Source organism: Lepisosteus platostomus, chromosome 3, assembly GCF_059453375.1.
Source record: "Lepisosteus platostomus isolate fLepPlt1 chromosome 3, fLepPlt1.hap1, whole genome shotgun sequence".
NCBI classification, from domain to species: Eukaryota; Metazoa; Chordata; class Actinopteri; order Semionotiformes; family Lepisosteidae; genus Lepisosteus; species Lepisosteus platostomus.
Window position 1 is genome coordinate 62,659,717 of NC_142613.1, and position 72,089 is coordinate 62,731,805.

A 72,089-nucleotide genomic window follows, 5' to 3' on the forward strand; every position below is an offset into this window, starting at 1 on the left:
GTGGCTGGAAGGTTGCCGGTTCAAATCCTGCAGCCAGCAGAGGAATCTTACTCCGTTGGGCCCCTTAACTCCAGCTGCTCCAGGGGCGCTGTACAATGGCTTACCCTGTGCTCTGACCCCAAGCTTCTCTCCCCGTCTGTGTATCTGTGTCTTATGGAGAGCAAGCTGGGGTATGCAAAAAGACAAATTCCTAATGTAAGAAATTGTATAGGGCTAATAAAATGGTTATGTTATGTTATGTACAATATGTACAATATTTGCTTACTATACTTTGTGTAGACAAGAGTCAAATTCTGAGCATTGTTAAATTAGTGTGTATAAATCCAAGGAAGAAATGGACAATGAAAAAGGTAATGTCAAACTACATGCTTTCCAACCAGCTGATTGTTCCACAAGACCTCTAAATTACTTAATTCAGCACCTGATTAAGTGATCATTGTTCCAGCTCTTAAGAAAATGATTAAATACGGGCTACCTATAAAACCTACTAGACTGGGACTCTCCAGGGTTTGGGCTGAACACCCCTACCTAACTATTTTCATTGCATAACATTGTGTTTTGTTGGCCTTATTTACAGTACCACTTTTATAAATTGCCTCAATCAGTACAAGCACAAAAATACTTACATCCCTCCTGTGCTTGAAACCTTTAATCCATTCTCTGTTCTGTCTAAACAGTTGTATCAAACGCTCTCAAAATCTGTTCTACAGAGGTCCAATAACGTTCATTCCAATTCAAACCAATTGCTTTGTGGTTGATACTAATTACTAACCCCATTCAACTTTAAATACACTTAAAGATCCATTGTCCTAATTGATGAAGAACTTGGGAATGATTTCAAGAAGATGAAGGGGTACTCCAGGACAAGCCCAGAACCAGGCCCTGCTCTGGCGCACACGTGATGTATTGGTTCCATTGCACGGAGGTGCTTCCTTTGACCAGAATTAAAATATTTTAAACATGTAAATTATGCCCAAACAGTGAATTTAGTAAGTGCATTACACAATTAAGTATCTATAAATTGGCTTCATTACTTTGCTCTCCCCACTGATAGCTGATGTGTGGTGAGTGTTCTGGCGCACTATGGCTGCCGTCGCATCATCCAGGTGGATGCTGCACTTTGGTGGTGGTGGAGGGGAGTCCCCATTACCTGTAAAGCCCTTTGAGTGGAGTGTCCAGAAAAGCTCTATATAAGTGTAAGCAATTATTATTATTATTATTATTATTATTATTATTATTATTATTATTATTATTATTACATACAAGTACAAGCCCATTAAAAACTTGGGCATAGAGATAAAGAATAGTGATATTACTGATTACAAAAGAAGCATCATTTTAAAGGCACCACAGATCCTACACATGACCCATCCAGTATGAATCATAATGGAAACAACCTTCTCACTGCTCCATTAAGAGTATTCAACATAAACCTCAAAATGCAAATCAGAGACAGGTATTTAAGCACCTACTATTAGCTCTCATATAATCAGTAACACCTCCCACAAAACAAAGATAAGCACACTCACCCCCAAGGAGGTGATAAACACAAGTGCTTTCAATTCAATTCAAAGTGCTTTATTAGCATGACTGATGGGTACAATCAGTGTTGCCAAAGCAAATAAAAATATAGAAATTCACATGAAACAAAACAAAAAATAAAAGTAAAATAAAATCTACAGAAATATTAGAGACATTTACAACAAAGATATATCATAAAATATTTACATATACTGTAGACAGATGGAGCATTATTGGGAGACAGACTCACTGTTCCTCAGGTTGTGACAGGAGATCACATACTGGGCTGCCAGTTCAATTGAGTTCCCTCCTCCCTCTCCCAGTAGGACTGGGACCAGTTTTGATTCTGGCAGGTGTGGGAACTCTGGGATTAGATTTCTGAATTTAGGGAAGAATGTTTCCCTAATCCCAGAGTATCTGTCACAGTGCAGTAGGAAGTGCACCTCTGTCTCTATTTTTCCCTGCTGGCAGTGGGAGCACAGCCTGTCCTCTCTGGGCAGCCAGGTCTGCCTATGTCGCCCAGTTTCTATGGCCAGGCTGTGGTCACTGAGCCTGTACTTCTTCAGGGTCTGTTTCTTTTTGCTGTTTCTTATCTTGGTCAAATATTCGGATAGTGTGTATTGTCTGTTTTGGGTTCTGTAGCATTCCAGTTTATGTTGTGTTTGTGTGTCCTATCGTGTGAGATATTGCTGTTTGATCTGTGCTGTGATGTGCTTGAGTCTGAGTTGTGGTGCTTGATTTCTGTGTCGTGTAGTGTGAGACCAGGAGCTGCAGACTGCTCCAACATTCCTGCTAATTCGTTGATATAGATATTGAACAGTGTTGGGCTCAGGCTATAGCCCTGTCTCACCTCATGGCCTTGGGTGAAGAATTTGGTCCTTTTGTTTCCAATTTTCACTGCACATTTGCTCTCTGAATACATTGATTTAATTATGTCATACACTTTGAGCCCTGTGCCACTTTGGAGTAGTTAATGAAACAATCTTTCATGCTGAATCGAGTCAAATGCTTTTTTGAAATCAACAAAGCAGGCAAAACTTTTTCCTTTGTGTTTTTGGTGGACGTGTTTGTCTGTCAGTGTGTGTAGGGTTTAAATGTGATCAGATGTGCGGTGATCTGGCAAGAAGCCAATCTGACTCTTGCTCACGACACTGTATTCGGTAAGGAAGGCCATTATTCGTGTATTTAGGATACTACAGAATACCTTCCCCAGGTTTCTCTCACACAGATGCTTTCACTCATGTTGTCATGAAGATACATGGCCACACACTGAGCAGGGATGAGCATACATTCATACTGAAGTGGTCGCTCTAAGAGTGGAGCAAGTTTTATATTGCACAATACAAATAGTTAACTCCATGTAGGCTTAACAAACAGGAGTTTCCAATGTTACATAAAAACACACAAAATAAATTCTAAATTTCTTTTATGTAATTATAGAATTATAAATTATAAACATTCAACATAAAATGACGTGGTTTTGATTAGAATGTACGAAAATATAAATACACCTTTTCTATGGATATATTCTATCTGATGATAAAGGTAAAGGTTCGAATTTTATAAACACAAAGATCTTGTTTTGTACTTACTAAATTCACCTTGTGAGCATAATTTATTATTCTTTCAATTTAAAACAGTATAACTCTCATGTTAGTGTGTTATTTAAAGGTTATTTTCCATTGTTGTTGTAAGCCTTTAATATGAGCACATCATATTATTTATAGACAGACTTCGTAACATTTACCACTAATATTTCCACATCGTGAGCTGTGTCATACAGGAAGTGTTCTCAATAATGCACTTTTAGACAAACTGCCTATTTCATAAGCATGTATGTACACATATTTAGGAAAGGAAAGCATTTGATTAAAACAGAATTAAGGATTTGTTCTGTTAGGTTTCCCTTAAACTGCTTTTTCGGTCTCATGTAACCCCTAATTAAAGCTGATATCTCTACTCAAAGGGTTAATCATTATTTTTTGTGTTATAGCCTTGTTTGAAATCTTGCACATTTGTTATACTATAACTGTGTAAATGCTTCAGATTGTAAGCACTTTGAAATCTAGATATGTGATTTTACATTTAAAACAGGACAGTGTTTTCTGCAATGTATTTTTCTATGCCTTAAACAGTATCGACACAAGTTTGGAAGTGCTTTGAAATTATTCTTACAATATTTTAAATAAAAGTGAGTGCTAGATTTAACTTACATTTACAGTCAATGTCCACTCCCATTTAAGAATAATTCTTAATGTAATGTAAATATACTGTATGAATACTCCATTACAAACTACAGCCAGTGCTCACAAAATAAATTCATGAACTTTAGTCAACAAAACATTAATTATAGTATCATACAGGCTTTTACTCATGAGTGTTAATTTACAGTAGCATTATTATGGGCCACAAAAGAACTGTTTCACTTAAGAAAAAAACTGCCCAAGTATGAATCATACAGTAAAGTACTGTACTTTATATTGTAAACAAGTGGTTAGTTTGACCATAGCTTGACAGTAGCCTCTACAATCAGAACAAAGAGGAAAGAGTAAGGACAGATTAAGGGAACTGAATTTGCAGATAGGAAAAATCACTCTGGTAGCACACGAGCAGAAACTAATCTGTTGTAACCTGATGTTGCAGTACCTCCTTACAGTTCTCCTGTGGTAGAGTCCCTGGTTCTTTGCTGGATTTCGCTGGTGTCTAGACACTGGCAGGGTGTTAAGTTCTAAGATTGGATGTGACTGGATTGGATCCTGACAGAGACAGAACAGAGCTGCACTTGTCACTATACTGGCATGAACAGGACCCATCATTTAGAACCTGTCCTAGTGGAGACAACATGATTGAGGTGCACTTTCTTATGCAGGGGGGTTAGGGGTCCAGCCAGTTCAAGTTGAAAAACATCACGCTGTTAATTTGTTTTTTACTGATACATTAATGTGCATTTTAAATTAAGATCCATCTATGGACAAAAATATCAGAGAAATTAAGGCTGCTATTCTTACTCTGCAGCTGATGGGTTTCTTGTTTGACTTTATGACCAGAAGAAAATACTTTGTTATATGAAGTTATCTGCTGTAGTCACAGTTTATGCTGAAAAGAATAAATAGGTCATGCACATCTCTCCTTGTGGGTGGCCAGATTGAAGAAGATTGGGAACCTTTTGCTTACACTGGTTTCATCCCAATGTAATCTCATTGCAGAGTTTATAGTGTAATGTATATGTGGTGCTGAAAAAATGTATTAACTGGAATATTATTTTTTTCTTTTATGTTACTCTATTTTGTAGGGCAAACTACATTCAACTAAGCACAATTGCACTTCAATAGATTAGATCTTTTGACACGGTTGAACAGAGGCAAACTCACTGCAGACAAATAGATTAGATCAGGTACATATAGATAGAGATCATGAAGCCACAGACAGGAAATATCCTTTGTGATGAAAATGAGCCATGCCTGCCTTAAAACAGGAAATTGATGATTTAAGACTATCTAAATCTACAATAAATAAATGATGAGCTAATATTTACATTTCTGTAAAAATAATGGCATGTTAATTTCAGCTGTCTGTTAAATTAACTGTTTATGAGGTTATATTTTTTTATTAATTGTATGAATAGCTGGTGAACTTCATTTTAGAATTATGAAAATGATTTGAGGATAATCATAATAATTAAACCTATTTTAACACATTTGGTCCTGTGTTCAAAATGCTACACACCTATGAATATCACTTCTAAAAGCAATATGTAAAGTATGTGTGGATCATGGTACAAATCTCCTGAGAACATGTAACATTAAAATGAGTGCTTGAAGAGCTGTTGCTGTAACCAGTCAATATCAATGCTAATTTGGAGATTGAACTTTGAACCAAGGATGAGGTTGTGATGCCCTACAGAATAAATGAATAATTTATAATATCAATCATTAGTCAATCATTAGTCTCTTTCACACTATTGTTTCTACTCTGTTTATCAAGTCCAGCTGATATAATTTTAGTAATGACTACAACAACAAAAATAATGATGTTAACAGATAGATTTTTTCATGTTTTGTAAAATCATTTAAACTAGTATCGTTCTCCATTTAAAGAAAGCTTAAAAACTTTCTAAACAGCAAAAACTAAAAACAGCAACTGAACTCTTGCTGAATACTAAGTGAGCTGGCATTTTGAATCAATTCATGAATTTTTCATAGGGCTTAATTAGTCATAATGATATTCAGTGAAGAAATACCAGAAATACAAACAGGAGTCCATATGGTGTGGTAATATACTATCATCTGATAGTATCTGAATCTTATCTACAGTGGCTATAAAAATATTCACATCCTTCACATCCTTTTCACATTTTATTGTATTACAATATGGAACCATAATGTATTTATTTGAGATTATTTGACACTGATTGACACAAAACACTGTATAATGTCAAAGTGAAAACAAAATTCTACAGAGCTTCCGGCGCTGAGCTGAATTGCAGCTGAATACTGTACCTGTATGTCCCAGCATCCTTTGCAGCTGTAGAACCCAAAGGATTGGATGGTGTGTCTTCAGTCCAGTCAAACACTTAGAAACCCTTATGTTTTAGTGCATCACGGTAACTTTCCATATACAATGATATAGAAATGTGTAGGCTACATATTGTAATTAAAAAGTTAATGCTGGCCTATAAATGAGGGTTTTATTGTATTTATTGTTATTCCAACTGAAGCTATTGAAGACATGAAAAACTATTTTCAAATAGATCCAGAAATGCTTCAAATGCTTATAAAACTATTATATTAAATATTATATTTAAATTACATTAAATATTTCCAAATACATTTCAACTTTCCATTACAAGCACTTTATGGAAGTGTAATTGAAATACTATCAACACATATTTGACACATGTCTATGCTGCAGCTTGCACTGTAATGTCCTTGCAGGCTGGAAAATAAAAAAAGGAACAGTACAGATTTCTATGACAGTGCTCCATATTGGTATTCCTCATGAAATAAAACAAATCCTCCTTTCTGAGATTTATGGTCACAATAAGAGACCTTGTGTAAGTGTTACCTAAAGTTCTTGTGTGAAAACATGGCAGTTCAGCTGAAAGGAATTTTAAGCAGAGTGTAGTAAAATTTAAGATAAACCTGTTTCAGTTCTTTTGTCATTTATCAGACAAACACACACAATGTATTAGTAAGACTTATGCATATACAGTACTGTATTAAAACTCAACAGGGACAGATAAAGATTATTGTTTGAAAAAAATGAGTAAAAAAATGTGTTTAAAGCAAATAAATTTCTAATAATGTCCCAGACACATATTTAACACATGTTGCTGAGATGATTACCTACCCAACCAGTCAGCACTTTAGGCCTGTAACATTTTTACAACCTACTGTATATGGTGTAATAAATAGCAAACCTGGAAAACAACAATCTATGATGAAACAACAACTGATTATATATTAGAACAGGAACAGGCGCAATTAATCAAAATTAAACTTATTTTTGTAAAAATAAGAACATCATGTTATTGGTGCTTCAAGTTCACTGACTTTCCTCAGACTCAGCTAATTCATGTAATTTTTTGTATCTGTTGTTAAAGAAAAGTGCTTTTTTGCTGATTTATCATCTCCATTTTGTATTGGTCCTTCTATGGTCACGATATGAGAACACCAGCACACAATGGATCTAAAGGCAAAAGAAATTCCTGGACATAACTCTGACAAAAGCTAACTTGTAAGTCATGTAAATCAGACGAGTTCTGGTATCTTGTTGAGACTCTGAGCTGAGGTCTGTGAATAACTTCTGTTCCTAAAAAAAATACAGCATGCTGGTAATTAAAAAAAAAATCAGCTTTCTGGGTGTCCTCCAGAAGCTCTGGTTTCCTCCCACAGTCATACTGGTAGATTAATGCGGCTTTAGAAAAATTGGCCTGGTTTGGGTGCATGCGCGTCTGTGTTTGTGCCTGTGTGTCTTTCCTGTAAGGCACAGTCTTGTCCAGGGTGTACCCTGCCTCGCGCCTCTTGTTTGTATGTATAGGCTCCAGTTCCTCTGCGTCCCTGAATTACTTTAAGCAGTTACAAAACGGATAGATAGATGGATATCCTACTTTTCTCTTGTGACAGATCATCCTTCACCAGACTATTGTGCAGCTGCCACAGTGCCATATTCATGGTATCTGGAGACATCTTCTGATAATATGATGTCTTGAAAAAGTGTGAACTTGAAATATTTGTAGAGTTCCACTATAACAAGAGCATTCTTGAATTATCTGCCTTTCCACATTTGAAACACAGGGGCGCCATGTTGTGTGAAACAAGAAGACTGAGATATCTATTACAGTTCCAAGGTTATGAATAAATAAAATAGGTATATGACTTTTGCTCCCGCTTGTAGATGTAAAATTGTCTACTACTGTATTACAAAACTTAATAAATATATTACTGGTGATCTAGACAAATGGAGGTATCTTATTTTGCCACGTTGGATCAAAATATGAATCTATTTGTATGACAGGTGGGAAGTGAAAGGAAGTTAATCTTCAGCTAATTGCTTTCTCATTCCTAATACTATTCCCAAACAGATAAAGAAGTCCTTGAAAGCGAAAGAATAACACAAAACAGACAAATTGGCTCGCAGATTGAATGAGCACCTAAAAGCAGTTTTTTTCAAATAGATGAACTGCAGATTTCTTTGTGTGTGTGTGTGTAGCTGCTTCACTGCTGCAGTCTGTAACCTAATGTCACTAACCTGCTGGGAGGATAAGATGAGAATGGAAAGGAAACAGTGGTAACTGAACACATTTTTATTTGGTTAACAGCTTTAACACAGATTAATTAATATGAATATTGTATCTACGATGACCTTCATGTTGGCCATTATTTGGCTGCCATTATACAGTATAAGACCTTTTTCAAGCAAGAAATTCAATTTCCTGTGGAATAAATAGGTGTCTTGCATTGCTGCCTTATAGTGCTGGGGTCCTGGGCTCAATTCCATATATGCTTGGAGTTTGTACTGTATGCCCTTCCTTTGATCCAAAGACATTCTGATAGGTTAGTTGGCTTCTGGAAAAATTGGCCCTGGTTTGTGTGTCTGTGTGTGCTCTGTAATAGACAGGTGTCTAGCAAAATTAGCAAATGGATTGATGGATGGATGGAATACAGATAAATAAATGCTGCATTAAAACAAACAGAGATGGAGATAAAAGAGAAAACATGTAAACAAAATTCTGTATTTATTAAGGTTTGCTACATTTGATTCCAAGGCTGGTTTGGAATGACATGGAAGCAGAAGTGGTGATTAACTTCAGTCTTTCTCTTTCTTTGAAAATTCTATGGTTTACATCAACACTGTGAAATACTCTGAAGAATTCCTAATATACTGTATATTCCCATTAATTTGCATGCCCTCACTTCAACACACAATCCTGTACTAAATTTGAAGGCCTAATAATGTTATTGCACAATCACAAAATTTGAGTAACATTCGATCAGTAATAGTCAAAAAATGATGTTAAGAACATATAAACAAGAGGATGCCTTGTGGTCTAGCCTGTTTTGCTTAAGAGAGAGGGCAAAAAGAACAAGACAAGTTTAATAGTTTCTTTGTCTCCTGCTACCATCATATGACCCACAACCTCCTCAGTTTGGGAGTATTCATTCATTTAGTTTTACTTAAAATGAGTAGAATTGCTTTGCTATGACCTATTTTGATTTTCAATGTTGTTCTCAAATGTGATACAATAAGATGACAGCTGGGCAAACAGTTCCACGGCTGCCCATTGTTTTCACATTAAGGCATGTGGTGATTTGATGTGAAATCTTAACATTTTAGTGGCACCCAACATGGAACAATTATAACGGTAGCAGTATTTGCTTGCTTCTGTCCATTGTTGTGATGACACTGTCCCCCTGCAATACTCAAGGGGGACAGTCTCCCAGAACAACCCCCCTGTGCCAGGGTGGATATCCCACCAATATGAAAAGAAACAAATAAGAAAATAAGAAAAATATTCCAAAATTTTGTAAGGTTTTCAAGCTTGAATGAAAAAACAGCATAGGCTTAACCTCTTATTTCAAAAAGACTCTTAAGTCTATATTAGGGAATTTGGGATAAAGTTCAAATTTAAACACTATCTCCTAAACATTCCCCCCCAAATTATTGGAGTTAAGGGTTTAAATCCTCTTTCCCTTGCGTGAAAGATACCATAGTATACCACATACCAGGGCTGTAGATCCATAGCGACAACTACAGTATATAACTTTTCTCAAGGACACAAACAAACTAAGCAGTGCACAGAACAGCACAAATAGAAGAAAATAACACAAAGGAAAGACTAAAGTTACAACAGACACACAATAATGTATACTGTGTCAATACATCTTCTTGTGTACTGTACATTCTGGTTTGTTTTTGTATCTTCTGTACTGTGTGCAATTCTGTATGCTCCATTTTCTACTGCACTTCTCACTGACTGTATTGTAGTATTATTATATTGTTTAGTTACACTGTGCTGTGTTGACTGTGCCTGGCTGCTTTTGCACTGCAATTTCCCTCACAGGATTTATAAAGTATCTATCTATATCCAGGTTCCTTATGTATACCCCTAACTCGCAATATGGTTTGAGTAGTGATCCCTTAAAAAGCAAAAGCGTAATACCTGATTAAATGAGGGAAAGGTTCCATTATCTTTGCATGTTTATTTCCAAAACATTTACAATGTTTTAGAAATAAGGCATATGAGGTAATGTTTGCAAACATGTGTTAAACTATCCCCAAAACAGTGAGTGCTTTTGGAAATAACTCAAAAAGTAGCAACCCATAGCTACAAAATATTACATGGTAATATGGCTGCTAGACATAACCACAGAGCAGATGCATGTAGGCTAAAGGAGTTTATGTGCAGCTACTGCCACAAGAAAGGACACCTAGCAAAGTGATGTAGAGCCAAGTATAAGCAAACAACAAGGCATAAACCACAGCAGACAAAGTCGATTGGGTTAACCAACACTCTAGAAGACAATGCAATATACATATATATTCTCTGTAGCACATGAGAGCTGTCAGATCTGACGCTATTATTGTTGTTACATTGCATGTGAGTGACAAGGGGATGCAAACAGATAATTACACAGGAGCTTCAGCTACCATGGTGGGAAAACAAACATACGTGATTACCTCAATAAAGGAATCAGCCATTGACCTCGAACAGAAGACAAAAACACTGAGAGCATACAATGGTAAGCTCATTTAAATCAAAGATCTTTTGGCCGTTCCTGTACAGTGTAACTTGTATACAGACTGAACATAGAGAGAGAGGGGACAGGACCTTTGGGCCTTGGTTTATTACACAAAGCTAAATTATATGAGGCAGAAGTATTCATTCTAAGGTTGGATGGGATTCACCAGAACCTAAAAAACCAAATGGCATTCCAACTAAAACTTTGTTACCAGACAGCACCATGCTTCTTCAAGGAGCTGGACCCGTCACCCATACGAACATAAAAATTGTTATTTAGCGAATTAGTGCTTCAGTAGTCAACTGTTCCCAGGATCTCATCAACCCCTTATAGAAAGAAGCCAGGATACCAGCTTCAACAACATGGCTAAGCAGATTGGGCACTGGCCCATAGATTCCACCTGTGTTCTGTGATAGATTCTGAAGAAGACCATTGGATAACCTCTTTTAGAACTACAGAATGTCTTTCAGGATATTACAGATTTGAAACAGGTCCCATCATAATCTGCTCAGGTTTTTTATTTTTTAGTTCAGAACTTAAAAAGTTCATTTCTTTTAGCTTGTCAGTGTACAACATTACTTTCATGTCAAGTGCAAATTTAAATTCAACATACAACATTTGCTCAAATTGCTCGCCTTTATTTCTGACTCAACAAAAATGGTGGGAAAGCTGAAAGGGTTTTCTGCGACCAGTGTACAATTTAAGTGAAATATATATACATTTAGGACATCATAACTTCACATTTGTAGGACATCAAGTAGTCTTCGAGGGGTTTCATCCAGTAGAAGTCAAGGTCCATACAATTAAAAACACACTGGCTTTCCATAATGTAACAGAGCTGAAGTTATTTTTTACCATAAATAATTACTACAACTGCTTGCCTGTTTAGCCAAATGTACTTGCACTACTGCTTGAGGTACTAACAAAGAGATGGCTTAGTTGAAGCAAATGCTGATGATCACAACCATACTCGTCATTTATTCATTCGTGATGCATTATGACCCACAAAAAGATCTGCTCACAGATGATACATGTACATCCCAATGCAGTATTGAAACACTTCTTGTGCACTGGCTTGATTGTGGTAGTGCCTTACTTGGAGAGGAAGGAAAGACATTGTTTTAAATTTAAATTGTATCTAACTACATTTTGTTTTGATATTAGATAATGGATATTAGAAAACATCACTGTTATAAGACTATTTCAGTAATTTCAGTTCAGGTTAAAATCAATATGGTACACAAATATTCTTAAAAATACAAGGCTTATCTGTGACAGAGGCACTGTTACCAGCCTCTGGAACTTGTGACTAATTTGCAACTCTTCCTCCTATCACACCTAGTGTTGATTTGAGCACTTTAACAGATATGTGTACAAACAATTCAAGTGAAGGACAAGTTGCATTTCAATAACCTTCTACAGACATTCTCGCATCTATCCAACCATCTTTAAAACGTGTCACAGAAACGTGATTTGTAATTTCCTGTTAGAAGAGGTTTTCTCAGCAATCAAGGGGGCAGAATTTTCCCCAGCCATTACTTTGAGTTTGTGTACTCTAGCCCTAATTTTCAAAAAAACAAGTTATCTGTCCACTTTGTTACAATCAATATTCAATGAAGTCAATCAATCTAGCTTAATAATTTTCAGACCAAGTGTAAGCAGCAATAGAAAAGGAATGTAGCAATCAGTCTGTAAGTTCTGCAACATCACACTTAACAGGTGACACTGCATTGACCATATGTTTCACAGAAAAATAAAAACAGCGGCACAAATTCTCAAAGTTTTTAATAAATAATACAAGATCATCGGAAAATGCAGTTTTTCTTTGGAGTACATTTAGATTGTTGATAGAGGTAAAATACTAAACTATTTACTTTTCTAGTGTTACCATAACGTTTAGAGCAGCTATGTTTATAAAAGACTCAGTTCTTTCTTAAAGACTCTATACTTTTTGTTTATGATTTTCTATCATCTTATCTTCAGTTTACTACCTATGGAAGATGCAGAGTAAGCCAGCCAGTATGAAGAATATGTGAATGTGATTTCATTTTGTGTAAGAGGCTGTTAAGAATGAGCAAAACAATTGACAAATAATTGAATTTTGAAATTGAAAAATGAAAATGTTTGTTAACCACGTATATCTATTTCTGTTGTAGGCACCCACGTAGTAAAGAACTTGTCATCTACTTATAACCACAGGGCTGAGTAGAAATGTCACATTTCCTGCACAAGTTGCCTGTCTTTCGTTCCAAAGAACCTACTAAAATCTATAGACACCTTTCTCACTGATTCTGTGGGTATTTCCACTAAGTCATGAAGGTACTGGACTATTAAAAAAGGAAATAGTAAGCATGGAGAAGCTACCCGTGTCATATTACAGTGTTTGTGATATGATGGCACATCACAAAATGGTGTTGCGTCGAGAGCATTTTCTAGGTGGAATGAGAATTGAATTGTACTGACCCATTACATAGTTTATAAATACAACACACTCTCTTGTTGGGGAGTCATGTTTAAGACAAGAACAAGACACCTTGCAAGACATCTTATGGTTTCCTCATTTAAATCAAAGCTAAAGTAAGCCAGATTACAGTAAAAGCCAACAATACCACCTCATCCACTAGGACACTGAACATGGTAGGAGATAGCAAGGAGAAACAGACCTTGAAGAAGTAGAGGCTCAGTGACCACAGCATGTTCATATGCCAGTTGAAATCATGGTACATGCACGGAGATGATATAGTAAATCAGAATAATTACATGGCACAAGCAAGGTAAATTTACAAAATATTGTTGTACAAACTACTGTTAAACCTTCAGTAAGGACTGCAGAAAAACAAAAGTGCATCTGGTGTAAACCTTTGGTGAAAAAATTAAATTGGGGTTATTAAATTAATGTAAAAATAAGGTCCTGTCTCCATCTTGTTAAAGATGACTAATTTCATCTAGTGTTATATGGTTCGCACACACTTATTTTTATTTTCAGGCACAGCATAATAATCAAACCCAACAAATATTTATTCGCAAAAAGTAAACACAACATTTGCATTTCAGAGCTCTTCCAGAGTCTATAGAACCAGACTGCCCATAAGTCTGACCCTAAATTATTATAAATAATGAATAATTAATTTGCCACTCTAAATGGATGCTCACAAATGAATGGGAAACAAATTCCCCTTTCGTAAAAAAAAACATCAACTAACTCAGGGGAGACCTTTTGATAATAAAAATCCAAATAAATAAGTCAGGGAACTCTCTCTTATGGTAATGCCACAGCGGATGAATTGTCAGAACCCAAGCGCAATAGACCAGAGAGTGAAAAGTGAAAGGTGATAACGAAGCAATCAGCCCAGGCTGGTTAGTAATGGAAAAGAAAAGAAATGGAAATGGGGAGGTGTGATGGGCCCTGGAGAAGCCAACTAACTGCATCAGTAGTTAGGGTAGGCTGCTAAACACAGCCCATCAGTCGACAAAAGGGAGTCTCGGGTATGGGAAGAACTCTATAAAAGGAACCAAAGCAGGCCTGAAAGAGCAGCCCTCCAAGTGGCAGGCACACAGGCTGGCAAGCTCAATGTCTACGCTGTGACCAATGAAAAGATTAAGTGCAGAATGGAGGCTGTAGAGACTGCTGGGCAGAGTAAAGGGGTGGCAGGAGGCCGCTGAGACAGCTGCGCAAAGCAAAGGGGTGGCAGGAGGCCGCTGAGACAGCTGTGCAGAGTGAAGGATGGCTAGAGGCTGCTGAGACGGATACACAGAGGGAAATGGCTGTCAGGAGGCTGATGAGAGAGCTGCACAGATCGAAGGGGTGGATTGGAGCTGCAAAAGCTGCTCTGCAGAGTGAAGAGCTGGCTTAAAGCTAAAACTGCTGAGCAGAGTGAAGTGCTGTCCTGAAGCTGAAATTGCTGCCAAACAGAGTCCGCCAGTTGGAAACAGAGAGCCCCAGTTATGGGAAACCAAATAGCGCGCCTCCTGAGAAGGGGTCTGCATGGCAGACTTCAGGCTGAAAACTGCTGATCAGAGTGGAGTGCAGGCTTTAGGTAGAAAACTGATGCACAGCCTGTGGGTCACAGAAATAAAGATGTCTCAGGTACAGAAGAAATCGAATAGCGAGCTTCCTGCAAAAAGGGGACCAAACGGATGACAGGGGAGGCTTGAGGCTGCAGCTTCTACGCAGGGTGAAGTGCTGTCTTGCTCAGTGAAGATATGTATATAGAGAGAAAACAGTAGTGACAGTGAAGAAAACTCATGGTGAAATGAAAAATGACAAAGCGCAGTCAAAGTGGCACCTCGGCTTTAAAACAATAACCAGGAATTGAATAATAAGCAGAAAATTGCTAATTAACATAGATCATGAAAAGGGGAACTGGTCAGTGAAGCAAACCCTGGAAAACCGTGAGTCCTCTTGAGAACGTGATGGTTTCGCAGGGCAACCGCTAGCCGAAGGATGCCTTAAGACGGCTGTCATGACACATATAATAAAGCTCAGAGTCCAGTAATTCTTTCAGCATTCAAATTTTCTAGACAAAATGTGATTTCAAGTCTGAGGAAGGAGACACTTCTCATACCACAGGCTTCTAATGATGTTGTGATGATGATGCCTGTTCTACTTGCCCCCTGTTCTTGCCTTTTTGTCTTTATGTCTTTTCCTTTATTAATGCTATGGTTCATTCTTATGGAGGCTTAGTTGATATACAACCTCAGTATTTGATAGTTATGATTTAATGTGGTTGATTTCATTACTTAAATCAAAATCACAGTACAAAAGAAACAATACTACCTCATCCACTAGGACACAGGCACACAGACACAACACCAACTGGTATGCTGTAGTACGCTGAAAAGACAATCCACACCGAGTAAGAAATGGCAAAGAGAAACATACACTGATGAAGTACAGGTCCCGTGACCACAGCCTGGCCATAGAAACTCAGGCAGGCTTGGCTGATCAGGGAAGACTGGTTGTTCTGCCACTGCTAGCAGAGAAAAGCAGAGACAGAGATGTACTTTATAATGCATTGCGACAAATATTTTGGGATTAGACAAGCATTCTTCCTTAAAATAAGTCTAATGTTAGAATTCCCACATCTGCCCGAAACAAAACAGCTTCCAAACCTTCTGGCATAGTGTAGAGGAAACTCAATAGAGCTTGCAGCCCAGTGTGTGATCTCCTGTCACAGTGTGAAGAACAGAGAGTGAGCAGGTCAAACAGTAACATTTTATGTAATGTCTGTAAATGTTCAATAATATCTCTGTGCTGCAAAAGTATGTAAATGTTCTGTCAGTTGTTTCTGTTTTGTCAACAGTGTAATTCATTACTCATGTCAATAAAACTGATTGAATTTAAATTTAATTATTCAAAGTGAAATTAATTAGTCCTGGGCATAGCAGCTATGTATGTACAGCAAAAAAATAGCAACTGTGTCAAATAAAAGTAACTTTGCTAGGAACTACAAAGCTTATCCACATTGCTCAAATTCATCTGCCTGGCCCCAGCCACAACAATATCTTCGGCAGAAAGCTACAGTATATGTGAAAGTGTGCTGGTAATCTTTATTTGCTTGAAACCATTATCAAACTAATCTAGCCTGTGTAACATAGATTAAAAGAATTTCAAAAGATGTAAACTTTTGTTTGAATAGTTTTTTCTAAAGAAGATGTTGAATACAGCAGCACTTCTCTGTAAAGACAAGGTAATGCAATTAGTGTCTGACTGAGGGATAGGTATCCTTTAATTCAGTAACCTTTAACTAAAAATAATTTACTACTTTTCTGTATAATACTATTTGTTTATTTCCAGTATTCCTCATATTGGAAATGAAATCCAATGCATCATTTACAACCATGTAACTATTTAAACATGTTGCTTTTAACAGTAAAAAATAAATCAAACTATTGCCAAACCATCACGGAAAGACACATGGCAATACAAAGTGTTTCATGTGGGCGTAGGCTTTCATGGTGGTTTAAGATTAATATGGTGTTTCTTTTTTTAAATCCTTCTTATAACTTCTTGTCCCCTGAGAAGGTCAGAGGTAGAGCACTGCTTTAAATGACTATTTCATGGATGCATGTACTGTATATTGTGTAGGCAGACAGGTGGTAGATCAAACTCATAGTAGGCCTGGCTATTGCTCTGAGATCCTTATCTATGTTTTGAATTTTGCCATGTGTGCAGTATTTTACTTTCGCACACACAATTCACATTTTGTGTTTATTTCAGTATTGTTTTACTTAAAGATTATACTTTTCACTTGAACTCTAAATTTAGATTATATTTTAACCTGACTTTGTAAAGCAGATTAAGCCAAATGTGAAATATTACAATATAAAACTAAATCTGTTTCAATAGCTCCTCAGACTAATATTTAATTCCTGAGAAATGCAATGCTTGGATTTATTCTTTTATCTAAATATTGATACCTAGCATTTATATTGATGCAAATTGTCATTATAATTTGTGAACAGTCACATGCCTGTAAAAAAAGGTTCACTATTTCACAGTAACTCCTTTAAAATAGAATATAACGTGGAATGGAATGATAATGCCCCATTTCTTATGCCCCATAAGAAATGAATTTATTAATTTTCCAATAAATTCTGAGGAATCACAGCATTGTGCTTTTGACTGTCCTGAGATAGAGATAGGTTAATCTTTTCCCACTGAAGAGATAAGAGAGACACCTGGGAAGTGAGATAATAATATCATTTCTTGTTTTTGTATTTTTGCAAACTATGCAGTCTAGTGTCTTGAAGTTAGCTATGCGCCCAAATATATAAAGATGCTGCCTGGCCTTGGTCAGTAAGATAAAGGGCATGTATTTGGTATGCTGGCTGTATGCCCAGAACATGAAAAGAACTAACTGTTGTCTAGTCTACAACTACTGTAGATATAATTAATTGGCATGTGTTGCTGTCTTATCATTTGTTTAGGATGTGTCATAGTAACTGGTTTTGTTTTAAGGTATAAAGGACCATCTTCAGTTACTTATTTCTAAGTCTGGTGGTTGCAAGACAGACTTCCATATGCATATGAAATAAAGAGACATCTGCTTCACAGACACCTGAACTTTGTCATTTGTATGATATAACACTACTGATGATGTGTGAATGCAGTATAAGAGAGACCACAGGTAGAAACACTTGATGTCTGTGCTTGGCTGAGGAGTACTGCAGTTACTAACTGTGAGACTATGACTGAATGTGTCTGAGTCAAAAAAAGCTCCTGAAAGGTCACAGCTAAGTAGTTTTATTACCGTGGGTTCACTTTTTCATTTATTTTACCTTAACTAGAATAATTTAATTGGGGTAAAATTTAAAAGTTCTAATTGTGGACCAGTTATATAGTTGAAATTCTACTGTGAAATTTGATAATTAAGAATAATAGCCAATCTGTCCTTTGACAGTAACTGAAGTGCTTTTTGTGCTAGGAATTTCCCAAGGGTCTTTAAAAAAACAGTCTCCAAGCATTTCCTTCATAAAATAAAAAACATTATATTGTTTGAAAGTGTGATAAGGGTAAATGACATCCAATATGACTAATTATATGTTTAAAAGAAAATGGGCACAATATCTAAGAGTAATGAAGTGCAGTACAGACAGAATTGAAGGAAATTAGAATCAGAAGAGCAAAGTCTCATCAGGAAAGGATCACTTTGGCTGGGCAGGTGGTTTTATCAGCATGGAATTCTATTATCAGAACAGCTACAGTAGATGTCCTGTAGCAGTTAGTCACTACAAGTTAGTAGCTAATTTATTGTGTATCTGTATATGTCATTCAGCTGCTTCGTGAAAGAAGTCAGAGTGTTAGTTTCAACAACATGGCTAGATACAGTACACTAGCTATACTATCACAACACCTTGTGTAAAGAAATGCTGCTTGTTTTGAATTTTAAATGCATTTCCACTTAGCTTACACTTGTGGCCTCTGGTTGTTTTTTCCCTGTTAATGCTGGAGATGTTCACTAGTGTGACTTTGTCAAAGCCTTTGAGGTTTCTGTATTCTTGGATCAGGTAACTCTCACCATACTGGTACATTATACAATTTGAACATAACATCACTTAAAATCTATACATTCGATTATATATCCTAAAAATGTATTTGCATTTTTGTTGTTTTCTCAGATTGTCTGGATGATGTATAAAATATTTCTTTTACAATAATGACCTTCAAATCATTTATACAGCAGAATACATTTGGAACAATTTGATTGTAAGTACCTTGCCCAGGTGTACAATAATAGAGTCCTACCTGGGATTTGAACCCAGAACCATCTGCTCTAGAGCCCTAACCACTAATTCAAATAATTTGAGTGTGAACACTTATCATAATTTGTTGTTACCAGTTGAGTCGAAGGTAGATGATGAGTTATTTATGATCACTTGTACGTAAATTATAAAAACAGATCTTGCACCATTGAAACCGTGGTGATCTAAGATTGATCGGCTCTTTCTCTGACTATTTCAGAGAGAGATCTTACAGACAAAGCTAACGTTTTAAGAGAAAATGATATTACACACTTATTAATTAATGCAGGTGTTTAGTTTTAGGGATTTGTTTAAAACTACTCCACAGAGTAGCACATTTCTTTATGATTCATACCCGATTGGCTTTTTATATTACATTCAGATTAGGCAGAGCTCTGACTCAGTCTTTGTAAAACTGCTCACTCCTTTGTATTTATGTCTGATGATGCTGTTTGGCAATACCATTTTATATAAATATAAAATGTAACATTGGTTCAAAATACATTGATGTACTGTAGATGAATCTGAGATCTTGGAGATGAATTAAGATAATTGAAACATAATGGTATTTTGAATTTAATGTTGTATTTCTGGGTATAACACCCTAAGTAAGTGGGACAACAACAGCCAGAATGTACAGATTGGTTTTTGAGTTTAAAGATGAGATAAACCAAATCTCTGAGAGTATCACCTGTATCGCTGTATCACCTGCAAGTACACATCTAACACCACACTCATTCAAGGCCCCTCAGGACAATTCCGGATCACCCAGATGGCATCTTGTACCTCCAGCAACCTTATCTATTGTATCTCTTGCAGTTAATACCCAGCCATCTACACTGGAGAAACGGGAAAGAGACTCGGAGACCGCTTCAGAGAACATGTTAGGGCTGTGAAGATTAAAGATCTCTCCAATCCCATTGTTTCCCATTTCACCTCTGACGGCCACGACCACTCTAATCTCTCCGTCTGTGTTCTCAAAGACCGTTTTCCAAACTCATACATCAGAAAGACTACAGAAACCAAAATTATCCTGCAGCTAGGATCACACCTTTCCCCTTCTCTTAACGACAGACTACTTTTCTTCTAAATTTTCTCCATTCATTGAAGGTTTCATTTCACACCTCTCTATACCTATTCTGATTTGACACCTCTTGATTGGCCTCTCTTTCTGTCCCCTGCTCCCACCTCTCACTCCTCCTCTCTCCCAGCCTTTGTTCTCCTGTTACATTAACTTTGCTTACTGCCTTGTTTCTCTTACACCTGAAGAAGGCTCCACGGCTGAAATGTTGTGTTTTCTTTCTTCTTTTTTTCAGCATGGAATAAACCTATTACTTGTTCCTTTGCAGTCTACACATGCTGACGCAGCTACGCACCTGAACTATTCATTAAGCTGTAGTTCATTAAGCTGGAACTATAGTGTTACAGGCAGAGCTATAATCAAAGAATACTATTCTTACATATACTGTATGTTTTAATCATCCAAATGAGCCACGGCAGTGTGAAGAGCCAGGGAAATAGTGTCCTCAGTGGACCTGTTATGCCGGTATGCAAACTGCAGGAGGTATAAGCACTCAGGTACCATTGTGTTAATATACCATATGTTAATGACCAGCCTTTCAAAGCATTTCATTACGGTAGATGTGAGCGCTACTGGTCTGTAATCATTAAAAAATGTTGCAGTATTTTTCTCTGGCAATGAAATAAAACACATGGGAACGGAGTGAAAAATTAGAAATGGAAGTAAAAACCACGGGCAATTGGTCTGACGGGACTTAAGGACCCATCCAGGTATGCCTTTTGGGCCAGTTGCCTTCCGTATGTTCACCCTTCTAAAAGTTGCCCTGACTTCAGCCTCTGAGACAGACACGGCTGTATTATCAGTGTCTGGGAACACTGGTGCCGGCAGTTTAAGTGAATTCCTACTTCAAACGAGCATAAGAAGCACTCAAGGGCACCATAGGCACATGGAACGAGCTTGTGTGTCTCTATAAGAGGTGCATATGAGGAGGAGGCGACAAGGACCTTCTGCCTCTGATGGAATGAAGGTTGATTGGGTCTTAATGACCCTCCAAGAAGATGATGAATTGATCATTCTATGACCTAAGAGAGGAATGATGGTCAGAGAGAAAAGGAGTGAGGAGCTATCAGAGCGGCCAAACCGATCTCCGGTGAAATCTGTTGTAGAAGACCCTATGCAGGATGGTATAATCTGGAAGTGACTGGAGAAGGACATCAGGGAAGACACGGTGAGATATGGACGGGATAACGGACAGCAGGGTGGTGAAGACAATGATCCGGTGCATGGGAGGAGTGCAGGAGAACGAGTCCAGAAAGAAAGTCCAAGGGGGTAGTAAGATGCAGTCCAAAATCCAGAAGCCAGGAGATCCATCAGAGATGCAGACGATTAAAAACAGGAACAGGGAACTGGGACCAGGAACACGAAAGGTTAAAATCAAAACGGGGCAAAGTGCTCCAAGCCCCGGACTCAGAGGTCAGGACGCCGTGATAAAGCCTATGCCCTCGGGCTACTCCTGAGCCAACAAATAAGGAAACGGGGATAGGAAACAGCTGGGACAAATAAGGCTGGGGAACACAACGAAAAAGGTAGCAGCGCCCTCTAGAGGAGGGCTGACAATCATGACAGGAACAATCAGGGAAGATTGAGGGCAATGAAGCAGAAAAATTGAAATAATTGAAGATGAGGGAACAGTGAGGTCAGGAATTACAAATAATGCATGTAATAGGGGCTAAGCCAGCCAATGGACGATAATAAAAGTCAGAATTTAGCACTCTGTACTGGAAGCTATAGCTCCACTGCTGTAGGCATGCTGTGTGCTGAGCTGCAAAGGGTAAGTAAGGTGTAGGCTGAGACCATTGTCAGGTGGGACAGCAGCAGAAAAGGGGAAGACATGAGAACACAAGATCTGGGACACGGTGGGTAGGATACCTGACATCAAGGAAGGGACAGAAAGGATGCGAGGTTAGAGAGACAGAGAAGGGCAGGACAAATTGCTGGGTCTGAATGTGTGATGGGTAGGCTTACCTGATACTGATGAAAAGTGGACAAGGGTCCAACAGGGTACCAGGTAGGATGCCAATAGGGAAGGAAGGGAATGGAAGGGGACCAACTGCCACTGCTCCCTGGGACATCTGAAAGATCAAGTACCACAGTCCTGGAGCTGGATGCAGCAAGAGAATAGATAGAGTATCATAACGCATGACTGGACCAGAAGGGGGTGAGAAAGCAAGTACTGGAAGCACAGAAAGGGGAAGAGGAGATGTAGTGGGGAAATGAAAAGAGACAATAACACAGAAAAAAATTCCTGTGGCTCAAGGGTTCAATGGGTAGCACGGCCAGTGCTGAAGAGTTGAAGAGAGGATGGGGGAACAGCAGGGAATCAAAAGGGGTGAAAGAGCATGAAGGAAGGAGACAATGGATGAGCATGAAAGATAAGGCAGCATGCAATCTTCAGAACAAGGCAAGAGAAAAAGAGGAACATCACTGTCTCGCCAGTAAGTGGGTTGCTTTCCATTGAAGTGGAGCAAAAGGGTTTTTTCTTGGAATTGCACTGGGAAAATGGGAAAAGCCACAAAGAGCTGAATGTCAAGTTGTTTTGCAAGAGCAAGCACTAAATTTGGGGAGGATGGCCAGAGAGGAATGGGGTGGGGTGGGGTGGGCTGGGTCAATCCTGGAGAAAGCAGCAGTGAAGAGGATGAAGTATAGGATAGAGGAACATATGCTGTAGGTAAGGGCTTTGACACCAACAAAATGCAGTAGTAAGGTTCAGTGCTCAAGGCTCCCCAGGAGGAATTGGAATAATCATGCTACTGTCCATGGTACTTACAGTATAGTACAATGGTTTAAAGCAATAAAATACAAGTTTAGTAATAGTAAAATTCTAGAAGTCTAGGAAATGGACACAATCACTGCTCTGTGTTGGGCATTAGGAGGGGAACAGAAAATGTAGGATGCACACTAAGCTGGTGGTAGAAAACAGGACAGACCTGGGACTAAGAAGGTGACATCAGGAGCCACAGGGGCCAGAAGACATATAACAGGTTGGAGATGAGCTGGGACTCTGGGACAGAAGTAGAATGGCAGGTAGAAGGGACAGCAGGAATTAGATTAGCTGTTGAGGAAGATAGAGGAGATAGATCTCTATTCTATCAGGTCTATTAGGTCAATGCCTAATAGCATTGATAGATCAGATCATGAGGGTTTTGAGAAAATGAGGGGTAACTGGAATTTGTTAACAAGTCATTTTGGTCACCAGAGGACAGAAAAGAGAGAAAGGGTCGTAAGATACCTGGTTGAGCTGTGGTTTGCGCACTGAACAATTCTAGAGACAAGGAAGCAGCATCAGAAGTAACAGTGTTCCAAAGAAGAAACCAGGGCTTCAAGTAAAAAGCTGTTGGTTTTAAACTGAAAGAGCAAGGGGGTAGAGCTGAGGCCTGAGACTCCGACTGAGACTCTAGAAGGCTTTGGTTTTCAACAGAACAAGGGGGAATTAAATGCACATCTAGAGATGGGGATGAAGAAAGAAGAGGGGAATACTTGACAACTGGGTACAAAATTACCAATATTTGATGGAACACAAAGTAAAGAAACCTGGATAGAAGATGGAATGTGGAACTTTTCTCCTTGCTTCTTTTTTTTTCTTTAATTTATAAATTTGGAAGCTTTTGTACGTTTTTTACACAGAGTTCAGGTTCTTATTCTGTGTATACTTTACTCTACCAAACACCATACTACCAGAACAGTTGCTTTTGATAAAACAACAAAATGTTTTTTTTTCTTTAGAAAAAATAGCTTAGTTTCATTTAAAAGTTGCCTTAATTGGATTTAGTCAGTATTATGTTGTACACCTTTGTAGAAATTGCTGTATGCATATATGAACCCTAGGAGGTGTTCTGACTTCAGTTTTTACCTTTAGTTTTAGATTAACTTAGGCACACTTATATTTTCCACTTTTTTTCTTTTTTTTTATTTCATTCACTGTATGTTTTGAGTCATTCTCATACTCCAAGGTGAAGTGCAGCCCAATAATAACAGAAACCTTTATGCTGTACGTGCAAACGCAAATTGTTCCTATAAATATCAGAGTTAATTCTGCCAGATCATGTACTGTAAAATACTCTATCCAGTGAGCATTAAAATATGAACTGTTGCATTTTCTTCTGAACCTGACTACAACATGGGGGTCAGTATAGCAGTAGAGATACTGTACATCAACTGGTGAAGATGGGGAACGCTTCCTGTTCATCATGAATTAGGCTATTTAGCATAGCCAATCAACCAATTAGTATTCACTGGGGAGGATGCACCTGGGACACAAGAAGAAAAACTTCACTAACTCAGGGAGAACATGCAAATTCAAGTACATGTAAGTCAAAATTCCAATGAAGGTAAATAAGAAGTGCGATCATTTTTGTAATTATATTTGTGTTGCTGCTAAGTCATTGTAGGTTCAACACAATACCTAGTTAAAACTTAAAAAGATATAGTGTTAGTGTACAGTAGGATGCTTAAATGTCAACATTCTGAACTATTACCAATATTCCCGTATGTTTAATATAGTGTGCTAATATCTGATGACAAGACAAAATTCTTGACATTCATGCTTCCACCATAAAATGTTACCACTGGAAGATATTTTAGGAGCCCTGAAATATCAGGCGTAATTGAATCACATTTTTTCTGATCAGCATAATATGAAAATTAGATTTCCACAGTTTGCAAAAAAAGTTAACCACAAAATGCTATTTCTGTTGTAGGCACCCACAGCGTATGTTTTCTACGGTGCATCTACGTTTACCACAGAAGTGACTGAGTGAAGGTATCATTTCCTGCCCATGTCCCCTGTCTTTCGTTCCAAACGTTTTTGCTGTAAATTCTGTCCACCTTAGTGGTAGCTTCTGTGGGGCTTTCCACTGCGCAAGTGGGCAGGGTGGTTAAGTGTGGGCCCAGTTGAAATTGGAAGACCCCTCTTGCCATCCAGATCCTATAAAACATGGACAAGGTCCAGCAGGAGTATAGGCGATCAATCAACTGTGAGAAGATCAGTCTGAACCCAGCACCAGTTCTGAAGTTTGAAAGATGAAATCCACAGTCTTGATCATCCAACTTGTTCTTCTTGGAGCCTTATGTTCAGTGATATTCTGCGAGAGTAAGTTTTCTACATCTTTCAAGTATTGTTATGATTTAGAAGGTGTAAGAAACTCAAAGAAAACAGGTAGTGCATACTACAATTTTATAGCACGGTAAATTAAAAAACAACTAAGTATTAGTTAAGTATTTTATATCTAGCTTATGACTGAATTTTAAAGACTTACTTAAAGTAGTGTTACAGTAGCAGGCAATTGCAACACATATTATTTACTAGTAAATTACTATCTAGACTCAAATAAAGTAGTTGATATTTGTACACAATAAAAGATTCCAAACAGGCAACTAACTAGTTGTTATACTGAATTATTCCATATCAAGTTCACAGCTGAATTTAATAAAATTATTTAAAGCATCAGTGACAGAATTTTTTAACAAATAAAAATGTGCTTCATTATACTCTGGAACAGTAGAAACACAACACACTTCGTGTTTGTTTCACATGCTTCTGTTGCGTGAGTAAAAAAAAACATGTTTTGCTGTAAATGTGAGTTCAATATAATAACAGGCTTGAAATTAATTCCACTAATAACTTTCTACTTTGAATAAATGCTATTATCAAAAATTGTCATTTTTTTATATATCAGTGAAATGTCAGTAACTGTCATAATTAAACACAATAATTTAGCAAACTCATCTACCAAAATAAAATGCTGTTAAACTTTAAATATGGAATTAAATAGTATTTCTTTTTCATTAGTATTACAGTACGTTAAACACGTAATATATTAATATCCTGTACTTGTAATAATCTGAAGTATTGCTTTGTTTTGTTTTGTTTTGTTTTGTTTTGTTTTAGACAGCCATGGGCCGAGTCTATGTTGCTTTGATTTCTACCCGAAGAGGCTTCCCATTAAGGCTCTGGCCACTTATAAGAACACAAGCTCTGAGTGCCTCATGAATGCTGTCATGTAAGTTTTCTAGAGACTCTTGCTATCAGGTGAACATGATTAATCATGGAATAAATAATGGTATTTCAGCATGATAATCCAATTCATCACCACAAATAAACTATGGTTAAATGTAGTTAACCAAAACTTTTTATTATTCTATTATGCCATATAATGTGCTTGTTCTGTAGCTCCATAAAACTGGCAAGTGTCTCTCACATGGTAGGAAAGAAAGCTTATGTGAAGGCGTGAAAGTATATTGTAGTCCGGGACATCGGGATTTGTCTTCTGATCAAGACAACAGGCTAACAGCCTTCTTACAAAGTGCGTGATGTAATAAGACATCACATTAATTGGCTCGTGCTTTTAAGGTTTAGAAATACTACATAAGCATCAAAGAATTTTACATAACAAGGATTGTTTCTTTGTTGTATGAGAGGGCTGGATAAAAGCATCAAAATGACAAGCTCAGCCTCACATGCAGTAAAGAATGTAGATGGATGTTGCAATACTTAAAAAAGTTAGTAAAAGACTCATCTGCTAGTTTCTATATTTTACTGAAGCTTGTACACACAGTATTTTATGATTTATATAAAATATGTGATTTTGTTACAATTACAGTATATAGCAATTACACATGCTTGCACGTTACTTCTGAAAAGTAGTTATAAAGTTCTGTAGCATATTGCCATTGAATCTGATATTAATTTATGAGAAGAAATAGTCAACTGATGAAGCATTTGGAGTAATTTTAAAACAGATGTTTCACAGTAGTCTAGATAAAAAACATTCTAAATCTTTTCATATATGAACAGTCTGCAGTAGTGTATGTTTTGTATGGACTAAAATAAACTCTTAATTAAAAATGATCCACAGAATATACTGAAAATACAGTATCTAAACATGTTATTAATTGTTATTGTTGTTGTTTTTGATTTGCAGATTTATCACAAGAGCCGGTTTAGAAATTTGCGTCGAAGCTAAACCTTCTTGGGTCAAGAAACATGTTAAAATCCTTGATAACCTTTCAAAAGTACAAATTGATAAGTCTCTTAGAAAATAAACTGTTTAAATCTATCACTCATAGTATCACTGCAATCTCAGATTTTTCTGAAATAAGATTTAAGGTATAAAGCATGTGTGGTTTCCAAAATTTTAAAAAATAAAGTGTGCAAATTATTCCAAAATATTATTCTTAATATTTTATTTATTGCTGTCTAGCTGAAAGACGATTAAAATACGACATGATCCCTGATTTCTGATAACTTAATAACGGTGATATATGTATGTACAGCTGTCTGTATATGTTAATTTTGACTTTAGATATGGGAAGCAGAATTAAAAGTTGTTCAGTATTCTCACATTATGAAGCAGCTGGAGTTATGCATTGTTACTAAGAGTCCTGTTTCATTTTTGCAAAATGCAGTTTCTGATTTAAAATTGTAAGTTAAATAAAGATATGAATGTATAAAAGAAAAGAACATTTTATCATGAATTTTAAACTTTTTCATCTACTTAAATTTTTCACTTGTTCATCTGTTTAATGATGGGAGCACTGTGATTTTATTTATGTTTTAATTGGAAGCCATCACCTGAGCTTCTAAAAGAGGTGCCAAAGTTGTGGTTATACAGTACGTGTAAGGATTTAAAAAAATGGTATTAACCTCAAAAGCCCTAAAATTATGGATTTTCTGTTTTAAAAGACATCCTATGCAGTGAAGTATTCATCCATAGAAACAATGAAAATACCCAGGCAAATTAAACACATAAAATATGAATATTTTAAGAGAAATTAACTTCTGATTAAAGAACTGCACCTAGCATCGTAAAACTATTTGGAAAAAATATTATAATCACTAAATTGATACTTTTATAAGTATTCAACAGATTTACAGTTTCTACTTTATTTTTACTTTACTACAGTTGTGAATTATACAGTAGCTTTCTCGGTGTTACGACAGCCGACCCGGTCTCCCGTGGAGTGTGCAATTAAGACTCAAAGAGTGATGGTATAATCCGGAAGAGAATGGAGACGGACATCAGGGGAAAGCACAGGAGGGTTTATTCGGGTTGACAGTGTGCGACGACCGTAGTGATACGGTGCACACAGGTGGGAAACGCAAAGACAACCAAGTCCAGACAGGTCCAAAAGAGGTAGTCAGGGCGCAGTCCGTAATCCAAGAGCCGGGAGATCCATCCAAGACAAAGACAATTAAAATCCAGGGAACGGGGAACTCGGAAGATAAAACATAACGGGACAGGACGTCGGGATGAAAGCCTATGCCTAAAATCTAAACTAAAATCAATACCAAAAGGGTAATGGCGCCCTCTAGAGGAAGGATGATGACCTTGACATCTTGATTTGCTTGACTAGTGTTTAATGGGTAGCCTATCCGCTAGTGGTTTTGGCTTAATATTCAGATGTTTCGATATACAATAATTGTGAGATTAAAGGGGAAATAAAAACAGTGTTATTTGCAGGACATTTAAAAACAGCACTGCCACAAAAAAACCCTTTCTGAAATTTGAAATCAACCACAGTGTCAAAAACACACATCGTACTTAAGGGTATTTTAGAGTTTATACTATAAAAAAACGTCAACAAATATATTAAGTAATAAAAGCAATATTTAAAATATTTAACAAGCAATAGTATTTACCTGAATCAAGTAAACTAATAAAGTTTAAAAAAATGGTTTGATAAAAAAAAACACTGCAGATGTGAGCACATTTACTGTAAAGTATGTCTGTAGCATAATAGGGGAATATACAATATGCAAAAAAGAACACACTTTAGTTTAAATGCAAGAAATCTGAAAAATACACATACAGTAGCTAAAATATTTCTGATTGACTTCACACAGTACTAATTTCTGCTTTCAATGTCCTAGAATATTACAGCTGACTTTAAACACTGACTCTTTTGTCCAACACACACCTTTTGTGGTGCTGTAGCCTTCATTTGCCACATTGTAGAGAGAGTAGAGTAGTTTATTACCACATTTACACATACTGTACATTGGAATTCTTAATTCTGATCTCTGGGGACATATACAGTACAACAGACAACAGCAGGAACAAAAGAAAAAAAATGTAGTAGGGAGTTCCCTTTTCAGGCCATAAAGGCTCATGGGGAATGGAGGGCAAGGGCCACCATTTTACTCAGTCATCGGATACTGGAGGTGGAGGTGATGTGGTCAGCATCACACTCCTGCCAGCCTATTACCCCCAGAAGGATTAACCCCTGATACTCATTTGGAAAGCAGGCTGAGTGGACCTGGGAGCTGTCTGGAAGGAATTAGACTAAGCAACACCGCTTAGCCCCACCTGGGATTTAACCCGGGACCTTCCAGTCAGGAACTAGACACCCTTGCTGTCTGAGCTACCACGTCTCCCTCAATATGTAGTAGCGAGACAAAGAATGGCAGACGATGCAAGAATTATGTGTATTAAGGCCCCGTGTTAGGAATCCCTGGTGGGAAGATACAAGGATCCTGTGCAGACGCAGGCACGGGTAATAGATGAGGCAGGCGAACAAACCAAAACGAGAGGCAAGGTCGTAGTCAAAAGGCGAAAGGCAAGTCGTAATCCAGGAAGTTCTCCGGTAGCAAGCAGTCCGAGGCGAGAGGCGAGAGGCGAGGTGCAAAGTCGAAAAGGCAGAAGGGGAATCCAGATCCAGAATAAGCGAGGTACGGGGAAAACCGCCAGGTAGAGCTCTCGAGGAGTAGACTCAATACCGAGCAGTGGGAAGCAGGTGAAGATGGTATAAATAGCAGTGCGCACCGCTCAGTAAGTGTGCGCAGGTGGTTTAACTCGTGCGGCGGCGTTTGTTAATAATCACCCGCTGCTGAGGCTGATTAGCTCGCTTACGATTTGGTCTTGACTGCCTGGTGGTCGTGACACCGTGCAGTTAGCTGTTGAGGATGCATACTTCAGTGGGATAGAAGCTATTCTTGAGTTTAGTGATCCTTGCTTTAAAAGTGTGGTACCGCTTGCCAGAGGGCAGGGAGGAGAACAGTTTGTGTTTGGGATGGCTGGGATCCTGAATGATGTATCAGGGCTTTATTGCTACAGCGGATGGTGTGGAACTCATTGATTGATGAGCGGATGGTGTGGAACTCATTGATTGATGGTAAATCGCATCCTATATTCCTCTGTGCCGTTCCCACAACCCTTTGTAGTGCAATCCTTTGTATTGTTTGTATAATCAAACTAAAACAGCCAGACAGCAGCTGTTTTCCAGACTTTTGAGGGCTACAGTAACTCTAAATGCCACGTTAAGCATGATGCCTGCTAGGAAAAACATACAAGAGGAGAGGTATTGAAAAGGGATACCAGGATATTCAGACTAGTGAATTAGAGCTAAAACATGACAGATGGGACTAGGTGGAATTTAATATGGACAAACATTTGCTTTGGATAAATTGTATGTTATGAGCTCCATTATACTGGAGAGCAGAAGGAAGCCACTTTAGTGCTACAAGGGTAGTGTCTCTGTGTGCAGCTCTTTGCAGCTGTAAAGGAAAGAGCAAAAAAGATTAACCTAAAAGAGGTACCTGTGCTATGAATTTGTTGGTCAGAAAGTATTGACAGGAAGAGGTACAGTAAAAAAGGGGGATATGGTGTAATGTAAAACTTGATTAAACACTTTTCACACTTGTTAACTAAAGGTGATTAAGTTGGCCTGTCACCAGGGCCTAATGGTATTTCCCATTTTGAACCTTAGGAAATACAGAATCTTATTTATTAACCTTTAACTAGGATGTTTTAACTTAACTAAACTTGTAATTGGGGACACAACAGAACCACAACAGACCAAATAATCTCACTCCCTCTAGTGGTACATTCCTGAAATATCATTTTAAAGAGACATCAGCAATAAGAAATAGAAGATCTTCTTTAACACACTAGAATTGTTTGAACAAGCAACAAGATACTTTTTTAAATTCCAGAGAGCTTTTGAGATGGTCCATCATGACAGTTTTTTTTTCAAACTAAAAGCCAGTGGAATCCAAGGTAATGATTGAACGTGGATTAATTAAAGTGTGGTTAACAGACAGGCATGTTAAAAGTTTATACAGTCCTATGTGATACGAGAGTGGGTTCAGATAAGGTGGTAGACAGCTGTGGGGAATGTCCTGCCACCATTAATCATTTGACCAATGGGTTTTGAGACAGCTAAAAACCTGGAAAAGGATGCATCCATATCCTGTTGATTTCTGTTGTCTCAGTGGAGAAGTAAGAAGAAAGAGAGAAAATGACTGACCTAATCGTTTGTTGTGATTTTTGGAAAGTCTTTTATTTTTCTGGATTAAAGAGTTGGAATTTTGCTGCCAGTTAGCATCTTATACAGTAGCTGCCGTATTTTATTTATATAGAGGAAACACAGAAGAAGAAATTGAGGTAGAGCTCAAAGAGTTGCTAGGATTTTTTGTTACATGGTTTTTGTTGTGGAAGCTTAATCTCACTATAAAATAAAATAGCATATATTTCTAAAATGTATGGATTTGTGATAGTCTGTTTTCTGGAGATTCACCCATTTAAATGTACCTGTTAAGGAACTGCATCCCTGGCTGTGTCAAAGGGTATAAACTCTGAATGAGCTCATGTAAGCAGAGGTGTACCACAAGTATCTGTGTACAGAAGTAGAAAAAGTACCTAACATGGAAGCAGCAGAGCAGTAGCAAATGACTTTAAAAATTAAGGAACATAAAGCAGGAAGTAGTAACTATGTACATTTCACTTATGTGATTCTGAACTGCAGAAAGCTACAGTATATGTACAGTATATATAAAATGTGTTTAATTCAAGGAAAGATGACCATGATTTTCATAATGTTTGTAAGACCTCATTTAGGATATTGTTTAAGATAGTATTGGTTTTGATCATGATTGCTCATCCTGGGGGAGTGTCATGTATAAACTGATTAAATGTTGCATACAAAACTCTGATATTGATATGATTAACCTGGGTAACACATCTATGCTAATTTGTGACAAAATATGGGGTGTCATCTGGATATTTAAGTTTTAAACTAAATTAAATTAAGCTATAATAATGTCAGTTCAAACAGTTCCCAAAATGATTGTTTAGATTGTTATGGACATGAATATTGTATTTACCTACTATAGGTAAACATGCATAGAACATTATTTAAACTGCCATTTGTTGATTCTAAACCCACTTTGACCATATGGCTAATTAACAGAAGTATGTGATCTCAACCACATCTGAATCGTGTTTGAATTTTTATGATTAGTATAAGATTCAGATAAGATTGTACAGCTTGCAAAAAAAGGTAACCACATAATCCTATTTCTGTTACAGGCACCCATGCAGTATGATACACCAACTTTTGAACTGACTGATAGAAGCAAAACATTTCCTGCCCAAATCCTCTTTCTTACCCAAGTTCTTACTATATAGGGTTTGCCTAACGCACTAATTATTCACTAACTGCCAATACGTTAATTTACTATTATATCAGTAAATTGAGGATCCAACAACTGTGAGAAGACCATTCTGAGCTCATCAAACAGTGTTGGACTTTGAAAGATGAAATCCACAGTACTCATAATCCAAGAATGTCTTCTTGCTGGTTTGTGTTCAGCGATACTCTCTGAAAGTAAGTATATACTGTACAGTATTAATTTGCAAAATGTGGTGCAGGAGACGCAAAGAAAACAGTCAGTAATACATGTTTTAATTTTACAGTGCAGTAGATCCCAAAACAGTTTACTGTTTGTTGTTATATTGAAGTATACTACTGTATATCAATTTCATGGCTGAATTTCTTACATTTGCCAAGAGCAGTGAAGAAAGGTTTTTGTAACATTGTAATCAACATTGTAACCCTGTTTATATGCCTCTGATTCATGAGGTAAAGACAATTAAATGTCAAATTATGATTTTTTCAAAGTAGAAATTGAGGTTATAATAATTTTTCAAATTTGTCACCAGTGCAGTACAGCACATTCACAATTTCATCCACTCAATGAGAAAAGTAAATATATTAGAACTGTTCTACATGGGAAAAAGGTCTAAATTAAATATGTAACAAAACTGTGTTTTTGTAAAGTATTAATTATATTTAATCTGTTTTTTTAATTGTGTTGGTTTGCTTTCAAATCTAACACTAAATTAATTTCATACTGCTCACAAATGCACACAAGCTCTACATATATGCATAGAAATGTATTTTTCATTATTGTGACCCTTGTTCCTTTCATTCATATATTTTAGAAGTTTTTTCTTTAGATACAGCCAGAGGAAGATCTGTATCATATTGTTTTACTGCCAGCATTTGTAAATGATGTTTCGTTATAGATAGCCATCAGCCAGATGAATGTTTAAATATGGAATTAAATTGTATTTCTGTTAAATATTAATGTAATTTATTTGTTTTCAAATTGTAAAGATTAATTTCTTTCATAATACTTAAAAAATGCTTGCAAGTCTCCTACATATATTCATAGAAATGCATTTTTCATTTATGTGACCCTTGTTCTTTTTCATTAGTATTAAAGTATGTTAAACATGTAATATAATAATATCCTGTACTTGTAATAATCTGAAGTATTGTTTTGTTTTGTTTAGTTTTATACAGCCAGTCTATGAGTCAATGTTGCTTTGATTTCTACCCGAAGAGGCTTCCCGTTAAGATTCTGGCCACTTATAAGTACACAAGCTCTAAGTGCCACAGGAGTGCCGTCATGTAAGTTCTGTTCATGTCTCACATTCAAGGGGAAAGGGAATAAAGTCCACAATTCATCATGGAATAAATTCCAAAAGTTCAGGACACGGGCCCATTTCTTCACTACAGATAAATCAAGGTTAAAGTTAGTTAAGGTTAGTAATTGTTATTATTCTGTACTAAATAATAAACCAGGAACCTGTCCTGCAGCTCCATAAAACTGACCTGCCTGTCATACTCTACATGGCAGTAGTCAGAAAAGTAGAGTAGGGCAAACATATTGTAGTCCAGGGGATCTGGGTTTGTCTCCTTATCAAGACTTTGGGCAGCAGGCTTTGTACAAATTTTAGAAGGTAAATAAGCATATTAATGTAGCCTTAGTCTCACTCTATATAAAAGAGGGTTATGGTAAGAGGTGTGTAATGTATTCATATTAGTGGCTATACTCATTTTGTTCTTTCTTGTAGGAAAAATGTAAGTTAAGAAATACTAAGTGAGCCATATTGTATCACTACTGTTATGACCCCAGGTGTCTAGGGTTAAAGGGGTGTAGCATTTAGGATGGCTTTGGGTGCAGGTGGGTTTCTGTATTTAAAAAGGTACTGCATTATACAGTAGTAATACATTGTAAATGTATTATGAATTATTGTTGTTGATTTACAGATTTTCCACAAGAGGAGGTAAAGAGATTTGTGCTGATGCTAAGCTTGCTTGGGTCAAGAGTCATGTTAAAATCCTTGATGCACTTTCAAAATTTAATGTTAAAAAGGCTCCTGAAAGTTCATATTCAGAATCGGAAATCTGGAATATGGTACCGAAGAGTACAGCGCCTTGGAGTATAGAGCCCCACAGTACAGCATCACGGCATACAGCACCCATTGGTACAGAGCTGGAGAGAACGGGGCACAGGAGAGTAGAGCCAAAGGATACGGAGACCCACCCTACAGCGTCCCAGCATACAACACCCATTGGTACAGTAAGAAGTACGAAGCCTAGGATGGTACACTGGGGAAAATATTGTCTAACGCATACGACTTCTTATGTCAATGCCACAACATAACTATCACAACTTGCAACTTGCTATGTCATGTTCATGAAATAACTAAGTCATGTGCATAAGATAAAACTATTTTCTCCAATGGTCCTTCCTGAGCTCCATAATCAAGAGCTAAAACCTGTCACAAATTAAATCACAGAGAATTTAGCCTCTTCTGATTGGGTTTTCTTAATTTAGAATTATTCAGACATTACAGTATGAGCTTATGTTTTTTTTTGTAAAACAAAATATAGATAAAATATGGAAGTGAAGAGCAGTTTGTGTGGGTTTCCTCCAGGTGCTACACTTTCTTCCTTTAGTCAAAAATAAATTAATTTCTGGTAAAATTTCTGGGCCCTGGTGTGAGTTGTGTAGACGTTTGTATGTGTGGCTGTGTATACCCTGTGATAGACTGGCATCCCATCCTGGGTGTGCCCTGCCTTGCACCCCTTGCATGCCAGCATATAGACTCCAGCTTCCCTGCAACCCTGTATTGGATAAAGAACTTAGAAAATGGATGGATGAAAGTTAACAGCTATAGGAAAGGCTAGATGGTAGTCTTCATGTTTCCATGTTTATTGTTAGTTAACTATGTCTACTAACAATAAACATGTCAACTAAGTTATTTTAGAAAGTTCAAGTACTGTAGGTAGCTGCATCAGCATGAGTAGGCTGCAAAGGAACAAGTTAAGGTTTATTCCATGCGGAAAAGAAAAGAGACGCATTATTTTGGCTGTGGAGCAGTGGGGTTAAATGATGCACTCCAGTCTTGTGAACAGTAATGGAAATTTGTGCTGCCAGACTGGGCTGACCTGCAAGTTTTCTGCACCACTAGGATCAGACTTATGGTAAGGAAGACTAACACCAACCCCATCAGATTGGTACCTGAAACTAGGCAGTAGAAGGTACAGGAGTATCTCTGTAGTACATAGGGAGGGAAACCATGACCCAGAAGATTATGCTTGTTTGCTGTAGACTAAGAAAGTCAATGACACTGAATGTGACATACTATATGTGGCCTTTATTTGAAGTGAAGCTTTGCCACACAAATCCTCCAATAAAGAAAGCAGGATAATGGGTGGAGCGGTGGCTCTGTGGCTAAGGATCCATGCCTGTGGCTGGAAGGTTGCTGGTTCAAATCCTGCAGCCGGCAGAGGAATCCTATTCTGTTGAACTCCTGAGCAAGGCCCTTAACCCCAACTGCTCCAGGGGCACTGTACTATGGCAGACCGTGTGCTCTGACCCCAGGCTCTCTCCCTGTCTGTGTGTCACATGGAGAGCAAGCTGGGGTATGTGAAAAGATAATTCCTAATGCAAGAAATTGTAAAGGGTTAATAAAGTAATGTTATTAATATTTGTGCATTTGAATGAAGTGGCTAAGTGACACAAAAAAATAGCATTAATGGCTGCTGGAGAAGAAAGTTGAAGCAGATACCATGGTACTGTAGGTCAGTGGTTCTCAAACTTTTTGGACCAAGTACCACCCCTAATCCAACCAAAGCATCCAAGTACCACCTACAAGTCATCATCTCATAGGAACCCCAGAAATTCTCAATGACCAACTTGAGCATGCGTGCACACACACTCACACATACATATAATAAATATTATAATAAACTTTATTTGATATAGCGCCTTTAAAGGTGGCTTCTCAAAGTGTTTTACAGAAAAAAAAACATTAACAACAACTAATAAAAAAGCACCATTTCAGTGAGAGGGGTGAGCCTGTTTAGTTGAGCAAAGCAGATGTGAATTAATTTTTCGAGCCTTGCTACAATTCAAAACAGAGTCTAACAGATATTAAATCGTCAGGCATTTTCTTGACGGCAAAGGTCTCCCGGTGGATGTTGTAATGCGTACATTCATTTCTGGAGCAACCTCTCTAATTCGTGCAACTACACCGTTATGTCGGCTTGTCATTGCTCTAGCACCGTCTGTACAAACTCAGACGCATTTTATCCAGTCGAGGCCATTCTCTTCGATAAATTCATTCAGAAGCTGAAATATGTGCTCTCCTGTAGTTCCTGTTGGTAGCGGCTTACAGAGCAGAAAGTCTTCATGAGACATACCCTCAAACTCGTATCTAATGTAAACGAGCAAATTGGCCAAATCGACTACAGACTCATCTAAAAACATCTGCTCATCTTAACGCGCTCTATCAGTGTACTTTTGATATAATCCTTCATTTCAATAATTCTATGAATGACCGTGTCTTTCAGGGGGAGGGGGGCAGCAGGTCGAGCTGTTTAGGAGCTTTTTCTCTATACATAATACGTGTCAGCTCTTTTGCCAACGGTAAATAAGGTTCTTCAAAAATAGTGTAGCTTACCTGCTTGAGCAATTGGCAAGCTTGCATTTTTCCCCGTTTCCGTTTTTATTTCCGTATTTATTTAAAGTTTTTATTTCATGCGCATGGGAGCGAAACACAGAGACGCTCGGTGTATTTTTCTCAAATTAGAACGGTTCTTAAATATTTTTCTGTTATCATGCTTTCGTGTGCTCACAAGATGACCTGCGTTCGTAGCACACATTTCTATGCATTCCTGTGTTTACAACGTTGGCATTGTTCCAAAATCACGCACATTCTCCTATCTCCCTATTTGTTGGAGATACAGTAGCTTTTTTAAAATACAATTGGTCACTTGCATCCGTAGCACGCATTCCTATAGAGTGGTATAGAATTACAGAGTATCTCTTGTGTCCACTGAAGTATTAGCGCGCACTGTATCGTAGTAGGCTGCATATTCGACACATATTAAAATACAAAATATGAAAACCCGTCCTGATTTTTCAGCGCACACGACACAGTTCCAGGGTCATTTGGTGTACCACCTGGCGGCACTCCACGTACCACTGCCGGTACGCATACCACAGTTTGAGAACCACTGCTGAAGGTGATTTGGGTAGAGGACATGACCATCTGACAAAGGGGTGCAGTACCTTACAGTTCATATAGCTTGCCTTGTTACAAGGAAGCCAGGTGATCAGGCTACATGGTTATGGAAGTTCCAATTACTGCAGAATGTGGGATATGCAGTGAAACTATTCTGCACTGAAACTCAGCCACAGAACTATTGTACATTCTGCTGGTGGGGCTTCTGCTGGGGAGCTGCCTCTGGACAGTTTTTATGCCACCATTAACGCAGCTTCAGACTGCTGCCCTTTCTTCACCACTCTCACAGGTGTGCATGATTCGCGTTCTCATGACACTTGCTCCTGGAGTTGTACATGTTATGTGTGTTTCAATAAACTGGTCACAAAGGAATTTGTAATCCGGAGAGCTCTGAATCTACAATTCAATACTGGCTCATTGAGTCGTCAGCCAGTCCAAGGCACTGGTGTTCCCAAAGAATTCTTGTTCTCCTTTAGGCACAGCAGGCACAGCGGAGGGAGTCCTCAGCCATCCCTGTCCCCAGATGTTATATACAGTGATGTGTGTCTTTCATTTCAACACAGGGCTAGAGTATTACCTCTGGCACCTTGCATTCATACAGCTCCTCCTGCATGAAGTGATATTCTGGGGATGTTATTGCCATCTCTTGACAATGCAGCTATCAGTGAAAATATATAAACAACATCCAACAAACCAAGACAGCAAATGCTTAAAAAACGGATATTCTGTATAAGGGCGCCAATGGGAAGTATTGTTACATATTTAAGGTAGCATCTGTTGGACCAAGCAGAGGTGTAAATATAGGGGATTTAGAATACATATTTACAGTAGTGGTTTGTAACTTGAGAAAAAAAAAACAAAGGACATAAGCCAACCAAGAAATGAATTCCTCAGAATATCAGGTCTGAGGAGAGTGTGCCAGCTGTTCTCAGTACTCCCAACTGGCTCTGATTTGTCTCACCCTAGTGGTCAATCTGTAGAGCACAGAAGATTTTGTGAACTGTGTTGGGTACTGTATGGGTTTTTTTCCACTGCTTTGAAGCTTACAAAGAGGTTATGAAAATAATATTTTAAGTAATGTTTGTTTCAGTATAAAAGAAAAAAGGTCTGGCATTATCAGTCATGTGCTGTCTCAGTTTGTGTGCTGTGACCTATAGCTATTTGACATACATTTCTCAAACGGCCTGATTATTAAGACAATAATAATCTTACATTTTATACAATTTACACAGGTTTTATTTCTGTCACAAAAGCATTATATACAGTACAAGACAGATGCTCAAAATATACTCACCTGCACATGTGAAATATAGTAAAATGTGTTACTTGAGTAAAAGTAGTGTTTCTTTAAAGATATGTAACAAAGTAAAAGTTCAAAACAACTTGAGTAGAAAAATAAGAGTATCAACACTCAAGTATTAGAAATAAAAAGTAGACATCTTTTTATTCTGCCCATGGACATCTACCCCAAGGCTCACACCAGTTATATTTATGTGTGGCAATTCTACTTTACATACAGTACCTATGATTAGGGTTAAATTTTAAAACTTGAAAGCCTGTTTTAAAATAGGTTGTAGATTCCCATTACTCTTCTAAACTACTAAATGCATACTCCATATCTGAATAATAGGAATAAAAACAGATGAGTCAAATTACTTTCATCTTTATTGCTTTTAGACTAAATAACCTGTGTTCCAGAACCTCTTGTTCAGCTTCAATAGCAGTTGATTTTGAAGAGCAGTCTTGCTCTCCCTGAGATAGATAAAAGTCCAGCATCACTGAAGCCTCTCACAGGCAGCTGAGGCAGGCAAAGGAGTGCTAACAACTCCCTGATTATGTGAAAGTCCCTCAGGCCAAATATCCTCCAAGCTATTTGGTACTTTCTTATTTGCAAGTCTTCATTCAAATGAAAAAGTCCTCTTCAACTGAGGATTTGGTCAATAGTTCTAGGGGATCAAGTAAGGGCTCCATCTGCTGCCTGATGTAATCCAAAATTGTACTGTACAACAATGTTTATATCATTACTGAAAATGTGTATGCTGTACAATGACGACATTAAACATGAAGAGCATTTTGAAAATAAAATAATTACATTTGAAAATGATTGAATACCATAGGCACACAACTCTCATATTTCTCAGGCTTTATCAGATTTTATTTTCCATACATACACATTTGAACATTAATCCATCCATTCTCTTTACCAGCTACCAGCTTTATACAGAACAGGGTTTTTGGGGGACGCTGGAGCCTAACCCAGCAAGCAACTGGAGCAATGCATTATACACCGTGGATTTGGCACCAGTCCATCACAGGGCAGACAGACACACACAATCATACCAGGGCAATTTTACAGAAGCCAATTAACCTACTATTACTGTATGTCTTTGGCTTGTGGTAAGAAACTGAGGCACCTGGAGAAAACATGAGACAAACAAACTCTATGCAGATAGCTCCCCAGGAATTGAACCCAGAGGCCCCAGCTCTGCAAGGAACCAATACTAACCACTGCATCACTGTGCCACCCATCTACCTAGTACTGTTAGAGAGCAAAATAATCTGTACCTAAACTAGATTTCATCCTTAAAATTCCAGTGTAAAACTGAACTGAACATGTGACAAATTAGGTAAGATCTAATTTTTAAATGTATTTTAAATGAATCAATATTGAGTAGCCGTTAAATGCTCTTTCTCTGTGTTACAGTTTTTTCTAGAAAACACAACATAATGAGCATTCATACAATTACCTTGATTTTACATCATCATCAGGATTTTACAAATACAGCATCAGGAATAAGATGTCATCAGGATTTTACAAATACAGCATCAAGAATAAGATGTCTTTTGTAAATTAAAAATTAATTGCTTCCTTTCCTTATGTTTATGGAAATGCCTCACATGTCACATGCAGCTTTCTCAGTTACCTAAGAAAATATCATAAGTTAAATGAAAATGAAAGTTGTCGTGCTGTATGGATAGCAAGCATTGACACAGCAGCCAGTCACAACTCCACTAACCTGTCACTGAGCACTGGTTGCTGTGGATAGTGATCTGACAGGAAACCTGGACCACCTGGAGACTATTTACGACCACACCCACTTCAGGTGGTTCCGGATATTTAAGCTGTGATCTGACAGTGCTTGAGACTCTGTTATTGAGTCTTCAGCTTCTGTGTTCCCTAGCTTGTGCTTTGTTTTCTGTTTTGGATTTTTTACTTTACTTTGTCTCAACCTTGTTCCCTGTCTCACCACTTGGATTGCTACTTCCTCATTCCATCATTTGCTGACCCCTCCCACTCTTACGGACACCCATTTGTGCCTTGGACTGTGTTTAGTTTCTCATTCACAGAATCTGATCCCTGTCTGTCAACTACAAACTTGGACTGTTTTTACTGCCTGATTCCCTGTCCTGCTACTGCACTGCCTGCAGCTTTTCTGTCACTGCACTTCCTGCAGTTTCCCTGGTTCATGTCTCTGGCCCAGCATGTGGATTCTCCTTATGCCCAAAAGAACCAATGTTTTGGTCCATGTTAAGTGGATATTACAAAAGTTTAATTGTCTTTGAAAACAGGAAATAAACAAATACTTCTCTAATAGCAATAGTGCCCTCTTGTGACAGATGACCTTCACTTTTGTTACAGCTTGCCTTCGGCTCAGGATATATAACTTAAGTCATAGCCATACACCCCATGGTGGAGCCTTTGTCAATGGGCTTTACTATTTAAAGACAGACTTCCTCACCCTTTTTGATTATGGTATTGTTTTTAGTATATGCAGTGCTGATTGTTTGTAGCAAGATAGAGCTGAGATCTACTACAGGTCTTCAAGCATTTTGCCGTAATGCTAATCAATAGTGCATTGAACGTTTAGAGGAAGAAACTGTAATAATCATGTCAGTTTCAGCTTAAAAGATATTCAGCATCATTGACAAAGGGTCCATGACAGAAGCGTATTCAGTCAAGAAGGCCACCTCTGCTGGATTTAACCTGTAAAGGAAAGATTTCAGATTTTAACAATGTTTCAAGAAAGAATGATCATGTTTTTTGCAAAGACAAATATACATATGCTTCTTGCATATTAATTCTCAGTGCTGTAAATATACTGTCTATCCTTATTCTTTAAGGGAACAAGTTATAGGTTTATTCCTATATACTGTAAGTAAAGAGAGGTGTGAAATGAAACCTACAATAGAGAGAGTTTAGAAGAAAATTAGTCTGTCTTTGAGAGAAGAGGGAAGGTGTGATCCTAGCTGCAGGATAATTTTAGTTTCTGTAGACTTTCTAATGTAGGAGTTAGGAAAACCATCTTTGAGAACACAGACGGAGAGATTAGTGTGATCATGATCACAGAATAATTTTCTTCTAAATCCTCTCTATTCATTGTAGGTTTAATTTCACACCTCTCTTCACCTGTCCTGACTTCACACTACCTGATTGGCCACTCTATCCCCTGCTCCTGCCCCCCGATCCTCCTCTCTCCCAGCTTTTGTTCTCCCGCTACATTACCTTTGCTTACGGCCCTGTCTTTCTCATACCTGAAGAAGGCTCCATGGCCAAAACTTTGTGTTGTCTTCTCTTTTCAGCATGGAATAAACCTATTGTTCCTTTGCAGCCTACACATGCTGATGCAGCTACCCACCAGAACTTATTCTTTAAGAATGCATGAAATACAGCTTGCATTCTGCTTCCATGATTTCAGCTGCAATACTTGTTTGTCCAGTTTTATCCATTTTGGGGCTTGGAAAATATTTTGTAGGTGTCATTAGCTTCTGTCTGTGATGAACTCACAGGTGCCACCAGGTTTAAGAGCTAGCATGCACAATGCTCATGTTTGGATAGGTGGTGCAGTACTCAAGACAGAAGTCCATGTTGTGGGCTCTGGCAATTTTGTGGAATTCACCCTAACTTTCTTCTTTCTATGGTCCTTGGTTTTGCTCTTCAGAATTCAGGGCCTCAGAGATGTATTTATTACCAAACATTTAGAAACATCAATGAATGCTTTATAAAGTGTAAAACAAAAATGAAAAGGTAAGGAAGCAATCCTGTTTGACTATTTTATGGTTGTTGAAAGGGAGAATATTCAAAAATCCCTTTAATTAGTACCACCCCCGTCTGAACATTAAAAGTCACTACAAGTGTGGACATGTGCTGCTAACCTCTATAGATACTGATGTGGGTGTTTGTGGCTTGAAATGGTTTGGAGTGGGAAACTGAGAGATGACATTAAGGAACATGTGAAGTGAGTCAATGGTCAAAATTAAATAAAACTTTTACAAAAAAAAAAGAACAACTCAATTAGTCACCCACAATAATGTTTCAAACAAACTTTTAAAAATCCCTTTAGAATCTAATATCTAACCACTTTATTCATTACCAAACGTTTTGAAGGCCTTCAGCTGAACCATTGCCTGTGGTGATTGGAATCACTGGCATTTTTGAAACTCTGAATGGATGTCATTTAAATCATAACATCCAAAGTGTTCCAGCTTTTTAGATGCCTACAGTATATGCAACATGACATCTCTGCACACTGTTGGGATGAATCCAGTCACTGTCACTCCAATGTAGGTTCATCACTATTAAGCAGTCTGTTGTGGTGGCAATACAGTCCACGTTAAACATAATATTGTCTTTAAAATAAGGTCTTTAAAAGCAGGTACTGTAGCATAATATTAAAATGGCTAGAGACATAAAATGGCTGGAAACCTTCAATTATGTAATTCATAACCGCTTTACCTACTATGGCCTGTGATAAACACGTGATAGTATTTGACAGGATGTTAATCTTGTTCTGCTTCGTTATTGAACCCGAAATGTGGGCTGACCCCCTCTTTCTCTCCTGTACGCTATAACATGACATTGTGCACTTGTTTTTGTGTACAACTGATGATTTCGGGAACTAAATCTATAATACATCTGAAATATTTACTCAGTTGCTACAAATAATAACATCCATCTATCCTCAAATGAATAGCTTTCTGGCAAAAAGATATATCATTCTGTTCACATTCCTATGTTTCATAACCTGATCACATTGTACAATAATAATCCACATAGCATCAGTTTTAAATTAACAGTGCTAACTGCAATTATAACAAAATGCATCTATGACTAAGATGGTAGAACACATTGTGGGGTGGCTGAATATAGAATAAAATGAACACAATTTTCACGCTCCTAGAGAACTGTTGTACCATCATGGGTGTGATCGATCAATGCATTCCTCCATGTATTATGCAAGAAAGCCCATGGACAAGTTTAAATTACAGCATAACACAGTAGAAATGTTTCTCTATTGATATATTTTTATATACTGTATGTGATGATACTAGGCTGGCACAGTGGAGCAGTGGTTTGCATTGCTTTCTTGCAGTACTGGGTTGAGGCTCCTTTGATGTCTTTCAGTTTAACAAATCTTTGAGACCATGGATGATCTGCACTGTTCTCTGCCTTCTTCTCTATGAGCCACAAGAATAATTTTGATATTCCTTCTTGTTGGAATTTGTCTCTTTGCTTTCTGGTTATTCTAAAAAATCAGTACAGTATCTGGTTGGGCATCAGACAGGTATGCAAAGGAACAACTAATAGATTTAGTCCATGCTGAAAAGAGAAGAGAGAAAACACAACGTTTCGGCTGTGAAGCCTTCTTCAGGTGTGAGAAAGACAGGGCAGACAGCGAAGATTAAATTGCACAGAAGAACAAAAGCTGTGAGAGGGGAGGGGGCAGAAAGACAGAGTAGCCACTCAGGAAGTGCAAAGTGGAGAGGGGTGAAGAAAGGTGTGAAGTCAAATCCTGCATGAGAAGAGAGAAGATTACACAGAAATAATTTGGTCATTGAGAGAAGGGGGATGGTGTGAACCTAGTTTCAGGATGAGTTTTGTTTCTGTTATTTTTCTGCTATGGGAGTTGAGAAACCCTTCTTTGAGAATGCAGATGGAGAGATCAGTGTGATCATGGCTGTCAGAGATGAAATGAGAAACTATGGGCTTGGAGAAACCTTTTATCTTCACAGCCCTAACATGTTCTCTGAACTGGTCTCCTAGTCTCCTTCCAGTTTCCAATGTAGGTAGCTGGGCATTTTTGCAGGAGATACAGGTACATATACAGGTACACAGATTTGCCAAAACTGCAGCATACACATCAATGAACTATAGTGGGATCCATGGTGTACCATATAAATACTGTACATATACTGTAGTAAGCCACAACAGACAGGTACTGTATGTCATCCAAAACATATCCAATCAGTTCTGTCTTTTCTAAACAAATGTACTAGCGTAAAAGTGTCTCCAGAATTAATTACTTAAGTAAAGTACAGTATTTATCTAAAAAAGTACTTAAGTAATGTAAGATACTATTTGCACTTTGTATCTTTACAGCCCTGTTTACCTAGATCCTGAATTACAGTACTTGCTGTCATCACACAATTCTTCAATGGGAGACAAGGTGTGTAGATTAAGGAAAAGAGACACAACCAAAATAGTCATATTTTTACGTAAAGGCACGTCCCCACCTGCTGTCAACAATGTAAATATTGTAAATATCATGTTTTGTCTGACCTGTGATATTCTGGTAATAATTATGATTTCTGTGTTGTCTGCATTGCAGACCTCCTTTTGCTTCAGGTTTGATTGAGCATCAAATTAGTGTGTATTGTCTGGACTTGAATAAGTTGGAACATCTGTGTTTTCAAATGTGTAAATATTCAATATTCAATAAGTCTGATAATTTGTTACTCAACATCCAATAAACCACTCCTAATTCTTTTCAAGGTGTTTTAAGATGTGTTTTTTTAACATGGACATTACATTTTTCTACATTAAAATATATTTTTTTAAATGGAAAAACGTTCAATGGAGCCACTTTTACATTTCTCAGTTTAATCTTGGTTTTAAAAATCTGAACGTGACACGTGATTACACCACACACTACAGATCATGCTTTTATAATGGATGAAAAATACGACTAGAGTCAGGAGGAGCAATATTGAAAAATCATTCTTTTTATCTTATTCACAGAAAACTTATTTATTTACCTAGAAAAACCTCACTGTGTTTTTTATCTTTTGGGGGAATACCTCTGACTCAGACCTCTCCGTAATTGTTGTGCAAATAGCATCTGTCTGTCTCCCTCTTCTGTCTCAGCTTCAGCTCCACCTTAGCGAAATTGTAAAACTTCACAGTAATTTGCTACTTTTCACATATATCTACAACACCTGCGCATGACTTTTTAAAATAGCGTACATTAACAATAAAATACTGCTACTGTTTTTACCAAATTATATTTGCATTACTATTGAGAAATATCTACATGTAAAACAAAATGTACTGTATATAATGGCTGGAATGTATGTTTTAGCTCAAAACATACAACCTCGAGGAGGTAAAATACAATATGAATAATATTGTGTGAGTTACTGTATGTGGTTATGGTAATTATTTTATTTAGATTTATTTTTAAATGAATATTGAATATTGAAAATATATTCTTATGTGCTAGTCTAATGTTTGCAGTTCACATCTCATTGTACTACTCAAGGCTTAAACAGAGAGTCTGGTATGATGTGGTTAAATTAGTTATTTGCCTATAAGCACAGGACCCTATATCAGGCTAAAATGGATGGTCAAAGGGTTTGCTTGGTGAATTACACTGGTTAATCATAGTAAAAGATAAACATGTAGAAGAACAGCATTCAACCACAGCATAAATGACAATATTTACACATAGTACTGTATTTTGAATTTATACTTGTATTTGAAAATCTGATTTCCTTTATTGCAGAATCCTTCAGTATTCCTAAAAATGATCTCTCCTCATCTGGTGATGCACCTTTAGATCAGAAAGATATATTCCACTTTTGGGTTTACATGTCGCAGGAAGGGAGATTTAGTGCCAGGTTGTACTATTTTATCTAACCCGCAGAGTATTTCTCTTGTTGACCTAGTAAGGTTTTGAGTAGGAGTTCAGGTTTCAAGGCCAGCATTCTGGGCATCTGGTTCAGTACACACATTTTGTTTTTACATAGTGTAAATGATAAATCCGTTTTTATTCAGTTGTGAGTGGTGTGGAGTTATTTTACTGTATTTGTTAAACAATATTTGTCTATCAAGAATTTTTACTCTGGGTGTATTAGTCTTTTGCCAGAGCTGTGCCTGAGAATAAAGAACCCACATGCCAAGATTCCCGTGCCAGTATACCTACTGCTTACTTGTATTTATAGTCATTATTTTATTTCTGGTTGCCCCTATTTTAAATATACGGTTTATATTAACTAAGGTAAACAACTTTAAAAAAGGAAGAAAAATCAGCATTAATTTTACTATTTGGTAAAATTTGAAAACTGGGGCCTCTTTGCAGAGGATGTTAAGATTTGAAGAGTTTTAGTGAATGAATGCTCAAGACTTGCTAGATTTAGGTGACAGGCAGTGAGTGTGGACTCAGCTATTACCGTAGAAAAATGAAGTGATTTAAAATTTCCCCTTAAGAAGCTGTTGGATACTTATCAACCTATACAGGAAATGAATGTACAGTATTTACAAATATCAATGAATGTTTTAAAATGTGTAAAACTAAAATGATGAGGCAAGGAACCAGTGCTGTTTTACTATTTAAGGGTGTTAAAAGAATATTCAAAAGTCTCTTTAAATAGTACCACCTCTGTCAGAACATTAAAAGACAGCACGAGTGTGGACACGTGTTGCTAATATCTATAGATATTAACACAGGGGTTTTTGTGGCTTGAAATAGTTTGGTGTGGGAAACTAAGAGATGACATGAAGGAACATGTGAAGTGAAAAAATGGTCAAACTTTATAAATAACCAACACGCTTAGCAAACCAAAAAAATGTGTAAAACAAACCTCTAAACGGTCCTTTAGGATCTAATCTCTAACAACTTTTAATTCGTCTACTTCACAAAAGTGGATACTTGAGCCCTTGTCTTGACTTCTTTCAGAAGCTAAAGCACATGGAAGTTCCTTCATTTCTGCACTGCCTTGTCCGGCAAGAATTATAAACCTGAGCCATCTTCCGGAAGATTCTGGGACCTCTGTTCAGCTTGGTCCAACCTAATTTGCTTCTGGCCCTTTCCTCATTGAGGTCTAAGGGACTGTAATGTTACATAAAGAATAACTAACATTAAGTTAAACATTGCTTAAAGGCTTTTTGAAAAGCCTTGGAACAGAAATCTAATGGCCATTAACCATCATACTTACAGTATATTGTTTTAGAATGTTTCAATGCTGAAAGTGATAATCTTCTGAAATTAAATTATGCTCAAATGCACTACAAAACAACATAAAGATTCACCACTTAAAAAAAAAACAAATACAATATACAGTATCGTGCCTATAGAATGTCTACACTCCCTTTCCAAAGTAATTTTTTTGTAACAGCCTCAAATCAAGAAACATTTATAGGAATTTAACACACAACCTCCAAGTGCAAATCAAACATTTGATTGATGATTTCATCACACAATGAAAAACTAGAAAAATGGGTTGGATATACAGTATACACACATTCCTTTGTAAAAGCAATTGTAAACTATCGCCAGTGTAATCATTTACCTTCCAAAACACACAACAAGCTAATTAGCCTCCTAATTAGACTTATGTTTAATTGTAGTGATTCTAATGAACTTTGAATAAAATTAGCTATTCCTGTAGGTCTCCTCTGCTGGATAGTGCATCTCAGTTCAACTATGGGCAACCATGAGCTATCAAAAGCCCTCCAGGATAAAGTTGCAGAAAGGCAAACAGCAGGTGATAGATATTAAAAGATTTCAAAGCCCTTAAATATCCCTTGGATCAATTTCAAGATTAATATTTCAGGATTATTAAGAAGTGGAAATTGTACAGGACCCCTGAGGCCTACTGTACATCATGCCACTCAGACACACTGGATGTCAAAGCAAGAAGGAGACTGAACAGATACCAGGAGACCAATGGCAACTTTCAAAGAACTACAGGGTTTTATGGCCAAGGCAGGTCAAAGTATGCCTGTAACAACAATTTCCCAGACACTCCACAGATCTGGCCTATTGATAGGAAAGCAAGAAGAATCTAATACTGAACATCAAAACAGTAACAATGTATTAAAGTGATACTGCAAACGTGTGGCAAATGTTTTGTGGTCTGGCAAAACTAAATTGAAACTTTATGTCCTAAATATAATTACATTTGGCACAAATCCATTACAATACAACACCCAAAGACACCATCCCTACTGTGAGGTATGGTTGAGGCAGCATCATATTATGGAGATGATTCTTATCAGCAGGCACCAGGGCACATGTCAGGATAGAACAGAAAATTAATGTAGCAAAGGCAGAAAGAGAAAAACCTGCTGTCTTTTGCAAGAAAGCTGAAATGGGACAGAGGTGCACATTACTACATTCAAGCAAATCATAATCAATCATAATTCAAGCAAAAGGTTTTTCCACTTTAAGGAGTGTGTACACAGATCCCATCTATTGTTATAGTATTTGATTTGTAATTACTTTTCAGAATGTTTAATGATTTTCCCTTGGACAGTGTTTGTTACAATGTGTAAATAAAGACAACATAAAATCTGATTTAATGCGTCTTGATTTTAGTCTGTTGACTGTGTGTTACTTTGGAAAGGGTGTGTAGAGTTTCTATGGGCACTGTATATGTATCTGTTGCTGCTCAAATGAAACACAGCTCTCAGGTAATACAGAATCCAATAGCTTAAACATGAGTACAAATTAAATTAAATTAAAAAAAAACAAAACATCATAGAAAATGTGAACTAAAAATAGCTGGTTCCACTAAGTTCAATTGAACTCAGGTCATGACAGAAAACCTGATATTACTTTTCTTGATGTTGTTTCATTGCAGTTGTAGCACACTGTGGCCTTCTTTTGCCCTGCAACAGCTGAACAGAAAAGCTGTTGGAACTAAGGGTACCCACAATCTGCACCAAAGGTGTTGTTGTGTTAAAGGACAATGCCCAATACCATTACACATCCAATAAACCACTATGAACAATGCACAAGAATAAGCATAATCAGAATGTCTCAATGCCTTCAATTAGGTCTGTCAAGGCAAAAACACATTAATCACCCTTTCTGCGAATACGTCAGATGTTGTTTGTCAAACAGAAGGTAATTTCATCCCTCAGGATTTCACCTGAACTGCCTCCAATTTCGTACAGACAGCAAACTACCGTTATTCATCTGATGTGTGGGTTATTTCTTCCTGGAATTTCACGTGCAGCAGCCACTGCAGTCTGAAAATGATTGTGCAAAGGAATCAAATGATGTGATAGACCTGTGCCAGTATGGTGATCATCTAGCTTTCAGGGAATGGCCTGCTTCTGATTCTGTGAACTGGCTACTTGATTGATTAAGCAGATCAAAGAGATCATTTGAGACCATCTTCAACCATGCTGAGAGCAACTAGACAATCTGCATTACTGAAGATGGGCATGGTTTTCCGAAAACACATTCACCTCAACCTGAACACAACACAGGAGTCAGCATAGTAGGAGAGATAGGTTTATTCCCTGCTTACAAGAGAAGAAAGGAAACACAATGTTTCGGCTGTGGAGCCTTCTTCGGGTGTAAGAAAGATTTTTCTCATCTTTCTTACATCTGAAGAAGGCTCTACAGCAGAAATATTGTTCCATTACTTGTTCCTTTGCAGCCTACGCATGCTGACGCAGCTACCCTTCTGAATTACGATAGTAGGAGAGATGCTGCAGATACTGAAGATCACCCAAAAAAAAACCACACAGACATAGGGGGAAAATGCAAACTCAATACAGAAGGCTCAGAAGTCAGAATTAAACCCAGGACCTTTCAGCAGTGAAGCAGGAGCATTAACCACCACAACACCCTTGCATTTTCATTCTGCATAAGGTTTTTTTTTTGGTCTGTATGAGTCATTTTATTTTATTTTTTGTATTTTCAGTTTTGATTCTGACCCTTGCCTTTTGCCTTCAGTGGTCAACACATACATGCATTGTTGCTGTATTCAATGAAAGGAAACTCTCCTCTTTAAGCCCTTCTGTGTTAGAGAACCTGTCTTCGTCCACATGTCCAGGCATTTGTTCTTAACTAGAAAGGTTTTCATGCTGCTTCAGAATGCAGTTATCTTACTCACTTTCCATCTTTATAACCAGGCTGATATGCTGTCCTAAATGTACAACTGCAAGCAGAAATGATCAGGTACTTCTGAATTGTTTCAATGTTGAAAAATACTATTCATGAAACTCAGCTGAATTAACTTAATATAAAACAGAACTGTCAGTTTCCTTTAATTACTTCTACAATCTTTTAGTACAAAATGCCTACAGTATATGAAGTCTTGTGTTAGAATTTAATTGCACTAAACCTATGAGTGTTACAGTAATATTTTACACCGCGCTCCTTAACAGCTTTACCACTGAAGCTACACTGTAAATAAGAATTGTAATCATTTTTGTAAATTTGCTCTGATGTTAGGCATAAGGCATTTACCTTGGTAATACTTCAAAAGTTGTAGTATTAGGGTATGACACTCAAATGGTTGCATTAAAACAATTACCAATATGTTTGTATGTTTTTTTAAAATAATTTCATATTATGTTATACAAACCTTGAGTGAATTGTTCCTATTCCATTCCTATTTTTAATACTTAATAAAATTTTAAGATATTTGTTTTTTAACAGTCATGTAATTATATCCAGCGCAACTGAATCTCATTTCCATTTTATGATCAGTATGAGCATTAGATCAGTTTGCAAAAAAGCTAACCACAAAATGCTATTTCTGTTGTAAGCACCCACAGAGTATGTTTTCTATGGTATACCTACAGTACTTTTACCACAGAAGTGACTGAGTGAAGGTATCATTTCCTGCCCATGTCCCCTGTCTTTCTTTCCAAAGGTTTTTCTATCCATCTCAGTGGTACTGTAGCTTCTGTGGGGCTTTCCACTGCGCAAGTGGGCAGGGTGGTTAAGTGTGGGCCCAATGGAAATTGGAAGACCCCTCTTGCCATCCAGATCCTATAAAACATGGACAAGGTCCAGCAGAAGTATAGGCGATCCATCAACTGTGAGAAGATCAGTCTGAACCCAGCACCAGTTCTGAAGTTTGAAAGATGAAATCCACAGTCTTGGTCATCCAGGTCCTTCTTCTTGCAGCCTTGTGTTCAGTGCTACTCTGTGAAAGTAAGTTATTTTTATATTTTAAGTACTTTTATGAGTTAGAAGATTTCTGGGGTGTAGGAGACTACAAACAAGCCTGTCATATAGTGTATCCTTCAGTTTTACAGCACAATAGATTCCAAAATAACTACTAAATGGTACTACTTGGCCTTCTCCTATCTATCTCTTCAAAATCATTTTTAAATTAAAAAACATGGTGACAGCACTTTGCATCACACAGGATCTGTCAGGATCTGTTCGTATCAGAAGAGGAACTTGTAGTTCTGATGTATGAGTTAGAGTAATAATAATTATGTGTCAAGTTGTGATGAAAACTTGTGTTGTTTATACAGTACAGTACTGTAACAGCAGAAGTTGGTCATGAAAGCTGTATCTTTTCCTTGATATTGAGTTCTTAGGTGCAGCCAGAGGAAGATCTGTATTATATTGTCTTACGGAACAAGTAATAGGTTTATTCCATGCTGAAAAGAGAAGAAAGGAAACATAATGTTTCAGCTCTGAAGACTTCTTCGGGTGTTTGATATTATTTTTAGTACTTGTATAAATCAAATGATGTTTCGTTACAGACAGCCATCAGCCGGATGAATGTTGCTTTGCTTTCTACCCAAAGAGGCTTCCCTTCCAACTTCTGGCCTCTTATAAGAAAACAAACAGCAAGTGCACAAAAGACGCTGCCATGTAAGTATTCTAGAGACCTGTTCATGTCTCACATTCAGGGGGACAGGAAATAAATTTCAGAATTCACCATGGAATACTGTAAATTCCAGAATTCATCATGGAATACTGTAAATTCCAGAATTTGTGGATCAAAGTCAAATTTAGTTCTTTTACTATTTTTTTATTCTATAATATGAATTTTATTGAATTAATTTAATTATTTTAACATGTATATTCTACAATATGAAGCCATGTGTCTGTCCTGTTGCCCCAGCAAACTGACAAGTGCATCTGACATACTGTAGCATTGAAATTGAGGTGCAGGGGATCTGTGTTTGTCTTCTGATAAAGGCTGAGGGCAGCAGACTATGTTCTGAATGAAGTCTGTAATGTAAGGAAACAGCACATTAATGTAGCTTAGTCACACTGCAGAAAGGTTATGCTAAGAGGGTGTTAAACAGTTTTTAAATCTTCTTTAAGATTAAATTTTATAATAAAAATTTTGAATAATTTAAAAAATAGCCATGGCTCATGATGGTCGATAAGTAGAAAACACCTTTTAGTAAAGATTCTTAAAACTAAAGAAGCTATGCATTTTCTATTTACTGTATGACAATACTGTATATTATTCTTATTTACAGATTTACCACAAAAAAAGGCAGAGAAATCTGTGCTGATGCTGAGCTCCATTGGGTCAAAAAATACATTAAATTAATTGACCTTTTAAAGAAATCTGTTGAAGAGGGTTCTGGACATTGACCCATAAAACGTTAATACCTTCAACTTGAATATAATTAAATTATGTTTTTTTGTTGGAATTTGCACAGTCCTTTTGATAATCAAGAAAAGCAAACAATCTGTTAAATTAAAAATGCTGTTTTTTCCAGATGTCATTATCGCTATTTAATTGTTTTACCTAGATGAATGGCTCATAATTAGAATCACACTCACTGATTAGCTCTAATATGTGAGGAGAACAGTTGTCTATAGCTACTAATTATGACTTTATATATGGGAACATCTACAGTAGATGGTTCTAATCTCTGGTTTAGTGAAATGGTCAGAACCATTTACGATTGACATGATTAAGACAGTTAAGTAAAAGCTCTGGCTGTATTATGGTTGCATCCTGATATGGACATTTTGGGCAAGATATGGCTTCTAACATAGCACTGAAATTACTTAACAGCTTCATCTTGGCTAGCTACGAAAACAATTTAATACTTTTATAATGAAGCCAATATTGTACTATATTATATTGTACTACAATGGAGACCCTACAAGCTTAATGCAATACTTTTCTCTTTTAAAAAAAGACTTTATCAATCACTGTGTGACATGTCATACCAATAAAGCTTTTTGAGTAGTTGTGATTGATACCTTTTTAAATTGTTGTACTTGTACTGTAAGTAATTAAGATGTTGTCTCGATTGTATGACAGGCTTGTCAAATAAAACTTGATTAAATGTTTTTTTATTTCTCCATGAAAATATCCTTTCTTTATAGATATTGACATAGTTTTGTAAATTTTAAAAAATTAATATTAATTGCAAGACACGTTTTTAAATTTAATGTTAAAATTATATTGTCACGAAATCCATGAGATGTCATTTATAATTTATTAAACTATCTTGCAAGACACTGGCAATGTGTAAAAGTGCAAACTCTTTCTAGTTTTCTCACTGTAGATTTGTTGTTAGAGACCTGAATCTGACACGTGGTTATACCACTCTTTGAGGAGGTATAAGATAATGATCATGGTGTAAGTTGATAATGTGTAAAACAACACACAAAACCAGAGATGGAGGAAGATATGCAAAACATCAGAAAATGTTTAATCTTCTTTATCTTTTGAGCAGAAAACTATGGCTGAGTCTTTTATCTTTTTCAGAAACTGAAAGTATTTCATTTCAGGACAGTCTCAGACTAGTCAGATGTCGTGAGGCCTTTTCCTTCTTCCCTGCAATCGTTGTGCAAATAGCAGCTTTCTGTCTCCCTCTTCTGTCTCAACTTTAGCTCTCACTTCTAAAACTGCACACATCTATATTAAATTGCTGCTGTTTAATGTAGAAGACGTCACAGGTTCCTGTTTGATAACCAGTTCTCATTCTCTTTCTTAATTCTCATTTAAAAAATACAGTTGTAATTACTAGTCAACATTTCTTATAATACTGATTTACAACGTAAATTTGTTTACATTAAAATACGTCGAAGACAAGTTCATAAAGACAGGGGGACAGCCCTGAACCAGAAACCAATAGCCCAATCAGCCTTATTGATTACTGATTATTTCAACAATAGGGAAAATTAGAATACTATAAAATTAATTAGAATTACAATTAGAATAATTACAAAACAATGGCAGACAACCAATAATATTTTCTAAAGGGGAAGGTCTTGTGTAACTAACCTGTTACAATTCTTTGAACAACTGACAGCGGCATTTGATTAAACTAAAGCATATAACATGATTTATTTCAATTTTCATAATGATTTTCATTTTCAAAAGTAATGCATATGGACATGCACATGGATTGAGAACTGGTCAAACAGGAAACTGACATTTCTAGCAGAACTTGTAATTGGGCAGATGCACTGTAAGCAGTATTGTGCTGCATGTATGGATTTTATTATTGACCCAAATGATCTGTATAACAATCTAGATTTTGGCATAGATAGAAAAAAGATACATTTGTAGATGATATAAAAGTGAGTTGAGGGTCAAGCACCTGAAAGTGACCTACAGTAGGTATTTATCTAGAATTTTTTGTTTCTTCATCAAGATAATGTGCATCAAAGACAATTATAGCTAAGAAGAGTAAGTACTATGCTCATCTAACAGCAGTCCTACTGCTTCCCAAAACTCCTTCTCCCACTCTGACATACTGTACCCTTATGTACAGCTGAATTATCCCACGAGTGTCACAGATTAAAGCATTTACACATAATTTCACGAGGAAGTCTTGTTTGGTGCCCTCTAGTGGTCGCCCTTTGGGCATTACACCCTTCTAACTGGCCAGACCACCCACAACTGATCAACACTTTGTAACAGGTAAAGATTTATTCCATGCTGAAAAGAAAAGAAGGAGAAGAAGGCTCTTTTCTTTTCAGCATGGAATAAATCATGGAATAATTCTTTATTTAACACTTTGGGCACTTGAGCGGTTTAATGAGTAGACACACTTGCTTGAACCACAGGCTGAGCCCATAATTACTGGTTCAGTTCTTGACTACATCAGGGTTGGTGTTGTCATTAAGATCCAGATCATTCCTGCTAGACTATCTTCTAGTGCAGAGAAATAATCATTTTCCAATCCTACGGGAAGAGTGTGCAAAAATAACTGTAAAATAACAAAAATAACATCTATTTTTTCAACTGGGTAGGTTATCAAATACTGTACTTAAGTGTAACTGATTTAAAAAACATTCTGTCTTGCATATGCATACATTATAGACATCATAAAGGGAAATGGTTCACTCTTCATCTCAGATACATAAATTAGATCAGAGAAAATTTTAAAGGAGGGGGGCTGAGCATGTATTGTGCTTCTTTAAGTTTCAAGTGTGATCACATTTAGATCTAGTATTACTTAAATACTAGAATTTATATATAGAATTTCTGAATGTATCACCAAACCCAGTGTGGTGATCAGGTGATGACAGTGATGAGGTTTAAAGCCAGTGAAGAAAAGATCTTTTCATGTTTAGTGTTCAATAAATAATGTAACCATGGTTCTCAAATGTATTAATTCAGCTGATTTAACAGTGTTTGGGTATAGAAGAGAAAGACCTCACAGTCTTGGAGCAAGGGAAATGGATCCTACTTTCAGGGATTTCTCAGTATCATGCACATTATATATATTTAGAGCAGGCAATCATGATATCATTTTTAGAAGGATGAATCTACTGTATTAAGTTCAAGTTCAAGTTTATTGTCATTACACTCATATACATGGTAAATGGTATAACGAAATGCTATTTAGCTAGCTCTCGGACATAATTGGTACAAAGAGAAAAAACAACAACAACAATACAATTGTGTAACAAAAGAAAGACAGAGACAACAAGCAGTGTGCAAAAAACAACAACAGACGATGTGCAAAAAAAACAACAACAGGCAATGTGCAAAAAAACAACAACAGGCAATGTGCAAAAAACAACAACAGGCAATGTGCAAAACAACAAAAAGTTAACAGGTTATGTGCAAAAATATGCATCAACAGAATAAAATAAAGGGATAGAAATTATGGGGAGTGAGCTTTTGACATGTATGGTAGAGGTAGATTTTCAATGTGTGTTTGGGTTTTTGATAAGAAAGAAAGGGAGAAGGCACTGTGAGGTTCAGATCATAGGTGAGAGGTGAGGTGAGAGTGAGAGTGAGAGAGGCTGGGAATTTAACAGTTTGATAGTGCGGGGGTAAAAACTGTCTCTGAGTCTGGTATCTGGTATTACAATATTACTGAGGACTGATCGCCTTTAACTTAATTTTCAGTGAATAGGTCATTTTCATAACCATTCCAAGAACTGTCAAACGACAAAAACAGTTGACTTTTGATGACCTGAATCTTGGAAACAATTGACATGCTGTTGTGTAACACTGTACATTGTTATTTGCATGTTGCATGTTGTGTGTTAATCAAACAGAGAGTATGTTATTAACATGGAGTAAAATAAATATTTATATCGTAAGGGAAAATTATGCAATAGCCAGTCAAGTTTACTGCATGAAAAATGACAGCATTTAATATGATTAGAAAACATATTAGGGTTTAAACAGTCTTTATCACAAGCAATTTGTTTCCTAATGGCCAAAAGAGCAAATTCATTTTAAGAGCTTCTTAACTTGTCAGTGGAAGTTTTAAAAACTAGTTTAGAATGAAAATGAAGAAAAGGGCAGGGAGTCTCGCACTGAAGAGCTGAAGGTGTAGGTGTTGTTTGATTGTTAAAAAATGTAAAATGAGGGAATAGTAAAATACCTTTGAAAAGTGCTTCCTCTGTCAAAAAGTAACCAACCAGCATAGGTATGGAAACTAATTTCTAATCACATACACTATTTATGTAAGTCTTTACTTTTGTTTTCAGTTTTGCTTATTTTGTGTTTGTCTATTGTGTTGTCTACTCAATTAAAGAATGTCTTGGAGTCAGAGTCTCATGCTTATCTTTGACATTTCATCTGGACCACTGATTTACAGAGTATCGTCTTTTCTGTTCAGCCACACAGACACCAGATACCTACAGTAAATATTGTTTTACAACTGGTGTGCTGTTCTAAATACGCATAAATGCACAGCAAAAAAGACCAGACGTCTGTGAAATTTATGAATGATGTACTGTATAATAATGTGCATAGAAACTGGTGAAAAGATGTTAATGAAAGGACAAAAGGGTTTCATTTTTGTTGGAGCCTCCATCTCCTTGAATATCTGCTACATCCCTTTTTGCTTTCTAACACATTCACTTCTGACTGCCTGTAGACATTCACTTAGATTAACTGTATGTCAAGAGACTGGTGACACAAAATGAGAAGTACAGTATAACTTCTTTGTAGCAAAATATTTTCTGCTATTATGACAAAGATACTTTGGTTAAACTTCATTAAGGAATGAAAGAAGGGCACTTAAAATGGATTGATTCAAAACAGTTCCCAACAGGAGATTTTAGGCTTTAAAATGATTTAACATAGTTGACCTCTTTTTCCTGTAAAGGACACACCTTGACCATGATTCAGTACTTGTATCACAAATACCACCTTGGATGAAATTTGATGTACTCTATACATATAAACTGTATTTATGTGTGTTCATGAGTGCATATTTTATTTTGTATGATACAGATAATAATTAGGTCACTTTGTGTTGTTTGCAAGAAAAGCTGGCTTCATAAATCTATTTCTGTTATAAGCACCCACACAGTATGTTGTCTGTGGTGTTCTTACATTTTAACACAGAAATGACTGACCTTGTCATTTCCTGTTTCCTGCCCAGGCATCCTTTTTTAACATCTCACCTACCTGTCGTAGGAACTTGTATGTTCTTTGCTTTTTTTCTACAGCATTAGTCTGTCGGTAGACAGCGAGAGTCCATATTAGGGATCCATCAGCTATGAGAGCACCAGTCGTTACCAGACCCAAATTCTGATGTTTGAAAGTCAGCAGTCATGGTTGACATCCTGTTTCTTGCTGTCCTGTATGAAGTCACACTCTGTGATAGTACTGAATATTGTATGTGTTTTAAAAGTTTGTTACTACAAATTGTTGAATTTTATTATTATTATTATTTTAAATGACAGAAGCCGAAAATATGCTACTGAATGGTTACATTCTGTGTTCCTTGATGTGTTTGGTATCTTGTTCATGTTCATCCTTATATTCATAACTGCCTTTGGAATACTCTCTTTTGCTAAAAGCTAACATGCTTTTTCAACACATACAGGCATACCCACATACAGTAATCTCCAGGACCAGAAAATACAGAAGTGCTTATAGTGGAGTGCACAGAGCAGGAATTAGATGAGAGTGGTTAATGGACAGAATGGTTAGAAAGAAAAGCAAAGATGTCATTGGACTGGATGCATGAGAAATGTGGAGAGAAAATAAACAAAAGGAAGAAGGAAGATAACGTTGATAGTTATGGAGATAATTCAGCTGGGTATTTTAAAGGCAGATGGAGATTAGCCAGAGGCAATTGAAGTGTTTTGGAGACGGGAATTGAAAGGGAATAGGGGAGAGTCATGTTGGACCTAGGACTAAGGTGTAGAAAGCTGAGATTGGGTTGTGGGAGGAGTAAAGAAGGTTGCCCTGGAGAAGGGCATCAGCTAAGTAAGTAATTTCCACACTCTGTAAATCATGGCAGTTAACTGGGATAGAGGAGACAGAAGGTGGGATAGAAAGGAGCATGGAAAATGAAAACAGATGTCCTTTACTTTCACCTCACCCAGAGACGTGAGGAGAATGGGACAGGACATAAAGAGAAGGCAGGATGGCTGGTGGTAGTCTTGTGAGCTGAGATCTGGGTTTCACTGAGAGACAGGGCATGAAAATGAAGATGAATTCATTTTCATTAGAAGCAAACTGGCAGTTCTATAGGGAAACAGAGACAGTTGAGGGCAGTAAGGAGAGCCAGGGTGTGGGCAGGAGTATAAAGAGATGAATAGGAACTGGACGAAGAGTTATAGAGATAATTGACAGCGATAAACAATATAGACTATAGAGACAGAGGCATACAGGCTGACTCCAGAGATCAGGACTTTGAAGTGGCTGTGTGTTGCAAGCAGGTGTGGAGGGTACTAAGTCTCAGAAACTTGACTTGTGGGTTTTATGGTGTTTTGGGAAATTAAAGTGAAAGCAGCTGAAGATGCAGCAGAGCAGGGAGAAGGCTGAAATTAGCCAGGTGAAGCAAAGAGCTGGGTGTCTGGAAGTGCTCTGAGGTGCTGAAGCTAAGTCTCCATCAAGACCTGGAAGGTACACTGGCACTTGTAGGTGGAAAGTCGGGATCACAGTCTGGGTCAGACAGACACCCAGCAATCTGATCATTTTATCAGATTGATGGACTCAATGACAGAGAGCTTCCTGAGAGGAACCTTTAAGATTTCTAGTGAGCTGGAAAGAGATCTTTGGGTACCTGCCTGAGGGGAGGTGGGTTGGACCGAGAGGCATCGCTCCCAAGTCCTCAGCTCCACAGGAGACCCCCCATCCCTTCTGGGAATGTTATAATTTCCTGGAGCAACCGAAGGTTTTGAGCTGCCATCCGCCCAGGCATAACAATATATTCCAATATATTCCCCTTACGCATCAAATCCAGCGTAAGAGGAAGAAGACAGTGCCCGAGCCTCTCTATCACTTGGCCTTCACTCACTTAGGCTTATGCTGTATATCCTTTTTCTGGCCAGAACTGCTGATCTTGATTGAGAGACAGGAGTTTCTGCGTAATGACAGGAGTTTGGCAGACACAACAGGTGGGAACTAATTAAGGACTGACTTCATGCAGTTGACCCAAGTTTACCATGCACTGTCCCTTCCTCCTTCAGTGATTCCTCACTGTCTCACTATTTCAGGTCTGTTCAGCACCCTAGAAAATTAAATGTTTCACCACCGACTCTGTGGTAATCAAGGGTCATTGGGAAAACAGTGTTTCTTTGTTGATTATCACCTGCCATTCTGTTTGTGCTTTTGTAAGACTTGATAACTTGATAACAGAAGCAAAGCAGACAAAAAGAGAAAAAAAAACACCAAAAACACTGGCAATTATTTGCATAACTAAAGTGAACAGCTGTCCTACACCCACCTTTGTCACGCATGACATAAGAATAGATATAAATGAAAAGAGGGCATTCAACCTATTTAGCTTTCTTTATAGTTAGTATCTTATTGAAACAAGGTTCACATCCAGCTGTTTCCTGAAGGGAGAAAGGGTATCAACAGCTTTAACAACATGGCGTGGTAGAGTGTTCCTTAATCCCACAGCCCTTTGTGTAAAGCAGTGCCTCCTGGTTTCAGTTTTAAATGCTCTTTCGCATCGTTTCCACTTGTGTTTTCTGGTTTTCTGCATGTTTCACAGTATATTTTATAGAAGTCCTCTGGGGTGACTTTTTCAATGCCTTTTAAGATTTTAAATACTGGTATCAAGTCCACCCTGTAGACCTCTGTGTTCAAAACTGATCCAGATCCGGAATCATGAGATGATTGGGTGGTTAGAAAAAAGGGTACGGATGGAGGGATCGCCCCGTAAAATGCACTGGCTAATAAAGTAATCAACTGGTGAAAAACGGCCGGAAGGGGGAGTCCAATAGCTCTGCTTATGATTGACATGGTTAAGGCATCAGTGGCCGGGTTGTTGCCCGGTACCGTTGAGGAGGAGTCATCAGCAAAATGAGCTTTGAGCCAAATCCTGCGGTAAAAATGGTTGAGTATGTTTTGTTAAAGATTAATTACTACTTGTCCTTTGGTAATAAATATTTGTAATTATCAAGAGATGGCTTTTTTCTGGGTATCCACAGCCTGAACTAACAGTGTCACTTATTCTTTGGCCTGTGTGCGATACACAATAATTTAACTCAAAGTATAGGGTATCCATTTTGATTCTTTGGTAAATAATGTTGCTCTTCAAAGATGAATGTAACATCATTGTCCAGGTCAAGATCTGTCTTCTATATTTCTGAAAAAACTTAAAACAGTAAGCATACTGTACATTGCAATTTCCATAAACGAAATCAACTCCTTGTTTTACTAGTACTGTATGTAAACCAGCCATGACACTGTTTTTGTACAAATGCACTTTGATCCCAGAGCAAAGGTCAATTGAAAATGTTCTTTCTACAGAAGAAAGTTCTCTCTGATATATACAGTATATATATACTGTATATCAAATAATTGTCTAAAACACAATATTATTCCCATTTTATTATAAAATATATGATTTTGTTTCAGTTACATTTAGTATTGTTGTTATAATTTATCATATGAATGCTACTGTATTTATATTTTTACTCATTTTAAATGTATTCTAAATTAAATACTTTTGCCTTTGATTTACCGTCTTTAAAAAGATTTCAAAATATTTTAAAAAACATTTCTTTGAAAAATACTAAACCATTATGGGTTTTTATAGAGACAATAAACAGGAAGGAAGATAACATGACACCAAACTGTTAAATTGAGACTTGGAAGATGGAAAGATACCTCATGCTTCTGGTTATGACTTGTGCCCTTTTGTGATTTTTCCCCCAAGGAGACATGTCCAATAAAATCCCCATCCATTAACTCTGATATTCTTTCTGAGAACAGACAATTCACTTGTCTGCAGATAAGCTCTTAGTTTACAACCTACGATCACATTCTATGCTTAAATTCCCTTGATTCCTTCAAAGACACTAACAAAATAAATTGGACTTATAGATCAAATTATTAGCCATATACAATTTCTTGTATGAGGAATTTGTCTTTTCACATACCCCAACTTGAGACACAAAGACAGGGAAAGAAGCTTGGGATCAGAGCACAGGGACAGCCATATATACAGGACCCCTGGAGCAGTTGGGATTTAAGGGCCTTGCTCAGGGGCCCAAAGGAGTAGGATTCCTCTGCCGGCGACAGGATAAGAACCGTCAGCCTTCCAGGCACAGGCGCAGAGCCGTAGCCACAGAGCCAACGCACTGTCCCTATTCAAACATATTCATCATGTTTCCCATGATCTACTGTAAAACTAATATGTGAAAGCCATGGAAGGAATTCCTTACCTGGTTTATAAAACTATTTCTTTTTTATGTTACTCCTCCTACATTCTATACAGTGCATGAAAAAGCAATAAATCCAAAAGAAATAATAAATTTAAAAATGTTATTTAGCAGGGATTGTTTTGAGAGTTGAGTGCTTTAAGTAATTCCGAAAGCTTAATGTGTCTGAGCTCGAACAGCAGTAAAGTAGTTATGTATATCTATTAAGCAAATATCCTGCTGTGAAATCAACTGCCTGCTTTACATATGAATGAACATAAGTTTTATTTACCAGAGGTTATATATTTTTGCACTAGTGTCTGTGATGTACAGTAGGCTACCAGTAAGGTATTCAATTTCACATAACAAAAGCAATTATGTACATAGAATTATTCACATTGTTGGATAACGTGGTGTGACTTTTGTGATGTGCGTTCAAAAAGGAAGTTACAGTACATAGGGTTGTATTCCAGCATGGTAAAGGGAGAAATGTCATTTTTTGTTTGTTTTTTTAAGTTCAGTTCCATTTTTTAAAATGTTCGTTACAGCTGTGATTCAGCCTGGTCAATAATGATTTTCTTCAAGAAAGTAAAACTACAGCGCACATTGAACTTTTTGTGCTTTTGTTTTGATAATACTGTATTTCACTGTTTTAGCTGCTCCTGTGGATGCAGAAATTGTGGTTTAGTGCTGAGGCTGGAATCAACACCAGAGATGGTGTTTCCATTAGAGATAAGGGTTCATCAGTTTAAGACTTAAGCAATGTTTTCTATTAGGTTAAGATAAAGGTTTTTGGCCGCTCTTTTAGGCCTAAATGTGTACTGTAGATGGAGGTTTATGTTAGGTGCTTGTTTATTGTTTTCATTTACATATTATATTGCCATTTTGAGAAACAAAATAAAAGAAAACACTTTAGAAACTATACCTTTAATTAAATCAAATCCAGTTACCAAAGAATATACGCCAACAACTCAAAGGAAAAATCCATGTTGAAGGGTCTGTTTACATCTTTAAAAAGTGTAAAACAGTTTTTTCTCCCTTGGGAAAAACAAGATGAGTCTTTAAATTGTTAATAGTCTTGGGAAGATTAGCTACATTTGACATGACCACAAAGTGTTAAATTTTTAATTCTGTGTTTGCAGGATTGGAAGAGTTATGTTCTTCATCTATAAAAGCAACATAACCAGAAATCTAAAGATCTTAATAACCTGTTTTCTAATATATTTTTATGTATAGCATGCTTCATGTTAGACAGTAATAACCCCTTGCAGTAGCCAGCACAATATGTAGTTCAAGACATAGTGGCGTCTAGTTCCTCCCTGTGTGAACACAGAACTATGGAATCCATTTGCTCTTACTGACAGATGGACCAAATAAATTAGCATCTTAAAATTACCACGAGTGAGAGGGGAATTTTGATTACACGCTTCAAACTGAGATCCTGCATATTTAACCAAATTAAAGGAAGAACTGAAATGCAAATGTATCACAAATAACAGGAAACACAACAGCTACTGATGAAAGCTCATTTTTTATTTTAAGTCTATTCTATCATTTCTAAAAAAAGCATGTCATCGAAGCAATTCTTATAATTACTTCTGCAAATTATAAATACAAGTCAAAGCCAAACTCTTTGTGTTTAGTCCTTCATATAACTAAGCAGTAAACTGTAATTATTCAGCCATATAAAAATGTTGGATGATTGGTGAAGAAAATCTGATTTGTCCTTCAGTATTTAATTAATTTGTGTCCGCACACATGAAAACCTAACCATATTAAACCATATGTACAGTAGTTGCATTGCCCAGTCAGTGAAAAGAATATACTCTACCTTGAAACTGAATACAAGCAACACAGAACTCTGGAAGGGAAAGATATAAAAATAAAAGAGCTTCATTTTTTCCAGTCCTGGAAAAAATGTTTGTAATTCCACTGTCTGATACAGTACTGCTTACACTATTAGTGCTGACCTATATTTGCTCTTATTTTCTGAACCTCTTTACCTACATCCCTCTGCTTCATGACAGACCGACAGACACAGAATATAATTTCAAGAATCAACAGCAGCTATTAAACAGTATTGTGACCATCAGCTTGGATGTGTGTGGCAGGGTAGCGCTGCTGCCTCAAAGTCCTGGATTTTAATTTGTTCTGTGTGGAGTTTGCATGATCACCACGTCCAAACGGGTTTTCTCAGAGCACTCCAGTTACAGTAGCTCCCACAGCCCAAACACATGCCAGCTAGGGCAACTGTCTCCAAAATACCCCCAGTACAGTATGTCAGTTATGGAATGGAATGATTTCCTAGAACCTCCCTGTGCCCAGTGACTCTAGATCATTGTAGATCTTAGATATTCTATTTTTCCCTGACAGCTTAATGGAACCATATCCTATATTTAACACTATATTGACAGCAATAATGGATTCAAACAGAGCATATATGTTACATTTAGATTTTTGATAAGGTTTCCCATAAAAGATTAATTCTCAGCCTATCAGGTAGCAACAGTCAAGGAAATGAAATCATTTTGGAGTGAGAACTGATTAATGGATAGAAAACAAAGGACACAGAATGGACAAATACTGTAGTTACATTGGGGTTATGTAATTAGCAGAGTACCACAGGGATCTGTATTAGGACTACTGCACTTCCTAAATTATTTTAATGTACATTAATGAGCTCGTTTCTGGTACCCTGGACTAGGTAGTGCACCAAAACAGGAGGATTAACACATTCTGTAAAAGCTACTGTACAAAGGAAATTTGTCAAGATAAAGGTAATATTCAGGGTTATGCAAACACACGGCCAATGATATCTAATGTACACAGGTGCAGATTAGAAATGAACTATAATAATAAGTTAACACTGACCTTCAATTCAGTAGTTAAGATTGTGACTAAAATTGTACAAAATGTTCTTAGGTCATTGTACAATTTTAACTTAACAACATGTGATTTAAATTTATCTTAATTTAAAAGACTTATTGTTTAAACATTTTGCTTGTTTCTTCTATTTCTTCACCACATTGTTAAGAAAATGTAAATAAGAAACATAAACACCTACTGTAAGTCTTTTTCAGAAGTGGACCCATCAAACTCAGAATGTCTTATTTTGGTTTGTATCACTTTTCTACATTCAAGTTCATAGATTAGGTGCTTGCCCAGTCTTGAATTTTGTTTAAATCCTGAATTTCATCTTCTTCAATCTTGCTATTATCTGTAAACTTGACTAGTTTACTGAGACAGATTGATTTGTTCTTCATCCACAGGTCTCACTTATGACTTCTTATTCCACATCTTTGCACACACAAAAAGTCAACGTTAGGCCTGTGTCCTGTAGTTTTGTGATCGGACAAAGAACTAATGCAAAACCATAATTTCTTGCAACTAAACTAACTATATAAATTTAAATGTAAAATGTTCAATCTAATAAATAAACAGATAACACCTATGCTTATGCTTTTTCCCATAAGGTGTAATGGCTGCTACAATTTAATGGGTTTATACTGCGTTACATCTTGCTGTTTAGTTCACAGCCTGTGATGTGATATCTTCAGAAGATGAGCATGGATGGTGTTAAACCTATAAATGTAAGAGGCTGTTGGGATGAAAGTGATGATAAAAAAAATTGAAGCTAATTAGAAAACACTTGCAACAGAAGTGTATATGTTACATAACATTATTAAAACATCACTACTTACTCATTAAATACTGTATTCACCTGAACAAAAGCATTAAATTAAAATATCCCTGAAAACACGGTACTTCTGTATGTACTTTCCTACTGTATGTTGCACTTCGACATTGTAGCTTCTAGCATACAATAAATTACTAAGAATAAAATGGTACACAGAACTAGTAGGGAGCATTTAATACAGTAGTTCAGCTGTGTTACTAACACAGTCACTGCATGATATTTTTATACTATGCCTATAGAATATTTCTTCGGCACGTTTGTTATCTGATAGAAAACATGAAGCTATTGTTTCTCATTCCACACTAATTCTTGCTAATAATCCAACAAGAAGCACTATGTTGTGGGTGGAATAAAGCTCCCTGTCTTTTCAGAACTTTCAGTAATCAGGGTGTAGGGGTGCACTGCAGGGAATGGTAAAGAAATGTCATAAGACAGAGCACGCAGAAGCTGATAAAAACGTAATTAAAAAGAATGATACAGTATGTCCAGGCTGGCTCTTGGAATTATGGCAATGGGCTGTCTGACTGTACTTCAACCTAGGGACAGAAAAATGAGTCGAGCGTTTGGTTTTGGCACCCAGCGTGTCCACCCACGATCCCCTAGCTTGACTGCCTCTGTTCTGCTATAAGCACAGTTTCCCATTACACATTCCCTTGATCTCAGGATAATCTATTATTTACAGCAGTTCCCACTGCGCACAGCATAATAAAAGTGCAAACGGGGGCCTCATCCTCTCATCTCTGTGTACAAAGTACAAAAGCCAAGAGATGAAAATACTACTCTGCTCATTTTAAGGGCAATTTGGAAAAGCCTCTGTTCTTTTTTTCCATAATACTGAATATGTTTTAGCACAGTGGAATAAATTGAACATCACAGAGAAAAAAATAACAATTGATTTAAATATAGATATTTAGAAATATCCCATTGGAAACTAGGAAACAAAAGTGAAGGCTCTTGTACAGAGCACATTTGGATCTCTCTAGTCCATATATCACCTGGATATCACCTGGATACCGGTACCAGAATGACTAAGGACCAGAGTTCTCTCTGTGTAGTCTTGAGGTTGCCATAGTAGCAGTAACATGCAGAGTAACAATGTCCCCTTGAACATGTTGAGTACTTTTGACTCTACAGTGTTGTAAATGCAATGTTATCTCAACTCTATGTTGCAGTGCGTCAAATGCAAGTTCATAAAAGTAGCCTCCTCAAGTCCTCATCATCCTCCTTCCTCCCATGATGGTACAGTAGCTGTCTCAGTGAGTTGAGCTTATTAACAACTTGGAATTCAAAACTGGGAGACTAAAACAAAAAACGATTGAAAAAACATATGTAAAATATACTTTAAATAGAACTAAATAGGTATCACATGTGAAAACCACTTCCCGTTTGTTTCGACCTGTTTGGATTCCATTTGTCTTGTTTTAGTTTGCACCTCCTGTGTTCCTCTGTTTTCACTTTATCCTTCAGTGCTTAAAACGATAAATGACTGACTCTGAGCTCTTGCACGGTTGTCTGCTGCATTTAATTCCACTGCAGTCCAGCCACAGCCTGAAAAACCTAAAACAGCTTAAATAATTTTTTGCCCTCTAACTTGTGGCGTTATTAGGAAAAGAAATCTAACAAAATTAGATTAAACAAATTAAATTGTGCAGTAACCGCAAAACAATTTAATTAGAAATGCTATTTGCACTCATTTTGAAAACCCCTCTTCAATATTTTCCATCAAATTCCAAGGACACTAGAGTAAAGATTTTCTCTATCACTAATAATGCCAGAACATTTTATTTTTCTTCCTTTTTTCACTATTAATTAGAATTAGTTTTTCATGTTTCAACCAAGAAACAACAAATTCTCCAGAACAGTTAGAAATTTTGTTTTCAATGACAAGTGTCCCTCAGGCCTAGCTTGAACCTTGCATTTAGGAACATTGAACTGTTATTTTAAATGTTCGGGAGCCACAAGACCCTTGCGGGTATTCAAAGGGTTAAATTGTGTATGAAAACCATTTCTTACTTTAATTCGTAGTCACAGATGGCAAAATGCCTTTTGGTAATAATGATTCTCAGTGGAAACAGAGAGCTGCACATACTGTACATTCTTCTGTTTTTTTTTATTTTGTGCTTTACTGCTCTTAAGAGACATTGTTAGTGGTAGCCCAAATTGTGAACATTTATCCAACACACTGTGCATTTGTCTTTGTAGCTAGTCGGCAACAGCTGATCAACCTGAATTTGTGCAACCATCTTGGCGCGCTGCGCCAGCAGTAGGCAGACAAGTCAAAACAAATGCTTTTAAAAACGAGAACATAAAATAAGATGTACTGCAAATATTTCCAGTTCAATTTAGAAATTCTACCATCGGAAAATGAAAAAAGTGAAAATTAAAAGTGAACATTTAGCACATCTAACAGAGACCTTACTAAATGTCAGGACCCTAGGCAAGGGCTTAGTTGCCTATGGGTTAATCCAGTCCTGGTTCCTCCCATCAGTTACAAACAGACAATGCTTTAACCTTGTAATTTTGCTTAAATTTCAACCCCAGTGAAAAATACAGTATGCGAGTCGTCTTCAGTTTGAACCTCTGTGCAGCAGATTGTAAGACCTTATTTTTCCATCATAGAAATATAGCCAGACTATGTCCTATACTGTAGTCTATCTCTAGTTGAAAACTGATTTATTTCTGTCAGATTTGATGTGAATTCCAGATTTCTGGTGGATTTTGGAATCTTTCTGCTTAAATTCAATGTTCTACTTTACTTGGCTCACCAATAGTCAATTATATGTTTATTCCACTCATGCATGCAACCTTTGTTCAGCTGAAGTCTAGCATAAAAACTTTATTTTCTTGTTTTTCCTTATCTTCTGTATTTCCTTTGCTTTATTGGCTTTGTAATTTTGTTGACTTTTATTTTGTATTATAAAGTGCTTTTAAAGTGCATAAAGATCTAATAAAGATGGTATTAGCAATGGTTAATGCTCAAGTACATTTTTTACATTTTAATGCCGTAGCTCAGGTCAAATTTGACAATTTATCTTTTGTGCAGAAATGGACAAAAACAATAAAATAGATGTACAAAAGTCAAAAGGGATGTCTGAGAATACTGATTGCAGTACAAATTAAGAAGAACAGAAAAGAGTGTAATGTGATAAACTGTTCTCCTATAAATATGACTTAGGAGTTATATGATTTCCTGCCTTAAGCAATAACTTGCTAATAACATTGTGAAATAACAACCATTGGGATTTCTTTGGAGGAGTCATAAAAAACAAAATCCAATAAGACTACATCCTTATATAATCATTTCAAGCCATTTATTATGCTTTTGCATATTGCATTTTATAATAGTCATGATGATCAGCTTTTTATAGATTGAAAAGTTGGAATGTATCATCCTACGCAAAGCCTGCATAACACAGGGTCACGCACAGTGCAGTACTTTTGAAAAATATTTTTCTTGCATGTAGGGATATACTAATCTTTTGTATGACATTTGTAGCAAAATTGTCTGTATGACCATGCTCTTTCAAAATGCTATTTACAGGAATAATTATGTCAATGCTTCACATTTTAACATCTTTCAGGAACCCAATTCAGAAATCAGTGTATATGTTTAGTCAAATGATTTAATACTGTCTGAACTTTGAAGGAATGCATTGTTTTTTTTACTAGTATTGTTTTAGGAAGAAATCCCTATTATTGCAGTTTATCAAAATACTTTGGTCACATTGCATGCAATGCATTTTCCAAATGCTTGAAAATATTTTTTACTCAAAGGCATGAAGGCTGCTAATTTGATCAATTATTTAGATCAACAGTTCTGATATCACCACTGAGTCACAGTTTTAGTGTAGTCGATGAACAGATGGCAGGATTTCAAAGAATGGAATTAATTCCATGATCCTACCCAAGGACCAAACCTGTAGATCTAAATGATTGTCAGATCATTTACCAGTGATAAATCCCAATAAAAAGATAAAAAATCCTACATTTTGCACTTTCATGTACTACTTTTCAGTAATTAAAACAAAAAGCAGTAGCCAGACTGCTGTGATTTACACTGTTGAGACAATAATGGAATCTGAATACATACATCACATTCTAATTCAGAACGTTCTGTTTAATCTTTGAATTGTTTTTCCCCCTTTGGTAATGATAGGAATAAATAGACATGATAGAAATAAATTACTTAATCTATTCTGCAAGCCAGTCAAACGTATTAACAGGGGCCTGGTTGGTTGAAAAGGAAGCATTTGAGTCAAGCGAATAATTCAATCATTTTCTCCAAACATGTCTGAGGTTAAACTGTAGTGTTTGTTACCATCATTCGGTATATATAGGAAGGCAGCTGCAGGGGCTGAGGTGATTGATGTGTCAATCAATTCCCATGAGCAGTTAATGTCATTGAAATTGTGGAACAGGGAATTGATAAACCTGGTCTTGTTCTGCTACTAATCTCTGTACAATTATTCACTGGTTATACCTCATGGTCAAGAATGTCTTGAGGGATATCTGATTGTGTAGTACACAGCTGAGTTATAATGAGATGTCTTTGACACCCTCATTTTGCATCCTTGTTTCAACATCTCTGGGTCAAGTGATGGACAGGTTCCCAGATATTTTTTTCTCTGGTTTGGTCAAGGGCCTGTTCCTAGGAGATTACAGTATATCCATGTAGCATTTCTGCATGTTTCCTTTGGTCATATCTTTGAAATGCTTTTTCTCTTCCCAGCTGTTGTGATTGCTTACTCTGACATCCATACAATATAATCAATCACATGGAGCTGACAGGAGATGACCTTAGCTCTTATGTTTGCAGTGATGACTTGGAGAGAACACTGATGTTGGTGTATCTGTCCTGCGAAGATAAAATCTTCCACAAACAGTGTTGGTGATATGACTCCAGTTCTTTTGAGCATCCCATGCATATTGTCCATGTTTCAGCTATTCATCACACTGTCAGCAGCTACAGTATATCACACTGTAACTCAAAACTGACAACCCACTGAATCTAAGCAGATGTGAGCCTGGCCTGTACCTACTTTATTATATAGGAGATGTCCTGGGAAAGCTAAGGTTGCTGCTGGAAGAGATGTCAGTGAGACCAGTAGGAAGCCCTCTCCCTGGGGTTTGTGTGGGCCCCAGTATAGTAATGGGGACTCTGAAGTGTAAAAAAGGCACTGTCCTTCGGATGAGACGTAAAAATGAGGTTCTGACTCTCCATGGTAATTAAAAATTCCAGGACATTTCTCAAAAACAGTAGGTGTTAACACTGATGTTCTGGCCAAATTTCCCCGTGGTCTTTACCAATCATGCCCTCCTAATAATCCCCACCTAGGAATTGGCTTCATTACTTTGTTCTCCTCCCCACAGACTGACGTGTGGTGAGCAAACTGGAGCACATTGGCTCACATCGTATCAGTGGGTGCTACACACTGTTGGTGGAGGGGAGTTCCCATGACCTGTAAAGGGTTTTGAGTGGAGTGTCCATAAAACTGCTATATAAGTGTCAGGAGTATTATTAGCATCATATTTTCAGTAAATTAGAAGTTATGATTGTACAGTAGACCACCAGTCTATTTTCAGTCTTGATGTGGTATTCCTCAAGCAACTGCTTCCCTAGGCAGCCGAAAGCTGCACTTGAAGATTTCAGTAGATGCATTTCTGTCT

The 72,089-nt window shown here is 37.0% G+C and overlaps 1 protein-coding gene and 3 long non-coding RNA genes across 7 annotated transcripts; all 4 read left to right on the top strand.

Moving 5' to 3' along the window:
- Positions 1-10,614: 10,614 nt before the first annotated feature.
- Positions 10,615-28,777, top strand: LOC148675229 (uncharacterized). 2 transcript variants are annotated; one of them, XR_015935471.1, is made up of 4 exons: positions 10,615-10,763; positions 24,786-25,177; positions 25,976-26,087; positions 27,009-28,777. It is a non-coding gene; the product is annotated as an uncharacterized LOC148675229 (long non-coding RNA). The 2 variants fall into 2 exon arrangements; XR_015935472.1 differs by lacking the exon at positions 10,615-10,763 and adding an exon at positions 24,009-24,394.
- A 114-nt stretch (positions 28,778-28,891) lies between these two features.
- On the top strand, positions 28,892-35,142 carry LOC148675230 (uncharacterized). Of its 3 annotated transcripts, none has more exons than XR_015935474.1 (4): positions 28,892-29,755; positions 32,394-32,695; positions 33,673-33,780; positions 34,423-35,142. It is a non-coding gene; the product is annotated as an uncharacterized LOC148675230 (long non-coding RNA). The 3 variants fall into 3 exon arrangements; XR_015935473.1 differs by having other exon boundaries at positions 28,893-29,755; positions 32,394-32,691; positions 33,663-33,780; XR_015935475.1 differs by lacking the exon at positions 28,892-29,755 and adding an exon at positions 30,175-31,082 and having other exon boundaries at positions 32,394-32,691; positions 33,663-33,780.
- Positions 35,143-35,420: 278 nt separating this feature from the next.
- On the top strand, positions 35,421-45,458 carry LOC148675231 (uncharacterized). Its single transcript, XR_015935476.1, has 2 exons — positions 35,421-36,243; positions 37,690-45,458. It is a non-coding gene; the product is annotated as an uncharacterized LOC148675231 (long non-coding RNA).
- A 6,131-nt stretch (positions 45,459-51,589) lies between these two features.
- On the top strand, positions 51,590-53,893 carry LOC148675232 (C-C motif chemokine 3-like). The gene is made up of 3 exons (XM_088626346.1): positions 51,590-51,862; positions 52,426-52,537; positions 53,158-53,893. Exons 1-3 carry the CDS (start codon positions 51,793-51,795, stop codon positions 53,273-53,275), a joined length of 300 nt encoding a protein of 99 aa, XP_088482472.1. The 5' UTR covers positions 51,590-51,792; the 3' UTR covers positions 53,276-53,893.
- Positions 53,894-72,089: the final 18,196 nt, after the last annotated feature.

Excerpts from the sequence above, each read along its gene's own strand:
- LOC148675232 (XM_088626346.1), top strand. The coding sequence starts at position 51,793 with ATGAAATCCACAGTCTTGGTCATCCAGGTCCTTCTTCTTGCAGCCTTG. Across the intron at positions 51,863-52,425 it reads TTCAGTGCTACTCTGTGAAA|ACAGCCATCAGCCGGATGAA; the intron begins GTAAGTTATTTT and ends GTTTCGTTACAG. Across the intron at positions 52,538-53,157 it reads TGCACAAAAGACGCTGCCAT|ATTTACCACAAAAAAAGGCA; the intron begins GTAAGTATTCTA and ends TCTTATTTACAG.